Genomic DNA, 72,089 nt, shown 5'->3' on the forward strand with positions numbered 1-72,089 from the left:
GCTAATCTTTTGAAAAAGGTACCCCAATGTTCCTGAGCTACTGGTGAAAGTGTGGCGCTTGTGCGGATAGTTTTTAAAGTGTATAGTTGCCGCTGCTAGCCTCTATGCACTCCTACAACGCCTGTACCTGCTGGAACAACGGCTGTTGTGCGACGTCTCCACACTGCTGGCACTAAACATATCATGTGTTGAGCAGAGTGTGTGAGCAGCACAGACCTTTGATGTAGTTCCAACTCCAAAACCCTCGGGTTCGTCAAAGTCAACTCCCTCAGTTGCTCAACCATGAGTGGCCATGGGTGGCAGACTTATGTGAAATCCCATCCCATCCATTGCACTGGACACGAAACATTAGCATGCGCTCAGCACAACTTCGGATATGGCAGCTGCGTTAAGCAGGGTGCAGGGTACAACACAGACCAGGCCCGAGCACCAGGAACAGGTGTTAGAAATACTGCAGCATCTGCCATTTCCTTCCAATTTTGGGGTTTTGGACCCGCCACCGACTTGTCTGGACCTAAGTGGGGATCATGAGACACAGTTGCCATCAAGGCAAGCTGTGGTCATGTGCGGTTTGCAGTAAGGGGGCAGTGCGCAATTGGAAGAGGAGTTGGTGGATGACGAGGCCACCGACCCCACATGGACAGGGGTGATGTCTAGGGGCTAAAGCAGTGTAGATGTAGAGGGAAGCTAAATCAACAAAAAACCTGGGTAGAAGCAAAGGCATAAACTGGGGTGATGTTTAGGGGCTAAAGCAGTGTAGATGTGGAGGGAAGCTAATTCAACAGAAAAAAAAGGGTAGAAGCAAAGGCATATACTGGGGTGATGTTTAGGGGCTAAAGCAGTGTAGATGTGGAGGGAAGCTAATTCAACAAAAAAAAAGGGTAGAAGCAAAGGCATAAACTGGGGTGATGTTTAGGGGCTAAAGCAGTGTAGATGTGGAGGGAAGCTAATTCAACAAAAAAAAAGGGTAGAAGCAAAGGCATAAACTGGGGTGATGTTTAGGGGTGAAAGCAGTGTAGATGTGGAGGGAAGCTAAGCAGCAAAAACAGTGGGTAGAAGCAAAGGCATGCAAAACTCTACCCTGTTGGAAGACTTATTCCTAGGTCTGGAACACGTTAATGGCCCCCCTGGACAAATTACTGCCACTCAGGGGCCTAGTGTCACCAGGAGGGACAAGTATAGGCGCATGTTGTGGGAATACCTGGCCGACACCTGCTCTGTCCTCTCCGATCCCTCTGTGCTCTACAGCCTACACTTATTTTCTCATCTTTTTTTCTGAACTGCACATCTCTTGCCTGCTTCCTTTGGGATCTTAGAAATGGTGGTCCACTTCCACAGATGGTAACTTCAATAGACAGTGTAACGGGAGTAGCTGAGGGATCGCTGTCTTAACCACTTTTTGGCACAAAATTAACTTCCAAAGCCAAATATGGTGCAAGTATATGATGCAAGGACACCTACACACCTATCTCTGACACATTGGGGAGTTCACCCTCATGCACCCTTTTGGCCTGCACCATCATGCGCCTCTTCCCAGCCACTCCACATTTCCCAAGCTTTTCATTGCAGGCAGAAGTACAACACAACCCACCCCCATGCCCAAGCCTTTAACAGCCTCATCGATAAACTGCTGGCCCTGGAGATGTTGGTGTTTGTTTATGCTTCTGGAGACCCAGGCCTTCTGTCAGCAGATGGCAGCTGGGGCACCTCCCTATGCTGGGCCTAGCCGTTACTACTTCTCTTGGTGTGCTGTCTCTGCCTTGCGCCTGCATGTGTCCCATAACATCAGTCGGGCCCAGAGCTCTGCGCTTTGCTGCAAGGTCCACTTGACCACCGACACATGGACAAGCGCCTGTGGTCAGGGATGCTGCAGTGCTTATCTTTAATGACAGGCAGGGTGAATGTGGTGGAGTCTGTTCCCCGGGTGCAAACTGGGGTGGCCTATCTCCTCTCCCAGGCCAAAATTCATGGCAGGAGTAGACTGAAACCCTACAAAGCTGCAACCTCCACCCCAGCTACTAGCGGAAAACACTGTAACACTGGCATGGGGAGATGTCAGCAGGCCGTGCTGAAACTGATCAGCTTGGGGGACAGACAGCACAGTGCCTCCGAGGTCAGGGATGCCATCCTGGCTGAGATGGCATTTTTTTTTCCCTGCTACACCTGGGGCCTGGCATTTTTGCGCCTGTGATAATGGCTGGAACCTGGTAGCAGATCTGGAGCTTGCCAGACTCAAACACGGTCCACGCATGGCCCACGTTTTCCAACTTGTTGGTGCCATGTTTCTTTGAAACCTACACCATTGTGCCTGATATACAGGTCAAAGTGGGGCCATTTTCGTAAGTGAGAACTAGCCTCTGCTAGGCAGAAAACATTCAGAGCACACTCCTCTCATCTTCGCACCGTTGGCTGGCGGAGGAAGACGAGGGGGTTGGAGTGGCATCTGATGTCCCTATCCCACACGAGGCTAGAGGGTGCACTTCAGTGCATCCCATTGCTTCACCACAAATGGTGTGAAGGGGAGTGGAAAATGGAGGAAATGGAGAGTGACCCTTACAGTTGGGGCCAGCAAAGGCATGCCAAGTAACACACTGGCACACATGGCTGACTTCATCTTGGGTTGCTTTTCAACACATATTTCACATCATGAAGAACAAATAATACTGGATTTTTACAAGCCTCGAACCCCGGTCTAGGTCTAATGTCTGTTCCTTTCTTATATTAGGGGAGAGGGAAAAAAAATTACTTCAGTGATACGTTTAGCGTACATAGACTGACTATTAATGTGTATCCCACTTAGTGTTGTTAGGGTTACACACCGTCACAACCTGGCTAAAGCTTCTATAGCTGTTAATAAAGTCAACATAACTTTACGGTATCCAAAAAGACAGCTGGTACCGACAGAGAGCAAGACAAATGTCACCCAAAGCTGTGAGCTCTGAACACCCACAGTGACTTTGGCGTCATCATCATTATAAGGGAGCGGGTGGTAATAAATAACTTGGCAGTGCCTAAAACCCAAAAAGCTTATACAACTATATTTACATTAAGATACACAAATGAAACTTTTCAGTAGCATGTCATGAGACAAGCTGATAAGCTCTTCCTTTGTGCAGTGCTATTTGAAAGTTAAACGCTGCCTTTATTTTAATTCTGGAGAAGGTGCAGACATTAGATTTAGAACATGTTGTCTTCATTGTCCAAATCCTCTATATAGGTAACGTGTTTTTCGGGCCGAGCTGTCTGGGAACGAGCTGGTGCAGCACTGACAACCTGGGTGAATATGGCAAGAGCCTGAGATGTAGGGTGAATGAATCCCCAAATTATTTGTGGAATTCCCAGTGAGACAATGGCACTATCTACCAGTAGCAAAAATTGTGGGTGCACGTAACCCCAATATATTCTTTGAATTACCAGTCAGAAACTGGCACTATATGGCAGTAGCAAGAAATGAGGGTATTTGTAACCCCAATATATTCTTTGAATTCCCAGTTAGACAATGGCACTGTATACCAGTAGTAAAAATTGTGGGTGCACGTAACCCCCATATATTCTTTGAATTCCCAGTGAGACAATGGCACTGTATACCAGTAGTAAAAATTGTGGGTGCACATAACCCCAATATATTCTTTGAATTCCCAGTGAGACAATGGCACTGTATAGCAGTAGCAAAAAATGTGGGTGCACGTAACCCCCATATATTCTTTGAATTCCCAGTGAGACAATGGCACTGTATACCAGTAGTAAAAATTGTGGGTGCACATAACCCCAATATATTCTTTGAATTCCCAGTGAGACAATGGCACTGTATAGCAGTAGCAAAAATTGTGGGTGCACGTAACCCCCATATATTCTTTTAATTCCCAGTCAGACAATGGCACTGTATACCAGTAGTAAAAATTGTGGGTGCACATAACCCCAATATATTCTTTGAATTCCCAGTGAGACAATGGCACTGTATAGCAGTAGCAAAAATTGTGGGTGCACGTAACCCCCATATATTCTTTGAATTCCCAGTCAGACAATGGCACTGTATACCAGTAGTAAAAATTGTGGGTGCATGTAACCCCAATATATTCTTTGAATTCCCAGTGAGACAATGGCACTGTATAGCAGTAGCAAAAATTGTGGGTGCACGTAACCCCCATATATTCTTTGAATTCCCAGTTAGACAATGGCACTGTATACCAGTAGTAAAAATTGTGGGTGCACATAACCCCAATATAATCTTTGAATTCCCAGTGAGACAATGGCACTGTATAGCAGTAGCAAAAATTGTGGGTGCACGTAACCCCAATATATTCTTTGAATTCCCAGTCAGACAATGGCACTGTATACCAGTAGTAAAAATTGTGGGTGCACGTAACCCCAATATATTCTTTGAATTCCCAGTGAGACAATGGCACTGTATAGCAGTAGCAAAAATTGTGGGTGCACGTAACCCCCATATATTCTTTGAATTCCCAGTCAGACAATGGCACTGTATACCAGTAGTAAAAATTGTGGGTGCACATAACCCCAATATATTCTTTGAATTCCCAGTGAGACAATGGCACTGTATAGCAGTAGCAAAAATTGTGGGTGCACGTAACCCCAATATATTCTTTGAATTCCCAGTCAGACAATGGCACTGTATACCATTAGTAAAAATTGTGGGTGCACGTAACCCCAATATATTCTTTGAATTCCCAGTGAGACAATGGCACTGTATAGCAGTAGCAAAAATTGTGGGTGCACGTAACCCCCATATATTCTTTGAATTCCCAGTCAGACAATGGCACTATATACCAGTAGCAAAAATTGTGGGTGCACGTAACCCCAATATATTCTTTGAATTACCAGTCATAAACTGGCACTATATAGCAGTAGCAAAAATTGTGGGTGCACATAACCCCAATATAATCTTTGAATTCCCAGTGAGACAATGGCACTGTATAGCAGTAGCAAAAATTGTGGGTGCACGTAACCCCAATATATTCTTTGAATTCCCAGTCAGACAATGGCACTGTATACCAGTAGTAAAAATTGTGGGTGCACGTAACCCCAATATATTCTTTGAATTCCCAGTGAGACAATGGCACTGTATAGCAGTAGCAAAAATTGTGGGTGCACGTAACCCCCATATATTCTTTGAATTCCCAGTCTGACAATGGCACTGTATACCAGTAGTAAAAATTGTGGGTGCACGTAACCCCAATATATTCTTTGAATTCCCAGTGAGACAATGGCACTGTATAGCAGTAGCAAAAATTGTGGGTGCACGTAACCCCCATATATTCTTTGAATTCCCAGTCAGACAATGGCACTGTATACCAGTAGTAAAAATTGTGGGTGCACATAACCCCAATATATTCTTTGAATTCCCAGTGAGACAATGGCACTGTATAGCAGTAGCAAAAATTGTGGGTGCACGTAACCCCCATATATTCTTTGAATTCCCAGTCAGACAATGGCACTGTATACCAGTAGTAAAAATTGTGGGTGCACATAAACCCAATATATTCTTTGAATTCCCAGTGAGACAATGGCACTGTATAGCAGTAGCAAAAATTGTGGGTGCACGTAACCCCCATATATTCTTTGAATTCCCAGTCAGACAATGGCACTGTATACCAGTAGTAAAAATTGTGGGTGCACATAACCCCAATATATTCTTTGAATTCCCAGTGAGACAATGGCACTGTATAGCAGTAGCAAAAATTGTGGGTGCACGTAACCCCCATATATTCTTTGAATTCCCAGTCAGACAATGGCACTGTATACCAGTAGTAAAAATTGTGGGTGCACATAACCCCAATATATTCTTTGAATTCCCAGTGAGACAATGGCACTGTATAGCAGTAGCAAAAATTGTGGGTGCACGTAACCCCCATATATTCTTTGAATTCCCAGTCAGACAATGGCACTGTATACCAGTAGTAAAAATTGTGGGTGCACATAACCCCAATATATTCTTTGAATTCCCAGTGAGACAATGGCACTGTATAGCGGTAGCAAAAATTGTGGGTGCACGTAACCCCCATATATTCTTTTAATTCACAGTCAGACAATGGCACTGTATACCAGTAGTAAAAATTGTGGGTGCACATAACCCCAATATATTCTTTGAATTCCCAGTCAGACAATGGCACTGTATAGCAGTAGCAAAAAATGTGGGTGCACGTAACCCCCATATATTCTTTGAATTCCCAGTCAGACAATGGCACTGTATACCAGTAGTAAAAATTGTGGGTGCACATAACCCCAATATATTCTTTGAATTCCCAGTGAGACAATGGCACTGTATAGCAGTAGCAAAAATTGTGGGTGCACGTAACCCCCATATATTCTTTTAATTCCCAGTCAGACAATGGCACTGTATACCAGTAGTAAAAATTGTGGGTGCACATAACCCCAATATATTCTTTGAATTCCCAGTGAGACAATGGCACTGTATAGCAGTAGCAAAAATTGTGGGTGCATGTAACCCCCATATATTCTTTTAATTCCCAGTCAGACAATGGCACTGTATACCAGTAGTAAAAATTGTGGGTGCACATAACCCCCATATATTCTTTGAATTCCCAGTGAGACAATGGCACTGTATAGCAGTAGCAAAAATTGTGGGTGCACGTAACCCCCATATATTCTTTGAATTCCCAGTCAGACAATGGCACTGTATACCAGTAGTAAAAATTGTGGGTGCACATAACCCCAATATATTCTTTGAATTCCCAGTGAGACAATGGCACTGTATAGCAGTAGCAAAAATTGTGGGTGCACGTAACCCCCATATATTCTTTTAATTCACAGTCAGACAATGGCACTGTATACCAGTAGTAAAAATTGTGGGTGCACATAACCCCAATATATTCTTTGAATTCCCAGTGAGACAATGGCACTGTATAGCAGTAGCAAAAATTGTGGGTGCACGTAACCCCAATATATTCTTTGAATTCCCAGTCAGACAATGGCACTGTATACCAGTAGTAAAAATTGTGGGTGCACGTAACCCCAATATATTCTTTGAATTCCCAGTGAGACAATGGCACTGTATAGCAGTAGCAAAAATTGTGGGTGCACGTAACCCCCATATATTCTTTGAATTCGCAGTCAGACAATGGCACTGTATACCAGTAGTAAAAATTGTGGGTGCACATAACCCCAATATATTCTTTGAATTACCAGTCATAAACTGGCACTATATAGCAGTAGCAAAAATTGTGGGTGCACGTAACCCCAATATATTCTTTGAATTACCAGTCATAAACTGGCACTATATAGCAGTAGCAAAAATTGTGGGTGCACATAACCCCAATATAATCTTTGAATTCCCAGTGAGACAATGGCACTGTATAGCAGTAGCAAAAATTGTGGGTGCACGTAACCCCAATATATTCTTTGAATTCCCAGTCAGACAATGGCACTGTATATCAGTAGTAAAAATTGTGGGTGCACGTAACCCCAATATATTCTTTGAATTCCCAGTGAGACAATGGCACTGTATAGCAGTAGCAAAAATTGTGGGTGCACGTAACCCCCATATATTCTTTGAATTCCCAGTCAGACAATGGCACTGTATACCAGTAGCAAAAATTGTGGGTGCACGTAACCCCAATATATTCTTTGAATTACCAGTCATAAACTGGCACTATATAGCAGTAGCAAAAATTGTGGGTGCACATAACCCCAATATAATCTTTGAATTCCCAGTGAGACAATGGCACTGTATAGCAGTAGCAAAAATTGTGGGTGCACGTAACCCCAATATATTCTTTGAATTCCCAGTCAGACAATGGCACTGTATACCAGTAGTAAAAATTGTGGGTGCACGTAACCCCAATATATTCTTTGAATTCCCAGTGAGACAATGGCACTGTATAGCAGTAGCAAAAAATGTGGGTGCACGTAACCCCCATATATTCTTTGAATTCCCAGTCAGACAATGGCACTGTATACCAGTAGTAAAAATTGTGGGTGCACATAACCCCAATATATTCTTTGAATTCCCAGTGAGACAATGGCACTGTATAGCAGTAGCAAAAATTGTGGGTGCACGTAACCCCCATATATTCTTTTAATTCCCAGTCAGACAATGGCACTGTATACCAGTAGTAAAAATTGTGGGTGCACATAACCCCAATATATTCTTTGAATTCCCAGTGAGACAATGGCACTGTATAGCAGTAGCAAAAATTGTGGGTGCACGTAACCCCCATATATTCTTTGAATTCCCAGTTAGACAATGGCACTGTATACCAGTAGTAAAAATTGTGGGTGCACATAACCCCAATATATTCTTTGAATTCCCAGTGAGACAATGGCACTGTATAGCAGTAGCAAAAATTGTGGGTGCACGTAACCCCCATATATTCTTTAAATTCCCAGTCAGACAATGGCACTATATACCAGTAGCAAAAATTGTGGGTGCACGTAACCCCAATATATTCTTTGAATTACCAGTCATAAACTGGCACTATATAGCAGTAGCAAAAATTGTGGGTGCACATAACCCCAATATAATCTTTGAATTCCCAGTGAGACAATGGCACTGTATAGCAGTAGCAAAAATTGTGGGTGCACGTAACCCCCATATATTCTTTGAATTCCCAGTGAGACAATGGCACTGTATACCAGTAGTAAAAATTGTGGGTGCACATAACCCCAATATATTCTTTGAATTCCCAGTGAGACAATGGCACTGTATAGCAGTAGCAAAAATTGTGGGTGCACGTAACCCCCATATATTCTTTGAATTCCCAGTGAGACAATGGCACTGTATACCAGTAGTAAAAATTGTGGGTGCACGTAACCCCAATATATTCTTTGAATTCCCAGTCAGACAATGGCACTATATACCAGTAGCAAAAATTGTGGGTGCACGTAACCCCAATATATTCTTTGAATTACCAGTCATAAACTGGCACTATATAGCAGTAGCAAAAATTGTGGGTGCACATAACCCCAATATAATCTTTGAATTCCCAGTGAGACAATGGCACTGTATAGCAGTAGCAAAAATTGTGGGTGCACGTAACCCCAATATATTCTTTGAATTCCCAGTCAGACAATGGCACTGTATACCAGTAGTAAAAATTGTGGGTGCACGTAACCCCAATATATTCTTTGAATTCCCAGTGAGACAATGGCACTGTATAGCAGTAGCAAAAAATGTGGGTGCACGTAACCCCCATATATTCTTTGAATTCCCAGTCAGACAATGGCACTGTATACCAGTAGTAAAAATTGTGGGTGCACATAACCCCAATATATTCTTTGAATTCCCAGTGAGACAATGGCACTGTATAGCAGTAGCAAAAATTGTGGGTGCACGTAACCCCCATATATTCTTTTAATTCCCAGTCAGACAATGGCACTGTATACCAGTAGTAAAAATTGTGGGTGCACATAACCCCAATATATTCTTTGAATTCCCAGTGAGACAATGGCACTGTATAGCAGTAGCAAAAATTGTGGGTGCACGTAACCCCCATATATTCTTTTAATTCCCAGTGAGACAATGGCACTGTATACCAGTAGTAAAAATTGTGGGTGCACATAACCCCAATATATTCTTTGAATTCCCAGTGAGACAATGGCACTGTATAGCAGTAGCAAAAATTGTGGGTGCACGTAACCCCAATATATTCTTTGAATTCCCAGTCAGACAATGGCACTGTATACCAGTAGTAAAAATTGTGGGTGGACGTAACCCCAATATATTCTTTGAATTCCCAGTGAGACAATGGCACTGTATAGCAGTAGCAAAAATTGTGGGTGCACGTAACCCCCATATATTCTTTGAATTCCCAGTCAGACAATGGCACTATATACCAGTAGCAAAAATTGTGGGTGCACGTAACCCCAATATATTCTTTGAATTACCAGTCATAAACTGGCACTATATAGCAGTAGCAAAAATTGTGGGTGCACATAACCCCAATATAATCTTTGAATTCCCAGTGAGACAATGGCACTGTATAGCAGTAGCAAAAATTGTGGGTGCACGTAACCCCAATATATTCTTTGAATTCCCAGTCAGACAATGGCACTGTATACCAGTAGTAAAAATTGTGGGTGCACGTAACCCCAATATATTCTTTGAATTTCCAGTGAGACAATGGCACTGTATAGCAGTAGCAAAAATTGTGGGTGCACGTAACCCCCATATATTCTTTGAATTCCCAGTCAGACAATGGCACTGTATACCAGTAGCAAAAATTGTGGGTGCACGTAACCCCAATATATTCTTTGAATTACCAGTCATAAACTGGCACTATATAGCAGTAGCAAAAATTGTGGGTGCACATAACCCCAATATAATCTTTGAATTCCCAGTGAGACAATGGCACTGTATAGCAGTAGCAAAAATTGTGGGTGCACGTAACCCCAATATATTCTTTGAATTCCCAGTCAGACAATGGCACTGTATACCAGTAGTAAAAATTGTGGGTGCACGTAACCCCAATATATTCTTTGAATTCCCAGTGAGACAATGGCACTGTATAGCAGTAGCAAAAAATGTGGGTGCACGTAACCCCCATATATTCTTTGAATTCCCAGTCAGACAATGGCACTGTATACCAGTAGTAAAAATTGTGGGTGCACATAACCCCAATATATTCTTTGAATTCCCAGTGAGACAATGGCACTGTATAGCAGTAGCAAAAATTGTGGGTGCACGTAACCCCAATATATTCTTTGAATTCCCAGTCAGACAATGGCACTATATACCAGTAGCAAAAATTGTGGGTGTATATAGCCCCAATTCTATTGCTAGGGGACTTGCAGGGTATTTCTGAGGTGAAGGTGGGGGGGCACACCGTTGGAACGGTGATTTGGGGTGTATATATGGGGTATACGGGAATACACTGTCAGTGTGTTCCATTCAGGATCCTGGGAAAGCTGGGTTGCGGCGATTGAGCCCGTCAGTGCCACGTTACACTGACAAGCTTCTCCCTGGAATTGAAGTTATATGTAAGCCCAATATATTCTTTGAATTCCCAGTGAGACAATGGCACTATATGGCAGTAGCAAAAATAGTGGGTGTATATAGCCCCAATTCTATTGCTAGGGGACTTGCAGGGTATTTCTGGGGTGAAGGTGGGGGGGCACACTGTTGGAACGGGTATCGGGGGTATATATCGGGTATACGGGAATACACTGACAGTGTATTCCATTCAGGATCCTGGGAAAGCTGGGTTGCGGCGATTGAGCCCGTCAGTGCCACGTTACACTGACAAGCTTCTCCCTGAAATTTAGCTCTTACAAGAGCTGTTGTGGTTGTCTTCTCCTTCCTATCCTAGCCTGTCCCTGCCTACCCAGAATCTAAGCCCTAGCTAACTGGACGGAAACCTCCGTCCTCGGTGAATTGCAAGCTCAGAATGACGCGAACCTGGGCGGCGCTGTTCTTTTAAATTAGAGGTCACATGTTTTCGGCAGCCAATGGGTTTTGCCTACTTTTCTCAACGTCACCGGTGTCGTAGTTCCTGTCCCACCTACCCTGCGCTGTTATTGGAGCAAAAAAGGCGCCAGGGAAGGTGGGAGGGGAATCGAGTAATGGCGCACTTTACCACGCGGTGTTCGATTCGATTCGAACATGCCGAACAGCCTAATATCCGATCGAACATGAGTTCGATAGAACACTGTTCGCTCATCTCTAATAATTATAATTTTCTACAAATACTGAGATATGAAAATAACATCTTGATCAGGGGTGGGCAACTTATTTTCCCATGGGACCAAATGAAAAATTGAAACAGTTCTAGAGGGCTATGCGCGCCGTGGCAAATTTAGCCCCACCTACTTCTATGTTGACTCTGTCTATTCTCATTGATTTTTCCATGTGCCGCCACACAGTATAATGCTCCTAAAGTCACCCTAACATTATATGCCCCCACATTATAATGTTCCCCTCCAAATGTATCGCAGTATTAAGTCCCTCTCCTTCACCCACTAATGAGTCTTTTCATATCCTAGTGAGCTAAAGGACCTTTGATGACGTCATCAAAGGTCCTTTAGCTGACTTGTCATTCAGCATCTAGCTTTATCCTACACCCTATGAGGGTCAGTCAGAGACAGTTAGAGGGCCGGATGTGGCCCGTGGGCCCTATAATGCCCAGATCTGATCTTGATCCTCTTTTCAGCACCTGGAGAATATGGATAGTATAATGTTAAGAACCCAAGGAAAATAGAACTTTTTACTTGTTTGCAGACCTTATCTAAACCAAGACACTGTACCATTTTCTTAATACATGTACTGTAGTTTCTGCAAGTGAATAGCCATACCCTTGAGCTCAGTCCCTTCGACTATTTAAATAGTGATGCATTCCCAAATTGGCCACTTCACTTCATCTCTCTTTGGCTCCTTGCGGGTCTCCACTTCCATGACCTTCAAGACAGTGTGCAAGTCTAGTCCCTTAGCAGAGGTGCCAATCTGTAACATATTTAGACTTCTGTCCCCTCCTGTGGGATGTTCTCCTCCCATCCACAGATATATGCCCAGATGAGAGGAAACCCTGGGATGAACGATTACCCTGGTTCAATGGCAAAGCATATGGTAGTAGCATCCAGAACCTCAACCTGTGTGACCTTTCTGGAGGTGCAATGCAAGATTCTTATGCATTGGTCTCACACCCCAGTCCTCCACTCCCTGAATCCAGCAATACCTGTGGCTTGCTGTAGATGCACCTGGCCTCCCTGTATCACATATTTTTGGACTACTTCCTAATAAAAGGCAATGGGGGGGGGGGGGTTCAAGGCTTATCATGGATGATCTTTTTCTTCAGCCAGTTCCATTGGATCCTTTTGTCCATTACTCAATTTGCCACCGTGGCAGATGGACAAGAAGCCAGACAAATGTGTCCTTTACCTATGTACAACAGGTAAATTCCTCATAGCCTTGCTCTGGAAGTCAGTAACACCCTACTCAACCTCATTTTTTTATTGTCCGGGTCAGGAATACTCATGACAGCCAACTTGAACAATACAGTTGTGACCTTTGACTCCATGTGGTCCCGTTGAGATACCTAATGAATACTTCAAGATGTCTGACTTATCCCTAACCTCTTTCCTTCTCCCTTTGGTGGGGGGATAGCTATAAGTAAGAGAGCTCTAACCTTAAAGGGCTTGTATAGGATTAGAAACATTTGATATGAAGGGACGACACAGTGGCTCAGTTGTTAGCATTGCAGTGCTGGAGTCCTGGGTTCGAATCCCATCAGGAACAACATCTGCAAGGAGTTTGTATGTTCTCGCCATGTTGGTGTGGACTTCTTCCTATTCTACAAAGACATACTGATAGAGAAAATTATACATTGTGAGCCCTATATGGGGCTCACAATCTACATTAAAAAAAAAAGAAATCTTTGATATGACAGCCTGTGGTTTGTGTCTGATATTGTAACTTAGATCTAATAAAACTAAACAGCAGTGCCACACACAACCAAATTCTCCAGTATGGACAGGTATTACTATGTTTTGAATAAAGAAGCTAGGGGTAACACGGTGGCTCAGTGGTTAGCACTGCAGCCTTGTAGTATTGGAGCCCTGGGTTTGAATTCTGCCAAGGACACACACCAAAAAAAAAAAAAGCTATACTCTTCTTATATCTGAACCTGGCATGTAATATGCAATGATTTACATTTGATAAAGTAATACAAACAAAAAATGTCAAAATGATGTTTTCTTTGAATCCCCGATGATATAACCAATTATTTAAGAATTCTGGAAAATACATCAGGAAAGCGGCAGAATTACATATATGAAACATTAATTGATTTTAGTGGGCTGCATTTCAGATTACACACATAATGAGAGAAATTACCATCTCAAAGCACATTGTGATCAATAGAGTATTAAAGCATATGTGTTTGACTATGAATATGACATTGTATTTCTTCGAGAATATATTTTTATAAAAATTTAAGGTTCTCTTAACTAATTTGCATATTCCTTACACGGAGAAAATCTTCTATATTATGGCCATTTGTAGTAATGACATGGTGAGAGGAAATCATGTCGTTTCTTTATGAGCAATAATGTTTCATATTTCAGTTTTTCAGAGATAAAATTATGCCGTGGCCACCAGGTTGTATAATGAGAGAGGTGGCCAATTGTAAAGGGGAGGACAATGAATATTGGTTAGTAGATTCAAGAGAAGGAATATGGTCATTTCATTCATCAGAAGAAAGCACATTTATTTCACTTAGGCTAAGGCCCCACGGGACGTCCCGCAGCAATAAGGAGCTGCAGGAAAAATCGCGTCGGGAACGCATCATGGTTCTTCCCCCAGCGATTTAAAACAAAGTTTGCTGAGTTTTCCTCCGCAGACTTTCTGTTGTAATTATACCTATGGGGAAACCACCGGCATTTCCGTTGGTATAATTGATATGCTGTGATTTCCAAAACCGAACCGGTTTTGGAAATTGCGGCATATCCGCACGGCGGTTTTTACCGAAAAGTGGGCATGGAATTCTAGCGAATCCCATCCACTTTGCCTGTACTGTAAAACACTGTGATTTTTCCCCGGCCTTAATTATTTGAATCTTTATTAGTAAAATCTAAGTCCTTCCTGTTGGCCATTTCAGAGATCACGGGTGGAATATAAAAGTTAAAGCAGTTATCTAGCTTGTCCTTCCTGGGAATCAGCTTCTCTCTGTCACTGGGTCACCTTATGCCCAGGTGCCAAGTCACTGTCAATCATCTTTTCTACACCTACATACACACTTGGACTACAGTTAGATCACCAAGGTGCAAAACGGCCATGGAAAATGGGCATTGCGCCCAAAGGTGCCTGTCTTCACTGATCCCCCATAAATTTGAGTGTATGGAGGAATATGGGAAAATGGGCAAAAATAGGACATGATCTATATTTTGAAGAGCTGTGACAACAGAGCATCGAAATAATGGTCATGTAAATAGCCCACATTTATTGACATCGAATGTAATGCTGCCGGGTGATGTCTGTTGAAAAAACTGAAATCAAACGGACATTATTCACTGTTTTTTGAATAAACCTTTACTCTGGTTTCTTAAAAGGGACAGTGAGTCCAAAATGGTTTGTTCCAACCAAAATTTATTTCACACAGCCTATATATGGATTCCTATAGAAGGACCTATTAGATTCCTACTGTGCAACCTGGCTTATATATTCAATTTACTGTAATATTTCTGACATCTGAATTCTGTCTGTGCCAACTCCTGCACTAGCCGACCCCAAATTCTGCTTTCTATTCCATTAATGGAGTGGTTAGCACTGCAGCCTTGCAGTGCTGGAGTCCTGGGTTTGAATCCTGCCAAGGACAACATCTTCAAGGAGTTTGTATGTGCTTCAGGGTCAGAGACATAGTCCTGCCTGTGGAAAAAGTCTATACCTCGTCACAGGTTTTAAGGATAAAGAATAGAGATGAGCGAACAGTAAAATGTTCAAGGTTCGATATTCGTTTTGAGTAGCCCCTCGATATTCGACTACTCGAATCGAATATCGAACCCCATTATAGTCTATGGGGGGAAAATGCTCGTTTCAGGGGTAGGCAACATTCAATCAAATTATACTTACCAAGTCCATGAGTGAGGGTCGGGCTGGATCCTCCGAGAAGTCTTTTCTGTACAGCGTCCCCGCGGCATCTTCCGGCTCTGAATTCACTCTGCCAGGCATTGGGCCTGGGCAGAGCCGACTGCGTATGCCCGCACTACAAGCGGGCATGCGCAGTCGGCTCTGCCCAGGCCCGATGCCTGGCAGAGTGAATGAAGAGCCGGAAGACGCCACGGGGAAGCCGCACGGAGAAGACTTCTAAAGGTAGGAGAAGAACCAGCGTTGATTGGCCGACTGTATAGCATTCGGCCAATCAATGCTGGTTCTGCATCGAACTTTTCCATTCGAATAGCGAGTGGTACTCGATCGAGTACGAGTATTTCGAATACCGTAGTATTCGATCGAATACCTACTCGATCGAGTACTATTCGCTCATCTCTAGTAAAGAACTCAAAATCCCTTAAACACTGCTCCCTGGTTTAACCCTACTCCAGCTAGCAAACTGCAAGCAACGTACGTCTGTCTTCTGATAGTATGCACTTGATAAAGGGATAGTGATCCCGAAACACGTAGTGCTTAGTTTCGAATAAAGATTTGTTTCCAACTTTGCAAAGTGAGACCTCTTTACCTACCAAAAATGTGCTCCTTGTCCAATCACCACCGCCCTAATTCTGCCTAACCCTACCCCAGATCTTAACATCGCAACATCCAGAATCCACATCAGCTCCTATAGATTGTAAATACTTCAACTGGAGAACCAGAATTTTTCTTTGTAAACTTACATACATTATAGACATTTTATAATAATAGTGGGACTCGTACTTATCTTATCATAGAAAAACAGGTATTATTCTCTATGGCAACCAAACACACAAGAACAATTATTTTTCCAGAGCAATTTTTCATTATTTAATATGTAAAACAAAGATAAATGATGTAAAAGTCTTGTAATGTTTCAATTACCGTTAAAGGAAATTACCAATTTTTATCTATTATATGAAGTGAAAATATTAATTATATTGTTATTGCGTTTCTTCCAACAAAAACAAATTCTTAAATTATTTACATTCTTAAAATGGATTTCCATAGCAGGTATATGAGGAAAGTAATTAGGACCTATTAAATGTATTACATGTATTAGACATTTACATCCATTATCATATTTTTGCATTTTTATGATAGTTAATGAACTTAAAAATGGCGATAAGTGGCTTAGCATGCTGGTAATGAATTTCAGTCTTTTCTTTATCAGCAAGGACTATAATAAAATAATATGTAGCAGAACTGATCAGAATAGAGATGGTATGTGCCGGACTTGATGATTCAATGACAAAGAAGGTCAAGTGATGTAAAGCAGTCCGGTGCTGTGATTAATAAAATTGACTTCAATGCATATCGCATGCATTGCTAAACACCTCTGTCTTTTTCAATTACAATCTTTAGTATTCACGTACAACGTTCTGTGTTGCGATGACAGAGAGATTTGTTAAGGTTTTTGCTTACTAGACACTCCATTCATGAATAATGAAATATGTATTTCATAAAAATAAATCTTTGATTGTAGGAAGTGGTGAATGGAATGATGCCAATATTTTCCTGGGTTTCAGACTAAAAACAAAAGAGGCAAAACTGTTAAATATATAGGGGCCACACGGTGGCTCAGTGGTTAGCACTGCAGCCTTGCAGCGCTGGAGTCCTGGTGTTCAAATCCCGCCAAGGACATAAAACCATCTGCAAGGAGCTTGTATGTTCTCCCCGTGTTTGCATGGATTTCCATCCCATATTTCAAAAAGACATACTGATAGGGGAAAAAAAATGTACATTCTGAGCTCTATGTGGGGCTCACAATCTACATTAAAAAAAAAAAACAAAAAAAACTGTTAAATATATCAGGAGACTCCTTGCACTGTCAGCATCAGGGAATCCTTCCTTTCATTCATGCCCCTACACTCTCAGCTGCAGGGACTCCTTCCTTTCAGTCATGCCCCTGCACTGTCAGCGGCAGGGAATCCTTCCTTTCAGTGATGCCCCTGCACTGTCAGTTGCTGGGACTCCTTCCTTTCAGTCATGTCCCTACACTGTCAGCTGCAGGGACTCCTTCTTTTCAGTCATCCCCTGTACTGTCAGCTGCTGGGACTCCTTCCCTTAAAACAAGACTCTGCACTGTCAAGAGGGCTACTAGTCTAAGCTCTGCTGTATGGAATCCTTAATAGCTTCCCTAAGCTGTATTGGGATGCCAGTACTCCCCATACATTTGACCTCAGCATTTGCTTGATCTTAATGGTTGATGACACCTAGGTGTGACCTATGCAATACCTAGGGGAAAAAATATATAAAAACAGAACAATTAATCTAACACTTCTCCCTTCCTTTTACTATGACTTCAGTTATCCATCAAATACAATCTACTCCAAGTATAACAAGGATTTGTTGCAGTTAGATTCCTAATTTTTCCACAGCTGGAAATTAATATTGATTATCAATGTGATTAAATTATTGGTCCAATTGTGAATAATATTTATCAAGTCTTAATAAAGTAATAAAAAACTGAAATATATTGATCAATAAGAATTATTCCACTGAACGTTCAGATGCATGTTCCTGTTTCATCACCATTTGGAATACAAAAAGTATTTCTAAAAGTTTTTTTTTTTTCTTTTTATAGATAGTCCCTACATGACATTTGGACTCAAGTCTCAATGTCTTCTCTAGATAATATTTCCTAAAGTAGCATATGGCCTTTTAGGGTGGCAACCTGGGGCTCTTAGAGGGCTCTTGGAGGGCCCATGGTCAACTACATTTCTCACTAACTTAATGTTTGCCACATAGAACTGGCCAATAGCGGCATTAGAACTTTACATGTACCTGTAAATACATGCACTGCTGCAACGAGTCCTCCCAGAAGCAAATGGGCAGCATAGTACTGTGGATAGTCCATTCCAACTCATGGCATAGCGAGTGAGCTTGCTGCTCTCTTACAATGAAGTCCCCCCTGCTATACACCAAGCCCATTAACTATAACATTAACTTCAGCTACACTCATCTACCAGGTTTGGCAACATCCCCGCTGCATACAGCTGATAAGACGACACTATAAAAGCCCTCATAACTTAAGCCTGGTGAGGGTCAACAATCTTGATACAGTCCTGGGTTTGTGGTAGTAATAATTTGCCATAACATTTTCTTACACTCGACTACATGTTTCCAATGTAGTAAAATACTGAATAGTAAACTTACTCAGGCCCATGTCAAACCCAGTAGGAACACTTTTCTACTCCAGTCTGTAGTTCTTTATTTACAACTCAGCATACAGAATCTTTGTTGCCTTATGTTCCTTCTAAGTCAAAGATGGGAAAAAATGACAGAAAAACCACGAAATTCAGGCTTGTTTGGTTCCAAAAAGTTGTTCAGTTGAACCAAATCCCATCTGCCTGTATATTTTTTATTGCAAAAAAGTGAAGTTTGTTTTGGGTCAAAAAGCATTGTCCTATTTCTATTTTCTACTGTATGGGTCAGCAACCCCTGATACAAGCACCAATACCATCCTTTACCACTTCCGGAACACCCATTGGGTATGTATGTCTGGAAGGTGATTGACTTGTTCTGCAAGGATGTATTGGAGGCGGAGAAGAAGACAGAGGTGTCGCTGGATAGTTTTCAGACAGCAGAGGGGAACGCCTAGCGCAGATCAGAATAATAAAGGTAAGAGAAGAATAGTCTATTCCTACATGTACTTAGTTAAAAAAGTGAATTCTAATGATAGAATCCCTTTAAAACTGTGTGTGTGTGCAGGATTTAATATATCTATTTTGAAGGCTGTTAAAGTCTTGTTCCTCTGCTCTTTGTGAGGGAAAGAGGTTGTGGTTTATCTGTAGTATCATTTTAAGATGCATTTACGATATACCTTTTTTATGGTGAAAGTGAGTCAATGCAGTTTAACTCTCTTTCAAGTAAATGGGAGCTGATCTTTCTTTACCCGGATCTGCCCACTACATGGAGAAGAGAGTTGTCTGCTGCCTGTTCCAATGTCTCTATGAGCTGCTGGGAACAGCTGACTGGTGGGGGTGCTTGGTGTCTAATATGGATTACCTACCCTTAGCCCAGGAAAAATCTGTCGCATTGAATATGTTGTCTATTTTCTGATGGCAGCAGAAGCATCTGAGCACGGTGAGTTATAGTGTTGTAGATTCAGTATAACTTGTCATCTACCGATCTAAATCTCTACTCATTCTGCGCTTAGCAGCTCCGTGAGCCGACCAACTCCATGATTGACATCTTTCCCTGTACTCACAAAGAGGACTGTCAATCTCTGAACAAGAAACGGGCACTGGACTCCAAAGCCTAGAATACTCTCTCTGGTCTATAACATGCTGCCAGCAGTTGAAACTGCATTTTCTACATGACATATTTGCTTCTTAGGCAAGTGAAAAAATCCGAAATTTTTTTGAAAAAAATCACTTTACTGCCAAATCGCCATGGTCAGAATGAATTTTCTCACCACTGGTGTTCTGGTCATAGCTGGAGAAATAAGTACAAATTTGTAACCTATGGAGTTTAGTGTTTTACGACTCGCCATTACCCTGACAAACTGATGCTATATATATATATATATAGTCTTTGTAGTGATGAACTGTAACAAGCACTAAAAAGCCACACCAGTGTATATGTGTATGTATATATTTTAGACACACATGCCAGTTCCAGAAATTTAAGGATAGTAATATCTAGATAACTAGTTTCTGTTTCCAGTGGCTCATTTGAGCAACCAGAGATTTGCAGAATAGTAGAGCAAGGCTAAGACAGGAAGAATAAAGTCTCAAGGGCCATATGAAAGTACCTAATGCTAGGATAAGAGATTGGATGACTGACGGGGAATAAAATTCGAACTGAAACATGACGAGACTGAAAAATACAAACAGCATAAAGATAAAGTGGAGATTTTACTGCATTGCTCATATTCCTTGCATACTGTAAAAAGATTACAGAAATGGAGACAGCAAATATGAAGCAATTTTATAAACAATTATATAGGAACTGGTGTAATACTTGTGAATTAAAAACTGTAACAGAAAAAATAGTCAAGGGCCACAGTAAGATGTTAAACTTAAAGGGGTTGTCTGGGATAAATTGATATTTATAATCTAAGCAGTAGCAGTAGTTGACACTCCGGCTCTACTGTGCAGGTGTGGGCAGCCAGCAGACGTCAAGAATTGGATTTGCAAGCTGCCAAGAAGACAGGTAAGTAAGATGGGGTGGGGTGGGTTTAGTTAGTTAAAAAGAGCCAGTAGTGGGCGGGCTAACTTGGAAAAGAGGGAAGAGATATGAGCAAGAGAGGGAGGGAGAGGAAGTCAGCTTTGGGAGGCCCAAGGTATCATGGTAGTTGTCGAAGAACAGAACAGGAAGATAAGACAAGTAAACAAATGCAGCAGGTGCCCAGAGAACCAAGAGAAACCAAGAAATCACTCAAAACTCTGCTAAAAGGTATTTGGGTACACTGGATGTGTTGCACAGAAAGGGTCACAGCAGGCTCTACCTGTTCAGGTAACTGAGGGGCTTTGGTGTCCAGGGGGCACTTCTTAGGGCCTTTTTCAACTCTGTGGTAGCATCAGCCATCTTCTTTTTGGTGGCCTGCTGGAGGAGTAGCAGACTAGCCAAGGATAGATATAGACTTGATAGGCTGGTTAGAAGGGCCAGCTCGATCCTGGACTCAGTACAGGTAGTGGGTGACAGAAGGATACTGTCCATGGTGAGCGCCATGCTGGAGAACAACTCCCATCCCATGTATGAGACATGACAGCACTGGGTAGTACTGTCAGTGACTGACTGCTTCACCCCAAGTGTGAGAAGGAGCGCTATCGGAGATCCTTCCTCCCAACCGCGGTCAGGCTGTATAAGCAGCATGAGGCTAAGCAGAGATCACTCCGCACAGAGAACTAAATGATCCTGAGTCTTTCTTTTTCTTCTTAGTTGGTATGACTCCTAGTATCTTTTCTATCTGCTATGAGCTTGTATGTGTTTTTACTTGTAATATATTACTGTATTATCCATGCTGCTGTAACACACTGAATTTCCCCATGGTGGGACTATTAAAGGAATATCTTGATTAACTCTTTAATAGCACTAACAGACCTTTATTCATTTTTTTCCCCCGGAAAACCCTTTAACACCCACAAACATGTAGCCTTGGCCACACATTGAGATCAAATTTCAGAATATCCTCTAGAATACACCACTATAATGACTATGTATGGGTATTTGATGACCGATTGAGCTCCAGTGCTAATAGATGCTTACTATAATCAATATCAGCCACTGGCATAGCCATCGGAAACCATGTTCATGGATTTGAGATGAATAATTAATATGTAAAATCTTGAAATCTAGGAAAAAATAATCTACATTCAAGAGGAGTCAGCAGTAGTTTATAGCAATATCATATAAATTCCTTAATATTCTTTCTAAAGCTCAATTTTATTTTTAACCAAGAAGGTGAATCGAAAAGAAGAAAATGCAAAAGTATGTATAGGTCAAAGACAAAGTGAGTCATGTTGTATTAAAGGTGAAGTCTTCCAATTTATGCTGGTGGCGCTGCCTTCCACTGCCATTACACTTAATCCTAGACATCCTTATTTCTGTGTGCAAGATTTATCATAGCAAGATTTGTGCTTGAAGCAAACCTTCAGTCATTGTATTGCTAAGTGCTACTTGTACACTACCTATCTCATTTTTTATTATTCAGATAAACAGAAACCTGAAAGCCTTTCCCTTGCCCTTGAATTATATCGCCTTTGCTTTCAGAGAAACATATGACTGTCCAAAATGATTGGTGGCTTCTTAATGGATGCTATGGAAATAGGAAATGCTAAGGTTATGAGACCAGATTTATGGATAAAGGACTCCTATGGTTCTCTTTACCATTAATCACTATACATAAAGACCATCACATATAAATAACAAAAGTATATTCTTAGCTAAGTTGTCGGTATTAAGATTAAAGGGATTCTATCATTCCCATGTAGGAATAGCCTTAAGAAAGGCTATTCTTCCCCTACCTTTAGATGTCTTCTCCGTGCCACCATTCAGTAGATATTCCGTTTTTCATCCATATGCTAATGAGTTTTCTTGCAGCACTGGGGGCGGTCCCCAGCACTCAAACAGCACTGAGGGCATCCCCAGTGCTACGCAAAAAGTATCCAGTGTCGCCTTCTTCTTGTTCACCTCCTCCGCCTCTTCTTCCTTGTCCTGTCACGTCTTCTTGAAAAAAGCACCAACTGCGCATGTTCATCGCCATTTTCCGGTGGCCGAACAGGAGAGGCCACAGGAAAATGGCAACGGACATGCACAGTGGGTGAAGTCGGCCATTTTCCTGTGTCTGAATAGGAAAGAAGAGGCGGAGGCTGCAAACAAGAATAATGCAGCTCTGGATAGTTTTCTCGCAGCACTGGGGATGGCCCCAGTGCTGTTTGAGTGCTGGGGACTGCCCCCAGTGCTGCGAGAAAACTAATTAGCATATGGACGAAAACCGGGATATCTACGGAATGGCGGCATATGAGAAGACATCTAAAGATCTAAAGGTAGGGGAAGAATAGGCTTTCTTAAGGCTATTCTGACCTGGGTTTAGCTTAAAACGAGATTCTAATAATAGAATCCCTTTAAAGCCTAAATATCTGTGGGGAAAAAAACATGATCTTAGGTTGTAGGTTAAGCCCTATTCACATGATGTCATTTTGATCTGTAATTTTCTTAATTTTTTTGAATACAGAAACAAAAGGTGACACAAAGAAACAGAGGTATAAATCTTTAAAATTTTTTGTGTTTAGGATCCAGTCCTGGTTTTGCTTATGAATATTAATGCAAAATATGAATCAAATCTACAATGTGTAAATAGGGCTTAAATCTAAATGGGATATAATTTCTCTATTTATAGATTAACCTCCCCCCAGCTGTCTGGGTTTCCTGTTATTATAGGAAACTATAATGTAGGTTAAAAACTTCCTGTATAAACCATTTCCATAAAGAGTTGAACAATATATTGATTGACTAAAGCACTTAAGGATATCTAGAAATAAGCACAAAAGCCAAGAATGAAAGGACGGCAGCGTTTGTTATGAGCACTACACTATATATGAAATGAAGGGCTGCCTAAAAAGAGTTGTTTTTAGGACATGCTTAATACTATGTACTATACCTTATTGTTGTCAGCAGTTTCCCAGTTCTCCTACTCTGTGGGTGTTTGAGTGACCCTAAAGATGGATTAGCAAAATTAAAATCAGCAAAGATTAGGCTATTTGGACTAATACCACACTTCAATGCCAACCTTTGACCTATGAATCCACCTATTCCAATTGTTCCAAATAAAAAAGACATGGATCTGGCAGGGAACCACCTCCCAAAACATTGGCGTGACCAGTCCAATTCTAAGCACAAACTTGCTATGACGAAATATTAAAAAAAATTGTGTGCTTGATATAAAAGAACTAGGGCTACGAGAGCAACTTAAGGCTGCCTTCACACGAAGTAACGCTGGGCTTGTAAAAATCCTCATTCACAGCCGTACACGCGAGCACTGCGGAAGGCTCCCGAACACTCCCCCTTCACTTCAATGGGAGCGCTCGTAAAGCGTTAAATAGTGAAGAGGTCACGGTGCGTGCGCAAGATATATGGCCCCTTAACTTATTTTGTTTTCTTTATATGAAAAATTGATTATATATATATATGTATGGTCCATGTCTATATTCAAGGCATTTTGATTAGAGATGAGCGAACAATAAAATGTCCGAGATTCGATATTCGTTTCGAGTAGCCCCTCAATGTTCGACTACTTGAATGGAATATCGAACCCTATTATAGTCTATGGGGGGAAAATGCTCGTTTCAGGGGTAGGCAAAATTTGATCAAATTACACTTACCAAGTCCACGAGTGAGGGTTGGGCTGGATCCTCCGAGAAGTCTTCTCCGTGCAGCGTCCCCGCGGCATTTCCGCACTACAAGCGGGCATGCACAGTCGGCTCTGCCCAGGCCCGATGCCTGGCAGAGTGAATTCAGAGCCGGAAGACGCCGCGGGGAAGCTGCACGGAGAAGACTTCTAAAGGTAGGAGAAGAACCAGCGTTGATTGGCCGACTGTATAACATTCGGCCAATCAATGCTGGTTCTGCATCGAAATTTTACATTCGAATAGCGAGTGGTACTCGATCGAGTACGAGTGTTTCGAATACCGTAGTATTCGATTGAATACCTACTGGATCGAGTACTACTCGCTCATCTCTAATTTTGATGTTTAACTTAATCTGATCAATGGGGGTCCCGAGTGTTAGATATCACTGATCACCTTTGATTACAGCATCGAATAGGTCATTAGTTTAAAAAAAAAACACACACACACACACAAACCCTTCAAGTTAATAAAAACCTTATGAAGATGGATACATATTTGGGTAAATAAAAGTGAACATGTTTATAATCATACATTACGCCTTGGCATTGCATAGTAAAGCGTACAAGGATTATGTATTTTTTAATAATTCATTTCCAAGGGTAAATGGCTTGCCCTTAGCATTTGCTTTCACAAATAAATCAACTTAATTAATACAGTATATAACCATGTTTATTGGCAGCATTTTAACACAATTATCTAAATGTCAACTAACATCTGACAAATCCTTCACATTTGGAAACTGATTTTTTTTGTATTTTTCATAGGCCAATTAAATGAACAAACATAAGGGAAATGGAGTTTTTCTCATGTCTAGTTAACAAACAATATTAGGTTTTATATGATGTCAGAATCGGAATAATTCACTTCATACTCACCCACACTGGGAATGCAATGTTATTATCCGTTGATTCAAGAAAAAAACGTCTCAATACTTTCCAATAAACAAAGACAAAAATAATTGCCATCCTACATGAGTCAATGACTTATTTGGAGTCTATATTCTTTCTGAGTTACACTTCTTTCCCTCAACTCATAGTTTGTTAGTAGAGATGAGCGAGTAGTTAAATACTCGATATTCGATATTCGTTTCGAGTATTCCCTCAATATTCGACTACTCGAATCGAATATTGAATCCTATTATAATCTATGGGGAAAAATGCTTGTTTCAGGGGTAGGCAACATTCGATCAAATTGAACTTACCAAGTCCACGAGTGAGGGTCGGGCTGGATTCTCCGAGAAGTCTTCTCCGCGCAGCGTCCCCGCTGCATCTTCCGGCTCTGAATTCACTCTGCCAGGCATCGGGCCTGGGCAGAGCTGACTGCGCATGCTCGCACTACAAGAAAATGGCCGCTTACAGTCAAAGCGGCCATCTTCTTGTAGCACGGGCATGCGCAGTCGGCTCTGCCCAGGCCCGATGCCTGGTAGAGTGAATTCAGAGCCGGAAGACGCCGCAGGGACGCTGCGCGGAGAAGACTTCTAAAGGTAGGAGAAGAACCAGCGTTGATTGGCCAACTGTACAGCATTCGGCCAATCAACGCTGGTTCTGCATCAAATTTTTCCATTCGAATAGCGAGTGGTACTCGATCGAGTACGAGTATTTTGAATACTGTAGTATTCGATCGAATACCTACTCAATCGAATAATACTTGCTCATCTCTATTGTGGAATATGTTCTTGTCCGACTAGAGTCCTGATATACCTTGTATGAGAAGGTGACAGGCAGGGTGCTGGAATCTCGCTATGTCTCCACCAGGTTTTTAACTTGTGCGGTCCAACAATTGTAGGCTTCCAAATATGTGGAAACAGTTTGGGGGAAGGGCCCAACAGGACTGTGCTCCAATGACTAAAGCAAATTCCATAAAAGTGTAGTTGGGGGAGTTTGGTGTGGAGGAACTTAAATGGCTCCCAGAAAGTCTTGACCTATACCCATCAAACAACATTGGGATTCAGTGTCTGACCTTATAAATGCTCCTCTGGATGAATGGGCAAAATTCCCACAGGCACACTAACCAAAAGTTTGTAGAAATTCATTCCCAGATGAGTGGAAATTGTTTTATCTGCAGTGGTTGGGCAAACTCCGTATTAACGGCTATGGATTTAAAAAGGAACATTATAAAGTTCCCTATAAGTATAATGTGCAGGTGGGGCAACATGGTGGCTTAGTGGTCAGCACTGCAGCCTTGCAGAGCTGGAGTCAGGGGTTTGAATCCCACCAGCATCTGCAAGGAGTTTTTATGTTCTCCCCGTGTTTGCGTGGATTTCCTCCCATTCTACAAAGACATACTGGTAGGGAAAAGAAATGTACGTTGTGATCCCTGTATGGGGCTCACAATCTACAATTAAAAAAAAAAAAAGAAAAAAAAGTATAATGTGCGGTTGCGTCAATGCTTTTGTCCATATAGAGTATGTTCTATCATTATATCCATCTAGACATATAGAGACTACCAATTAAATAAGTGATTCATCAGTTCTAGATTTCAGAAAATTATAAAAGTAATAAACTTAACAATTTTGACATTAGAAAGTTCAAAAAACCAAGGACATTTAAGAATACCTCTGTCTGTGTATGATCTATGAATTCCAAGGGAGCACCTGGAGGAGTACGAGGGTTGTTTTTCTGAACACTTTGTGCCATCTTGAAAGAATACTTAAAAAGCCAAAGATTGGCAGATGACATCAAGTCTATCCTCGGGCTCGTTCGCATACTTCTGATTTGTAGCCAATAGAGCAATCTGTTATACAAAAATCAGTCAATTCTACGGGGGAACGTTAATGAAGAAAATATTGCAAAGTATTGTTCATGACTTCCAGGTCTCCTTCATTCTGAGCAAAGTTATCTATATTACTGATGTGGTACAGAAGAATAATAAAATGGCTGTCCTATAAAAACTGTAAACTATTATCTGTCTGTGTTCTGAGGAACATAACTATAGGGGTGCAGAGGATCCACTAGTACTAGTATGGCGGATGCAGGGTGTTTAAGCATGGCAGCTGCTCAGGAGCCGGGCGGCCACCATAGCCACCAGGTATCTACTGTTTTTTTACAGTTGACACCCAGCGCTAATGCCCACAGTCAGTGCCTACACTGATCGCGGGCATTAACCCCTCTGCTTTGACTGAGGCGCCATTTTCCCGGCAGCGCATGGGCACCACCATTTTCCCGCCAATTGCCAGCACCTGGAGCTAGCTCTGGGTCCTGGATCCCATTGCCAAGACAGCAGGGAGCCTTGTGAAGGCTCCCCGGCCTGTCATTCACTAGATTCTATTGCAGTCTACTCTATGTAGCCTGAAATAGAAGAGCCATTTTTTCAGAATGCATTAGTGATCAGACTCCGTGGGCTTCAAGACCCCTAGGGATTCTAACAAATGCATAAAAAATTTTTTTTTACAAAAGCAAAATTTTTTTTTTAAAAATTATGAAAGTTCAAATCACCCCCCTTTCCCTAGAACACATATAAAAGTAATTAAATACTTTGAAACACTTGCACATTAGGTATCCCTGTGTCCAAAAATGCCCGGTCTACAAATCTATAAAAATATTTTTCCCATATGATAAACGCTGTAATGGGTAAAAAAACCATTGTTTTGCCTCTGATAAAAATTTTAATAAAAAGTGAAAAGTACATCGGGTCCCGCAAAAAATAGATGCTCTATACATCCGTGTACATGGAATGTATACAAAAGTTAGGGGTGTCAGGATATGGCGACTTTTAGAAAAAAAAAAAATTTGGGCACAGTTTTGGATTTTTGTTAAGGGGTTAATATGTAAATAAAACCATATAAATTAGGTATACCCGGAATCGTACCAAAACATAGAATACAGGTGATGTGTCATTGTGGCTGAACAGTGAAAGCCGTAAAAATGAAGCCCGTAAGAAAGTCGCACAAATTCACTTTTTCTTTAAATCCACCCCATTCTGAATTTTTTTCCAGCTTCCCAGTACATTGTACAGAATAACTAATGGTAGCATCATGAAGAAACATTTGTCCTGCAAACATTAAAACCTCATGTGGCTCTGAGAATGAAAAACTAAAAAAGTTATTGTGTTTAGAAAGGGGAGAGTCAAAAACGAAACGGGAAGCAGGAAGGGGTTATAGACTGAGGGGGCTAAGAAAGTTTTCTGCCCCAAATTCCGGATTGTGGGGATAACGTCTATCCTTAGGGAGAGACCACCTTCTCAGGTGTGTGGAGACTTATACAGCCATAGTTGCTCCACTGCAAGGGAACATGGGAGGGATGTGCAAATCTGTCTCCCAAGATGTAAACAGGGAGACAGTGCCTCTGTTATGCTGCCCACTATAGCAAGCACCCTGAACAACATGCCCGACTTCCCAGAAGCCTTTGCTGCATGATGCGAGGTTATAACCAAATCAATTTCACAGCTACGGACGGCACCGTTTCTGTCTCTTTGGACGTCATCAGCGCAGCCTAGAGAGAATTGATTTGGTTTAAGTGAGAGGCTGAAAGACCAGATTGTGGGGATAACGTCTATCCTTAGGGAGAGACCACCTTCTCAGGTGTGTGGAGACTTATAGCCATAGTTGCTCCACTGCAAGGGAACATGGGAAGAATATGCAAATCTGTCTCCCAAGATGTTTACATGAAGTCGGGCATGTTGTTCAGGGTGCTTGCTATAGAGGGCAGCATAACAGAGGCACTGTCTCCCTGTTTACATCTTGGGAGACAGATTTGCATATTCTTCCGGATAAATTCCTGAATATAAGAATATTTCCAATTATTTCTTTACACCTAAGCCTGTAACCGTGACATCTTGAATGTCTAGAGGAAAAAAGGTTTTACCGTAGTCATATGTGGGACTTCATTTCAGAAACAGGGGTGAAACTATAGAACTCACTGCCACAGGGCATGGCAATGGCTGATAATTTGTAAAAGATCAGGTGGGGGCTGGGTGGCCTTCTTGAGATTAAAAATGGCACAGGTTATGAGAACTAGAATTTTTTAGAGATTGATCCAAGGACTTAGTCATTTTCCCATATTGGTAGTTAGAAGGTTATTTTTTTCATTTGATGGGGCAAACAAGGCATGGGGGGCAATTTTCAATATCTGCGTTCAGCAGGGGGAGATTTCCAAAGTCAAGAAAGGAGGCCATACGTAGATCTTGTGAATTATTAAAGAAGCTGAATGCAGGATAAGCAAAGGAACTGGGGAAGATTTATCAAGCAAAATGTGTCCGAACTCAGGCATAAAGCTGGTGTAAATGATCACAAATCTGGTGGATTCTTTGGCTCTGCCCAACTCCTTTTCCATGGCCCCTTCCAAATTGAAAACAGAAAACTCTGCAATATTTTTTGCACTAAAACTTGATTTTTTTCAAAAATCTTTCAATTTATTCATTCCTTGATTGCCAAATAAACTGGCATACAAGGCATAATAAATCTGCCCCAATGAGTCAATAAAAATCACCAAAGTATTTCTTTAAATTCCATCTCACCTCACTAAACCTACTGGAGATTGGAAAGACCCTTCACTGAACTAACTCAACATGGGTCCACCCCTGAGCTGGGGAGTTTATAATTTACTAGCCTCTGCCCGCAACTTTGTCTGCATGTTGTTGGCGTCGATGATCTACCTATATTCAGAAAATAGCTGCCGTTGGTGGTTTGCCTGCTCCAGCGTTTTGGAAGCTGTCCTGTTGCTGAACTTGTTCCTCACGCCGTGCCTGTGATTGTTCCGGCATCTCAGTAGCTTGATAATCTGCCTGCTCTGGTCTTTCAGAAGCTGTCAAGCTGGCCTGCTGCTAAACTCGTTCCTTGTGCTGTGCCCGTGATTGTTCTGTCAGCTCGCTGGGAAGCCATATAATGAGCATGTTGTTGGCGCCGAAGATCCCCACCAGCTCCGCTTGAGGAGAAGTCTGTTGACTTCTCGCTACCTTCATAACTCTTGTTGTTTTTGAATTTTGTGACAAATCAGATTTTCTTTTTCCCGGCATGTTTAAAAGTAGCAAACTACCAATTTGGATTAAAGGTGTTTTCTTACCCAGTGTGTCAGCATGTTGCCTGGAGTCTATCAGATAATATGCAAATGTGTGTACACAATGGACTGAGGGTTAGCTGAGTGTTTACACAGAGGTAACAGGCCTGGCTTTATCAGAACCTGTGATAAGCTGCAGCCAAGAGCAGTTTAATATAGTATGTGAACATAAATTCATAACAGTCACGGCACGGCATTTACTGGGATAAAAAGTAGCCTATGTGTTAATCGAGGTTACAAACTATTAGAGATGAGCGAACACTAAAATGTTCGAGGTTCGAAATTCGATTCGAACAGCCGCTCAATGTTCGTGTGTTCGAACGGGTTTCGAACCCCATTATAGTCTATGGGGAACAGATACTCGTTAAGGGGGAAACCCAAATCCGTGTCTGGAGGGTCACCAAGTCCACTATGACACCCCAGGAAATGATGCCAACACCTCTGGAATGACACTGGGACAGCAGGGGAAGCATGTCTGGGGGCATCTAACACACCAAAGACCCTCTATTACCCCAACATCACAGCCTAACAACTACACACTTTACACATTCAATACCACCTCTCTGACAGTAGGAAAACACCTTGAAACATGTGTATTTGGCACTTGCAGAGAGGAGAGCTTGTCACCAGCAGTGAATTTGGCCCTTGTAGTAAGTTGAGGTTGGCACCAACATTTGTTTTGAAAATCAGGGTGGATTGAGCCTCTAACCAGCAGAGTTTGGGCAAATTCATGGTGGAGGGAACCTCTAAAAACCCCAGTTTGGACCAATTCATGGTGGAGGGAGCCTCTAAACAGCCCAGTTTGGGCAAATTCATGGTGAAGGGAGCCTCTAAAAACCCCAGTTTGGACCAATTCATGGTGGAGGGAGCCTCTAAACAGCCCAGTTTGGACCAATTCATGGTGAAGGGAGCCTCTAAACAGCCCAGTTTGGACCAATTCATGGTGGAGGGAGCCTCTAAACAGCCCAGTTTGGGCAAATTCATGGAGGAGGGAGCCTCTAAACAGCCCAGTTTGGGCAAATTCATGGTGAAGGGAGCCTCTAAAAACCCCAGTTTGGACCAATTCATGGTGGAGGGAGCCTCTAAACAGCCCAGTTTGGACCAATTCATGGTGAAGGGAGCCTCTAAACAGCCCAGTTTGGACCAATTCATGGTGGAGGGAGCCTCTAAACAGCCCAGTTTGGGCAAATTCATGGAGGAGGGAGCCTCTAAACAGCCCAGTTTGGGCAAATTCATGGTGGAGGGAGCCTCTAAAAACCCCAGTTTGGACCAATTCATGGTGGAGGGAGCCTCTAAAAACCCCAGTTTGGACCAATTCATGGTGGAGGGAGCCTCTAAACAGCCCAGTTTCGGCAAATTCATGGTGGAGGGAGCCTCTAAACAGCCCAGTTTGGGCAAATTCATGGTGGAGGGAGCCTCTAACCAGCCCAGTTTGGACCAATTCATGGTGGAGGGAGCCTCTAAAACCCCCAGTTTGGACCAATTCATGGTGGAGGGAGCCTCTAAACAGCCCAGTTTGGACCAATTCATGGTGGAGGGAGCCTCTAAAAACCCCAGTTTGGACCAATTCATGGTGGAGGGAGCCTCTAAACAGCCCAGTTTGGGCAAATTCATGGTGGAGGGAGTCTGTAAAAACCCCAGTTTGGACCAATTCATGGTGGAGGGAGCCTCTAAAAACCCCAGTTTGGACCAATACATGGTGGAGGGAGCCTCTAAAAACCCCAGTTTGGACCAATTCATGATGGAGGGAGCCTCTAAACAGCCCAGTTTGGGCAAATTCATGGTGGAGGGAGCCTCTAAAAACCCCCAGTTTGGACCAATTCATGGTGGAGGGAGCCTCTAAACAGCCCAGTTTGGACCAATTCATGGTGGAGGGAGCCTCTAAAAACCCCAGTTTGGACCAATTCATGGTGGAGGGAGCCTCTAAACAGCTCAGTTTGGGCAAATTCATGGTGGAGGGAGCCTCTAAACAGCCCAGTTTGGGCAAATTCATGGTGGAGGGAGCCTCTAAAAACCCCCAGTTTGGACCAATTCATGGTGGAGGGAGCCTCTAAAAACCCCAGTTTGGACCAATTCATGGTGGAGGGAGCCTCTAAACAGCCCAGTTTGGACCAATTCATGGTGGAGGGAGCCTCTAAAAACCCCAGTTTGGACCAATTCATGGTGGAGGGAGCCTCTAAACAGCTCAGTTTGGGCAAATTCATGGTGGAGGGAGCCTCTAAACAGCCCAGTTTGGGCAAATTCATGGTGGAGGGAGCCTCTAAAAACCCCAGTTTGGACCAATTCATGGTGGAGGGAGCCTCTAAAAACCCCAGTTTGGACCAATTCATGGTGGAGGGAGCCTCTAAACAGCTCAGTTTGGGCAAATTCATGGTGGAGGGAGCCTCTAAAAACCCCAGTTTGGACCAATTCATGGTGGAGGGAGCCTCTAAACAGCCCAGTTTGGACCAATTCATGGTGGAGGGAGCCTCTAAAAACCCCAGTTTGGACCAATTCATGGTGGAGGGAGCCTCTAAACAGCCCAGTTTCGGCAAATTCATGGTGGAGGGAGCCTCTAAACAGCCCAGTTTGGACCAATTCATGGTGAAGGGAGCCTCTAAACAGCCCAGTTTGGACCAATTCATGGTGGAGGGAGCCTCTAAACAGCCCAGTTTGGGCAAATTCATGGAGGAGGGAGCCTCTAAACAGCCCAGTTTGGGCAAATTCATGGTGAAGGGAGCCTCTAAAAACCCCAGTTTGGACCAATTCATGGTGGAGGGAGCCTCTAAACAGCCCAGTTTGGACCAATTCATGGTGAAGGGAGCCTCTAAACAGCCCAGTTTGGACCAATTCATGGTGGAGGGAGCCTCTAAACAGCCCAGTTTGGGCAAATTCATGGAGGAGGGAGCCTCTAAACAGCCCAGTTTGGGCAAATTCATGGTGGAGGGAGCCTCTAAAAACCCCAGTTTGGACCAATTCATGGTGGAGGGAGCCTCTAAACAGCCCAGTTTGGGCAAATTCATGGTGGAGGGAGCCTCTAAAAACCCCAGTTTGGACCAATTCATGGTGGAGGGAGCCTCTAAAAACCCCAGTTTGGACCAATTCATGGTGGAGGGAGCCTCTAAACAGCCCAGTTTCGGCAAATTCATGGTGGAGGGAGCCTCTAAACAGCCCAGTTTGGGCAAATTCATGGTGGAGGGAGCCTCTAACCAGCCCAGTTTGGACCAATTCATGGTGGAGGGAGCCTCTAAAACCCCCAGTTTGGACCAATTCATGGTGGAGGGAGCCTCTAAACAGCCCAGTTTGGACCAATTCATGGTGGAGGGAGCCTCTAAAAACCCCAGTTTGGACCAATTCATGGTGGAGGGAGCCTCTAAACAGCCCAGTTTGGGCAAATTCATGGTGGAGGGAGTCTCTAAAAACCCCAGTTTGGACCAATTCATGGTGGAGGGAGCCTCTAAAAACCCCAGTTTGGACCAATACATGGTGGAGGGAGCCTCTAAAAACCCCAGTTTGGACCAATTCATGATGGAGGGAGCCTCTAAACAGCCCAGTTTGGGCAAATTCATGGTGGAGGGAGCCTCTAAAAACCCCCAGTTTGGACCAATTCATGGTGGAGGGAGCCTCTAAACAGCCCAGTTTGGACCAATTCATGGTGGAGGGAGCCTCTAAAAACCCCAGTTTGGACCAATTCATGGTGGAGGGAGCCTCTAAACAGCTCAGTTTGGGCAAATTCATGGTGGAGGGAGCCTCTAAACAGCCCAGTTTGGGCAAATTCATGGTGGAGGGAGCCTCTAAAAACCCCCAGTTTGGACCAATTCATGGTGGAGGGAGCCTCTAAAAACCCCAGTTTGGACCAATTCATGGTGGAGGGAGCCTCTAAACAGCCCAGTTTGGACCAATTCATGGTGGAGGGAGCCTCTAAAAACCCCAGTTTGGACCAATTCATGGTGGAGGGAGCCTCTAAACAGCTCAGTTTGGGCAAATTCATGGTGGAGGGAGCCTCTAAACAGCCCAGTTTGGGCAAATTCATGGTGGAGGGAGCCTCTAAAAACCCCAGTTTGGACCAATTCATGGTGGAGGGAGCCTCTAAAAACCCCAGTTTGGACCAATTCATGGTGGAGGGAGCCTCTAAACAGCTCAGTTTGGGCAAATTCATGGTGGAGGGAGCCTCTAAAAACCCCAGTTTGGACCAATTCATGGTGGAGGGAGCCTCTAAACAGCCCAGTTTGGACCAATTCATGGTGGAGGGAGCCTCTAAAAACCCCAGTTTGGACCAATTCATGGTGGAGGGAGCCTCTAAACAGCCCAGTTTCGGCAAATTCATGGTGGAGGGAGCCTCTAAACAGCCCAGTTTGGGCAAATTCATGGTGGAGGGAGCCTCTAACCAGCCCAGTTTGGACCAATTCATGGTGGAGGGAGCCTCTAAAACCCCCAGTTTGGACCAATTCATGGTGGAGGGAGCCTCTAAACAGCCCAGTTTGGACCAATTCATGGTGGAGGGAGCCTCTAAAAACCCCAGTTTGGACCAATTCATGGTGGAGGGAGCCTCTAAACAGCCCAGTTTGGGCAAATTCATGGTGGAGGGAGCCTCTAAAAACCCCCAGTTTGGACCAATTCATGGTGGAGGGAGCCTCTAAAAACCCCAGTTTGGGCAAATTCATGGTGGAGGGAGCCTCTAAACAGCCCAGTTTGGACCAATTCATGGTGGAGGGAGCCTCTAAAAACCCCAGTTTGGACCAATTCATGGTGGAGGGAGCCTCTAAACAGCTCAGTTTGGGCAAATTCATGGTGGAGGGAGCCTCTAAACAGCCCAGTTTGGGCAAATTCATGGTGGAGGGAGCCTCTAAAAACCCCAGTTTGGACCAATTCATGGTGGAGGGAGCCTCTAAACAGCCCAGTTTGGGCAAATTCATGGTGGAGGGAGCCTCTAAACAGCCCAGTTTTGGCAAATTCATGGTGTAGGGAGCCTCTAACCAGCCCAGTTTGGACCAATTCATGGTGGAGGGAGCCTCTAAAAACCCCAGTTTGGACCAATTCATGGTGGAGGGAGCCTCTAAACAGTTCAGTTTGGGCAAATTCATGGTGGAGGGAGCCTCTAAACAGCCCAGTTTGGGCAAATTCATGGTGGAGGGAGCCTCTAAAAACCCCAGTTTGGACCAATTCATGGTGGAGGGAGCCTCTAAACAGCCCAGTTTGGACCAATTCATGGTGGAGGGAGCCTCTAAAAACCCCAGTTTGGACCAATTCATGGTGGAGGGAGCCTCTAAACAGCCCAGTTTGGGCAAATTCATGGTGGAGGGAGTCTCTAAACAGCCCAGTTTGGGCAAATTCATGGTGGAGGGAGCCTCTAAAAACCCCCAGTTTGGACCAATTCATGGTGGAGGGAGCCTCTAAAAACCCCAGTTTGGACCAATTCATGGTGGAGGGAGCCTCTAAACAGCTCAGTTTGGTCAAATTCATGGTGGAGGGAGCCTCTAAACAGCCCAGTTTGGGCAAATTCATGGTGGAGGGAGCCTCTAAAAACCCCAGTTTGGACAAATTCATGGTGGAGGGAGCCTCTAAACAGCCCAGTTTGGACCAATTCATGGTGGAGGGAGCCTCTAAAAACCCCAGTTTTGACCAATTCATGGTGGAGGGAGCCTCTAAACAGCCCAGTTTGGGCAAATTCATGGTGGAGGGAGTCTCTAAACAGCCCAGTTTGGGCAAATTCATGGTGGAGGGAGCCTCTAAAAACCCCAGTTTGGACCAATTCATGGTGGAGGGAGCCTCTAAAAACCCCAGTTTGGACCAATGCATGGTGGAGGGAGCCTCTAAAAACCCCAGTTTGGACCAATTCATGATGGAGGGAGCCTCTAAACAGCCCAGTTTGGGCAAATTCATGGTGGAGGGAGCCTCTAAAAACCCCCAGTTTGGACCAATTCATGGTGGAGGGAGCCTCTAAAAACCCCAGTTTGGACCAATTCATGGTGGAGGGAGCCTCTAAACAGCCCAGTTTGGACCAATTCATGGTGGAGGGAGCCTCTAAAAACCCCAGTTTGGACCAATTCATGGTGGAGGGAGCCTCTAAACAGCCCAGTTTGGGCAAATTCATGGTGGAGGGAGCCTCTAAAAACCCCAGTTTGGACCAATTCATGGTGGAGGGAGCCTCTAAAAACCCCAGTTTGGACCAATTCATGGTGGAGGGAGCCTCTAAACAGCCCAGTTTGGACCAATTCATGGTGGAGGGAGCCTCTAACCAGCAGAGTTGGTGGAAATCAGGGTGGAGGGAGCCTCTAACCAGCAGAGTTGGTGGAAATCAGGGTGGAGGGAGCCTAGTATTAGCAGATTTGTGCAACGCTTATGGTGGATGAGTATGAGGGTGCAGAGGAATTGGAGAGGTTGAGTACAGACATGGAGTTTCATGTTGGGGTGCTTTACACAGGTGGGCCCAAAAATGAAGGCTCTATCCAGTGGTGGTTCATTTTTATCAAAGTGAGCCGGTCGGCACTCTCAGCTGACAGACGGGTGCGCTTGTCAGTGATGATGCCACCGGCTGCACTGAACACCCTCTCAGATAGGACGCTGGCGGCAGGACAGGACAGCACCTCCAAGGCATATAGGGCAAGTTCAAGCCACAGGTCCAACTTCGACACCCAATACGTGTAGGGCGCAGAGGGGTCGGAGAGGACAGGGCTGTGGTCGGAAAGGTATTCCCGCAACATGCGCCTATACTTCTCACGCCTGGTGACACTAGGACCCTCCGTGGCGGCACTTTGGCGAGGGGGTGCCATCAAGGTGTCCCAGACCTTAGACAGTGTGCCCCTCGTTTGTGTGGACCGGTGAGAACTTGGTTGCCTACTGGAGGAACTGCCCTCCCTGCCGCCAACGTCACATGCTGGAAACATCTCCATCATATTCTGCACCAATTGCCTGTGGCAAGCATTGATGCGATTGGCCCTCCCCTCTACCGGAATAAAAGACGAGATGTTGTTTTTATACCGGGGGTCAAGGATAGCAAAGATCCAGTACTGGTTGTCCTCCATGATTTTGACAATACGCTTGTCGGTTGTAAAGCACCCCAACATGAACTCAGCCATGTCTGCCACAGTGTTAGTTGGCATGACTCCTCTGGCCCCACCGGAAAGTTCAATCTCCATTTCCTCCTCATCCTCCATGTCTACCCATCCGCGCTGCAACAATGGGACGATTCGAAGTTGCCCGGAAGCCTCCTGTATCACCAACACATCATCGGACAACTCTTCTTCCTCCTCCTCCTCCTCCTCCTCCTCCATTAAACGCAGTGAAGCGGACAGATGTGTGGACCTACTCTCCAGCTGTGACGGATCGGATGCTATCCCTAACTCCTCTGTGTGATCTGAGTTATCCCTGATGTCAATCAGGGATTCTCTCAGAACACACAAGAGAGGGATTGTAAGGCTCACCATCGCATCCTCAGAGCTCACCCTCCTTGTGGACTCCTCAAAGACCCGTAGGATGTCACAAAGGTCTCTCATCCATGGCCACTCATGGATGTGAAACTGAGGCAGCTGACTTTGTGGCACCCTAGGGTTTTGTAGCTGGTATTCCATCAAAGGTCTCTGCTGCTCAACCACTCTATTCAACATCTGAAACGTTGAGTTCCAGCGTGTGGGGACGTCGCACAAAAGCCGGTGTTGTGGCACATGCAGGCGTTGCTGGAGAGATTTTAAGCTAGCAGCGGCTACTGTCGACTTGCGAAAGTGGGCGCACATGCGCCGCACTTTCACCAGTAGCTCTGGAACATTGGGGTAGCTCTTTAGGAAACGTTGCACCACTAGGTTGAAGACGTGGGCCAGGCATGGAACATGTTGGAGTCCGGCAAGCTCCAGAGCTGCTACCAGGTTCCGGCCGTTATCACAAACGACCATGCCTGGGCCCAGGTGCAGCGGCTCAAACCATATTGCCGTCTCATCGAGGAGGGCATCCCTCACCTCGGAGGCAGTGTGCTGTCTGTCCCCCAAGCTGATCAGCTTCAGCACAGCCTGCTGACGTCTACCAACGCCAGTGCTGCAACGTTTCCAACTCGTAGCTGGGGTCAATCTAACAGCGGAGAAGGAGGCGGTGGCGGAGGAGGAGGCGGTGGCGGAGGAGGAGGCGGTAGAGGAGGAGGAAGAGGGGGGTGTTCTTCTCGTGTCCCTGCCAGGAATGTTAGGCGGGGAGACGAGGTACACCGGGCCAGTTTGGGAAGCAGTCCCAGCCTCAACTACATTCACCCAGTGTGCCGTCAGTGAAATGTAGCGTCCCTGTCCGCATGCACTTGTCCACGCGTCGGTGGTCAAGTGGACCTTTGTGCAAAGCGCGGAACTAAGGGCCCGCCTGATGTTGAGTGACACGTGCTGGTGCAAGGCGGGGACGGCACACCGGGAGAAGTAGTGACGGCTAGGGACGGCATAGCGAGGTGCCGCAGTTGCCATCAGGTCCAGGAAGGCGGGAGTTTCAACAAGCCGGAACGCCAACATCTCCTGGTCCAGCAGTTTAGCGATGTTGACGTTCAAGGCTTGCGCGTGTGGGTGGTTAGCAGTGTATTTCTGCCGCCGCTCCAATGTCTGAGAGATGGTGGGTTGTTGTAAAGAAGCGCCTGATGGTGCCTTTGATGGTGCAGGAGAAGGAGATAAGACAGGAACAGGGGAGGATGAGGGAGAAGTCAACAAAGTGGCGGAGGCAGATGAAGTGGTGTCCTGGCTCGTCCTCTGGAGTGCATCACCAGCACAGTCAGCAGTGGCAGTGGCAGAGGCAGAGGCAGTGGCAGAGGCAGTGGCAGTGGCGTGAACGGCAGGCGGCCTTTGTCCTGCCGTTGCTGCCTGCCACTGATTCCAGTGCTTGGATTCCAAATGACGGCGCATTGAAGTGGTGGACAGGTTGCTCTTCTCAGAGCCCCTAATCAATTTCGAGAGGCAAATTGTGCAGACAACACTATATCTGTCCTCGGCGCATTCCTTGAAAAAACTCCACACCTTCGAGAAACGTGCCCTCGAGGTGGGAGTTTTTCGGGGCTGGGTACGAACTGGAACATCTTGGGAGATTCCGGGTGTGGCCTGGCTTCGCCTAAGCTGCTGACCTCTGCCTCTAGCTACCCTTTTTGGTGCTGCACCTGCCTCAACATCCACACTACTTTCCCCGCTTGACATCCCCCCTGTCCAGGTCGGGTCAGTGTCCTCATCATCCACCACTTCCTCTTCCAACTCCTGTCTCATCTCCTCCTCCCGCACAATGCGCCGGTCAACTGGATGCCCTGACGGCAACTGCGTCACATCATCGTCGATGAGGGTGGGTTGCTGGTCATCCACCACCAAATCGAACGGAGATGGAGGAGACTCTAGTGTTTGAGCATCTGGACTCAGCCATTGCAAGACCTGTTCCTGGTTCTCGGGCCTACTAAGGTTTGTACCCTGCAGTTTAGTTAATGTGGCAAGCAACCCTGGCACTGTGGAGTGGCGCAATGCTTGCTGCCCCACAGGAGTAGGCACGGGACGCCCTGTGGCTTCACTGCTACCTTGCTCCCCAGAACCATTCCCCCGACCTCGCCCACGGCCTCGTCCACGTCCCTTTCCGGGAGCCTTGCGCATTTTGAATTCCCAGTTAGAAATTGGCACTATATACCAGTAGCAAAAATTGGGGGTGCACGTAACCCCAATATATTCTTTGAATTCCCAGTCAGACAATGGCACTATATACCAGTAGCAAAAATTGTGGGTGCACGTAACCCCAATATATTCTTTGAATTACCAGTCAGAAACTGGCACTATATGGCAGTAGCAAGAAATGAGGGTATTTGTAACCCCAATATATTCTTTGAATTCCCAGACAGACAATGGCACTATATACCAGTAGCAAAAATTGTGGGTGCACGTAACCCCAATATATTCTTTGAATTACCAGTCAGAAACTGGCACTATATGGCAGTAGCAAGAAATGAGGGTATTTGTAACCCCAATATATTCTTTGAATTCCCAGTCAGACAATGGCACTATATACCAGTAGCAAGAAATGAGGGTATTTATAACCCCAATATATTCTTTGAATTCCCAGTCAGACAATGGCACTATATACCAGTAGCAAGAAATGAGGGTATTTGTAACCCCAATATATTCTTTGAATTCCCAGTCAGACAATGGCACTATATACCAGTATCAAAAATTGTGGGTGCACGTAACCCCAATATATTCTTTGAATTACCAGTCAGAAACTGGCACTATACGGCAGTAGCAAGAAATGAGGGTATTTGTAACCCCAATATATTCTTTGAATTCCCAGTCAGACAATGGCACTATATACCAGTAGCAAGAAATGAGGGTATTTATAACCCCAATATATTCTTTGAATTCCCAGTCAGACAATGGCACTATATACCAGTAGCAAGAAATGAGGGTATTTATAACCCCAATATATTCTTTGAATTACCAGTCAGAAACTGGCACTATATGGCAGTAGCAAGAAATGAGGGTATTTGTAACCCCAATATATTCTTTGAATTCCCAGTCAGACAATGGCACTATATACCAGTAGCAAAAATTGTGGGTGCACGTAACCCCAATATATTCTTTGAATTACCAGTCAGAAACTGGCACTATATGGCAGTAGCAAGAAATGAGGGTATTTGTAACCCCAATATATTCTTTGAATTCCCAGTCAGACAATGGCACTATATACCAGTAGCAAGAAATGAGGGTATTTATAACCCCAATATATTCTTTGAATTCCCAGTCAGACAATGGCACTATATACCAGTAGCAAGAAATGAGGGTATTTGTAACCCCAATATATTCTTTGAATTCCCAGTCAGACAATGGCACTATATACCAGTAGCAAAAATTGTGGGTGCACGTAACCCCAATATATTCTTTGAATTACCAGTCAGAAACTGGCACTATATGGCAGTAGCAAGAAATGAGGGTATTTGTAACCCCAATATATTCTTTGAATTCCCAGTCAGACAATGGCACTATATACCAGTAGCAAGAAATGAGGGTATTTATAACCCCAATATATTCTTTGAATTCCCAGTCAGACAATGGCACTATATACCAGTAGCAAGAAATGAGGGTATTTATAACCCCAATATATTCTTTGAATTACCAGTCAGAAACTGGCACTATATGGCAGTAGCAAGAAATGAGGGTATTTGTAACCCCAATATATTCTTTGAATTCCCAGTCAGACAATGGCACTATATACCAGTAGCAAAAATTGTGGGTGCACGTAACCCCAATATATTCTTTGAATTACCAGTCAGAAACTGGCACTATATGGCAGTAGCAAGAAATGAGGGTATTTGTAACCCCAATATATTCTTTGAATTCCCAGTCAGACAATGGCACTATATACCAGTAGCAAAAATTGTGGGTGCACGTAACCCCAATATATTCTTTGAATTACCAGTCAGACAATGGCACTATATACCAGTAGCAAGAAATAGGGTATTTGTAATCCCAATATATTCTTTGAATTCCCAGTCAGACAATGGCACTATATACCAGTAGCAAGAAATGAGGGTATTTGTAACCCCAATATATTCTTTGAATTCCCAGTCAGACAATGGCACTATATACCAGTAGCAAAAATTGTGGGTGCACGTAACCCCAATATATTCTTTGAATTCCCAGTCAGACAATGGCACTATATACCAGTAGCAAAAATTGTGGGTGCACGTAACCCCAAAATATTCTTTGAATTCCCAGTGAGACAATGGCACTATATACCAGTAGCAAAAATTGTGGGTGCACGTAACCCCAAAATATTCTTTGAATTCCCAGTGAGACAATGGCACTATATACCAGTAGCAAAAATTGTGGGTGCACGTAACCCCAATATATTCTTTGAATTCCCAGTCAGACAATGGCACTATATACCAGTAGCAAAAATTGTGGGTGCACGTAACCCCAATATATTCTTTGAATTCCCAGTCAGACAATGGCACTATATACCAGTAGCAAAAATAGTGGGTGTATATAGCCCCAATTCTATTGCTAGGGGACTTGCAGGGTATTTCTGAGGTGAAGGTGGGGGGGCACACCGTTGGAACGGGGATTTGGGGTGTATATATGGGGTATACGGGAATACACTGTCAGTGTGTTCCATTCAGGATCCTGGGAAAGCTGGGTTGCGGCGATTGAGCCCGTCAGTGCCACGTTACACTGACAAGCTTCTCCCTGGAATTGAAGTTATATGTAAGCCCAATATATTCTTTGAATTCCCAGTCAGACAATGGCACTATATACCAGTAGCAAGAAATGAGGGTATTTGTAACCCCAATATATTCTTTGAATTCCCAGTCAGACAATGGCACTATATACCAGTAGCAAAAATTGTGGGTGCACGTAACCCCAATATATTCTTTGAATTCCCAGTCAGACAATGGCACTATATACCAGTAGCAAAAATAGTGGGTGTATATAGCCCCAATTCTATTGCTAGGGGACTTGCAGGGTATTTCTGAGGTGAAGGTGGGGGGGCACACCGTTGGAACGGGGATTTGGGGTGTATATATGGGGTATACGGGAATACACTGTCTGTGTGTTCCATTCAGGATCCTGGGAAAGCTGGGTTGCGGCGATTGAGCCCGTCAGTGCCACGTTACACTGACAAGCTTCTCCCTGGAATTGAAGTTATATGTAAGCCCAATATATTCTTTGAATTCCCAGTCAGACAATGGCACTATATGGCAGTAGCAAAAATAGTGGGTGTATATAGCCCCAATTCTATTGCTAGGGGACTTGCAGGGTATTTCTGGGGTGAAGGTGGGGGGCACACCGTTGGAACAGGGATCGGGGGTGTATATATAGGGTATACGGGAATACACTGTCAGTGTATTCCATTCAGGATCCGCGGAAAGCTGGGTTGCGGCGATTGAGCCCGTCAGTGCCACGTTACACTGACAAGCTTCTCCCTGGAATTTAGCTCTTATAAGAGCTGTTGGTTGTCTTCTCCTTCCTATCCTAGCCTGTCCCTGCCTACCCAGAATCTAAGCCCTAGCTAACTGGACGGAAACCTCCGTCCCCGGTGAATTGCAAGCTCAGAATGACGCGAAGCTGGGCGTCGCTGTTCTTTTAAATTAGAGGTCACATGTTTTCGGCAGCCAATGGGTTTTGCCTACTTTTTTCAACGTCACCGGTGTCGTAGTTCCTGTCCCACCTACCCTGCGCTGTTATTGGAGCAAAAATGGCGCCAGGGAAGGTGGGAGGGGAATCGAGTAATGGCGCACTTTACCACGCGGTGTTCGATTCGATTCGAACATGCCGAACAGCCTAATATCCGATCGAACATGAGTTCGATAGAACACTGTTCGCTCATCTCTACAAACTATCTATGTGCCAAATTTCATTCAAACACACAAAAATCCAAACCCACAAATTTTCACATTTATAATATTAGTAGGATGGTTTATTATGGAAACAGTCTAATTTTTTTTGTTATTATTATTTCCAAACAAGTTGAACTGCAATTGGATTAATAAGAAAGAAAACCTGATAAATACACCAATGCAACAGTCAATGTATTGCAATAACTAAATCAACTAGCACTTGTATGAAAACATTCCAATTTCACACCCTGACACCTTGCATTACTTGGAGAAGGAGATTTCTGACTGTGCTACTGATTGGAAGACAAAGGAACACAGAAGAAATACTGAGATCACTAGATAACATCAGCAGCAAACAGATGGAGAATGACATCTAGTGGTGGTGGGACATTAGTTATGGGATTTTCTGCAATGTTAACATGAAGCCCAGTGGTGGATTAATTATTTGTGCAGCGCGTTCATCAAAAACACATTGTCATTTAATTAATCCGCCACCCACAACCCATCGAAAGGTAAAGAGAAGCTGTGCTAGGAGCCGTCGAGGACAAATGAGCGCGTACTAAGCTATACTGTAGCTTATACCATAGCTATTTCTCAGCTAATAATTGTAATAGTTGTACTGTATGTTTATTGTTTTACTTGTACAGAAGATATTCTTCACTCTCTCGTAAATCATGAAAGTGATGAAAACCAATAACAAGTCAGGTCGGCCATTGTTTTTGCCCTTGTTACATTTATCAACAGGGCACTCATCTTGCTGAACGTCATCTATGCTGCCAGTGGTAGAGGTTATGGCACGCCATGTGTACTGTGTGTTAATGATAAATCTCCCCATCTTTGTTTAAAGGGGTTATCTGACCTTTCAGATGACTTTACAGGAAAAAGTTGTCATTTGTGTATATGAGGCCTGGCTCATATCTGCGTTGGGTATTCCATTCAGGGAGTGTGGGGAATACCGAATGCATTGAAAAGCGGTGAGCTTATGAAAGCACATGGACCCCATAGACTATATTGGGGTCCATGTGTTTTCCGCACGAGTCATGCAGAGAGTAAAGTACTTTTCTTTCCACAAGTTCCGTGCAGACACCGTGTGTAAAACACACGGACCCCATTGGTTATACCATTGGATTACTGGCTAAAAAGTGTGTGACTCACTTCTGTCCATTCTGTACAGTATCAAGTAGTTCATTTATGTCAATTTCCTGGCATAAAAATGTCACAAATCTTGGCCCAAGTCATTTTTGGTGCAAAAATTTGCAGGCTTAGCAGGAGTATGCGGTCTGAAACATGCAATGAGCAAATGTGCTACAAATTATAGTGCAAATCTATGCCAGCTCACAAAATCTATGCTGCGTCAAGAATGGGCAGGACACTTCTTTTTTCTGCTCACGTAGCACGAGACTCATTCATTGGGCCTAATCCGGAGAGACTGAATTGATTATGCTTTGAGCTCTTTCTTGGCCTGTTTTAATACATAATTAATAAAATTGATTAATTTACGAGTAGGGTTGGAGCCAATCTTGACTTTTCAGGATCAATTTTAAAATCCGATTTCTGATCATTTTTCATTCGAACCCGATCTCAATTCCAATTCCGATCCCAATGCAAGTCAATGGGATTTTTTATTAATTGGAGATCGGATTTTAAAAGCAATCCTATTCACTATACAGCATGAAATCTAACAATTGAACGCTTTAACTGTTAGAATCCAGGCTGTGTAGTGAATCACTAAGTAGCCAGAGGATTTTTTTTTAATCCTCTGGCTACTTAGTCCCCCCTGGTGTCCACTTACCTGCAGAGATGGCTGCTCCGGTGCCCGGTGTTCTTCTTCGCCTCGCTGCTGCTCCACACTGCTCTTCTCGCCTCGCTGCCCCCTGCCTCCCAGATTAGGAGAGTGAGGGCGGGTTAGGAGAGTGTGGGCGGGTACTGGGAGGGGAGACGTCACGTCTCCCCGCCCTGTACCCACCCACACTCTCCTAAGCCACAAGCCCCGCCTTCCTAGCTCTTTAAACACTAACCTGGGAGGCAGCGGCAGCGAGGCGAAGAAGAAGGAGAACACCGGGCACCGGAGCAGCCATCTCTGGAGGTAAGTAGCTACTAGAGATGTTAGTTTAGTCTCCCATTAGAATGAATGGAGGCAGCCAGCACCCAGGGGGTTAAGGCTGTGTGCCGGCTGCTTCCATTCATTCCTATGGAACCGCAGCGGAGCCTACACACTGAGTATACACTCCATGCAGAATGAGCAAAGCGTATACTAAGTGTGAAGGCTAAGCAAAGCATTGTGGGAAATAGTACCGATCTCGATCCCACCTAAAAAGATTGTGTTCGGAATTCCGATCGCGATCGTGAAATTTTCTCGATCGACGATTGGAATCCGATCTTTTCCGAACATGATCGCTCCACCCTATTTACGAGGTATGCCTCCTTGTGTCAGGTTGTTCTAGGTCAAAAGTGAATGCAACCAATATTTATCCTCCTATAGGTCCTAAAGGGCTAACAAGCATACTTCCGATGTGATATCATGCCATAATAGTATATCAGGGGTCGATATGGAGTTAAAGTGGGCCATCAATTGTACTTTTTTTGTTGTCTTTTATTATAATTTTTTTTTTCCATTACTGCATTGATGTCTTGTATTTGTACTAAGTGCTTTATCATATTACTTATCTGGAGGCTGCTGTAATACTAGATACTTTATCACTTTATTATCTTCTGAAAGGACATCGACAGACCCGAGACTATTGCACTGCATCACTATTTGATAAGGTCATGCACATTTTTCATAGCGGAGTTTATTTTTTGCTTACAGGTTTTAGAACAAAGTTCCCAACCTTGCATAACACGAAGCAGATTTCTTTTGGAACATTCAGATTCTATGAAAATGATTGTTGCCTGCGGAAAGGTATTCTATAGAAGAAAAAGCTGCCAGTCATACTGGTCAAAGTTTAGAAAGTATTCACATGTTTATTCATTATATTAAAGTTTGATTTTAAGATGACGTCAAAGAAAAGTTTACCGTTCCAGGTAATATATGATGAGATAAAAGCTACTGACCGTATACCCACCTTACTGATTACAAGAATGCTCAATGCTTCCATTCAAGGTGAACATATGCCTACAGCAATGACCCAAATATTCAGCCTTGAGTCCTCTATTCATGCATGAATCACTATTTCATTCAAAGTGGTAGATTCCTTATAGTCTAGGTAGGAAACGTATAGTCTAGCCTTATAGTCTAGGTAGGAAACGTATAGTCTAGCCTTATAGTCTAGGTAGGAAACGTATAGTCTAGTCTTATAGTCTAGGTAGGAAACGTATAGTCTAGCCTTATAGTCTAGGTAGGAGACGTATAGTCTAGCCATATTTTTGCATTCCGGTAAAGTAAACTTACACTATGTTCACACTAATGTTTTGGCAAATTCCCCTGAGATTCCATATAGATCGGTGGAGTGAAAAATTCTCTTTTTGCTGATTTCAGTATAAAATCAGTGGAAACCCACCAGACTCCAATATAGTCTATGGGTAACTGCTTTTTTTAGGTGGCCCGTGATTCCATCCTTTAGTCCCCCCTGTGGACTCAAAGGTCAAGAACAGAGTGCTAATGTGAACCTAGCCTTAAAGGGGCTGTCCAGACTAAAATTTTAATTATTAATTAAACTGGGGGAGGTGATAAAAATAAAAGAAACCATACTCACCTGTCTCAGGTGCTCTGACAGTTCAGTCCTGCAGCTCCATTGTTGTCTTCTCATGGAAGTAACTGCCACATGTGAAAGCCGAAGCCAATCAGCAGCCGAAGCGGAAGGAAACTGGGATGCCACAGCTGGCAAGAACTTTAACAGCAAGAAGGCATCCGAGCAGGAAAGGCCACAGGAAAATGGCCAACTGTGCCGATGGTACATGTCCATCCGCCATTTTCCTGTGGCCTTTCCCATTCGACCTATAGGAAAATGGCCGATGGACATGCGCAGTCAGTGCTATTGGACTCAGAGAGTAAGGCGCACGAGAGAAGAAGGTGGAGGCGGTGATGAAGACCGGTGTTGCTCGAGAGTTTTCAAGCAGCACAGGGGATGCCCCCAGTGCTGTGAGAAAACTCATTTACATAAATTAGAAAGAAGATATTTCTAAGGAACGGCGGTGTGGATCAGAATAATAAAGGTTAGAGGCGAATAGCCTTTCTTAAGGCTATTCCTATGTGTATTTAATTTAACCACTTCTGGACCGCCCATAGACTATTTACGTCTGTATAGTGGCTGCCTTGTTCTGACAGGACGTGCTGTCCTGGGCAGATCTGTAGTAGGTCTCAGCCCAGGTGTGGGTCATAGGCTCATTACTGGGCCAGAAAAGGCTACAGAGCCTGCAGTTCATTGCAGTTCCATGAGGTCAAAGGAGGTGTATAGTTCTGTCCTGTAACCCTGAGTCCGGTGAGGCTATATTGTTCCTGTTATGTTTGTGTGGCTGGTAGTAAGCCACACGTATAGTTAGGTTATCCGTTCTGTTTAACTAGTGGCTCAGACGAGCAGGTTTTTATTTTGTTTTGAAGTTAAGGCTGTATTTTGTTTTGTTTATTTTCCTGTTTTTTCTAAATAAACCAGTTTTGCTGCACATTTTGTGTCCCTGTCTTGACTCTTTGGGTCCGCACCACTTCTTCTACCGAGCTAACGTCCCCACATCCTATAGAGGGTTCCTTCTCCCCCGGTGCAATATTTTACACTATAGAAACACCAAACTGCATTTTTTTATTGTTTGGAAGATAAATTGGTCAATAGATAGTTAATGAAAACAGTCAAAGAGAAAACTGAATGCTTTTATATTATAATAATGCATTATGTCTTTACGATGCCAATATACGATCTGTCAATGACGGTCTAAGCTCGTAACGAAATGAATCACACTCAGATTCAGAATGGCTCTTTCTAGTCTATGCGCTTCTTTACAGAATATTATTCCTTGATATTTTTATGACTGAATTCTACAACCTGAGCTTGTCTCATGACGCTATTAGCATAAATCTATCATTAGTAAACGGCGGATTCCTGTAACATGTTCATGCACTTGATCAATAATTCATTTCCGATGTAGAGTCATCGTTTTTCATATAAAATTAATATTGCAGATATAAATAAAATAGTGAAAAACAGAAGCTAGCGTTTCTAATATGATAATGCGGACTGTGATTTACTGAGGATTCTTCCTCGCTTTAATTTAATTTATTCCATTTCTAAATTATATTTATTAGAAAAAAAAAATGGCAAAAAGGGTATTCCCTCTAAAATGTAAAAAATGGGTGTTTTGCTGATGTCGACATTTAGATCGAACAGTCAGGATAATTTCATGTCGGCTACGCTTTTCCTCAAGAATATTGAAAAGGATTTTATTGGTTAGTTGAAATTGAATGTTCTGTATTAGTTCACACAGCATTGCTATTATTATTCACTACACTTGTACATGTATATTAGACTTGATGTTGTATAATAGATCAAAAAGAGTGTAAGTATAAAAAAATCTATTATAATCCAGTATTATGAAAAATATATTTATTCACTTCCCGAAAGGCAAATCATTGAGTTATCAATACAATCCTCTGTAATTTACAACCTGAATTACAAAGAGAGTAAAGATGTAATTCTTTACTTTCTTGCCGGTATCGAGATATCCTGAGAATAGTGCGGCAAGATGACAAGCTTTTAGAGGTAACATGAGAGGTGAAGGAAACTGGTGAAAGGGACTTCGGCATAAACTCAAAGCATATCCAGAGGTGTAACATTAGTACCAGTGTAGAAGGAGGAGATGGGGCAACAGCAGGAGCACATCAAATACAAGCCATACAGTGCCCATATGGCTTCATCACTGCCACGTACTGCCTATGTAGGCAAACACTCTCCCTGATGTGTACGATTATCCCCTGACCCTGGTCTATGGTCTCTCACTCTGCCAAATCAGTATCCCTATGCTATGCTGAGGATGGCCCCATAGGCCGAAACAGCGCTGTCCATAGCTGGGAATCTGTCCCTTTTGGGATAGAAATACTGATTTGGCAATTAAATCTACATCATGATTAAAAAGACTTTTTAACTGAGTCATGCATGATGTTAAGGATGCTGCCCTCTAGAGGGTGGCATACAGAGTGCACTGTTCTCCTAATTACATCCTGGAGAATAGATTTGCATATTTTTTACTGTAAAAATACAGAGCCATGTGCACTGGAGTGGAATTTTTCAAAAATTCGATTCAACAGCTTGAATTTTCGAATACGATTTGATCTGCATTTAATTAATTAAATAATCATCTATTTCCTGGCTGAAGAGAGCCTGTATAGTGGTGTAGAACGTTGTGCCTTGCAGTGGTTTTTAGTGATGTCCCACTAGGGATCACTGGTTTAGCACTATAGACTGCAAAACATGTGTACTGCAGTCTATAGAGGAAGTCAGCCTATGCAGAGGCACTTCTGGGCAGGATCAACAAGGCACTGGGGGCTGCAGAAGATGCATATTGGCACCCCCCGATATCACTGTGCAGGGTGCCGAGCTGAACATGTAGCATGGCGGGACACCTTGGATGCCACAGTCATGTTTGAGCGTGGCATCCAAGGGGTTAAAAAAAACCATCGGTGCTATCAGCTCCCAACAGAACTATCATACGCTCCCAATGCCGTGGGTGGTTTCAAAGGAGTTAAAGGGCTGTGATATCACAGGGCTGGCTGATGATTGGCTGCATGGATGACATAGTGGGTGATCCCACATTCCCAGAGTTTATTGACCCATGTCCAAAGTGTGAGGAAATCTGGATTCGATGCAAATCAAATATTTCCAGAAATTCAAATCAAATTCAATTTTGTCAGCTTCAATTCGCTCATTTCTACTTACATTCTATGAGAAAATGCTCAAATTCTGTTGGCATATGCAACTATGTTCTAGCCTATATTTGGTGCATGTATTGACGTTCCAGGTATGTTGCTATTAATGCTTCATACATAGTCATCTACTTTGTAAATTTTTGTGAGTAGAATTTTTTCACTTCATGGATGAGGCTAGTTGATGATTTATGCTCTGTAGTGTTGGCACTGATTTTCTTGTTAATACATTTTGGGTACTTATACATGTAACATATGAGAACTGTTTTATGGGATGGGATGATAAATGCTTTGTTAATATACTAATTAATAATAAGTGACATCAATGAAAAATATAAACCAGGGGCAACGTGGTGGCTCAGTGGTTAGCCTTGCAGCATTGGAGTCCTGGGTTCAAATCCTGCCCATCCTTCCAACTGACCATCAAAAATGTGTTATGTATGTTAGTGTAACTGTAAGGTGAGAAGATATTGTGGTTGTACTTGAAACCAAGGGGTACCCATACTATATAGATGTCATTGAGTCTTTTATATAGGAGACAAGTACCAGAAATTAAAATAAGTAAATGTTGGAGGAAGTGGGTCTGTCTGACCTTCTATATCAGGGTCCAGAAGATTCCATTTACGAGTTTAGCCCTTTATTTATTGTTTTAACATAGATTGTGAGTTCCATATAGGGCTCACAATCTACATTTTCACCTATCAGTATGAAAACGGGAAGAACACACAAACTCCTTGAAGATATTGTCCTTGGCAGGATTTGGACCCAGGACTCTAGTGCTGCAAGGTTGCAGTGCTAATCACTGAGCCACCATGTTGCCCCAAGTTTGGTCCTTTATAATACTGGAATCTTCTTATTTGGGATCCCTAATAGAGCTGAGCGAGTAGTACTCGATCAAGTAGGTATTCGAATACTACTATTGTCCTTGCTTTTCCGTTCCTCTAGTCTTTCCTGCCCATGATACCTCTATAACCAATCGCTGGGTTAAGTCTGATAAGACAATGCATGACAAGACGTATGTATCCCCATTACATCCCATGTATCCCATGCATTACATAGTGCATCAGGTCTGTTCATAATGGAATAATTTTTCACCATTGCTAATATTCGGTTCCGGATAAGATACTGCAATCTATATATTCATACATATATACTGTATATATAGTCATAATTCTAAAAGCATAAGCAGCATAACATTATGGGAGAAGGTACTCTCAAATGTGCTTTGAGGAGTACAAAAACCACAGGACATATTGCAGATTGTATTTTTTTCCAAACATCGGTTAGTTTTTTTTTTTTCAATTTAGATTTGCTGTTATGAAACCATGAGCTTTTCACTCAGTTTCAGAACATGACCCTTTGTTCCAGTCTCTACAAAACATTGTCCCTGAACTTGCTTCAATTGCACACAAATAGATCAGCATTGTGGTTCAGTGTTCTTGTGTTTCCTACTTCCCACGTTTTCTCATAACTATATTTTTTTCTCGTTTTCAGGGAAAATAAAAATCTAAAATATTACTGTAAAAATCTAGCATCCTGCAACTGGTACCAAGATGTAATCAAGTGGTCCTTTAGTCATCTAGCTGCGGGGTGAGGTCTCCGGGGACCAGACTTATTTTTTTCAGCACATCCCACATATTCTTCATCAGTTTGAGATTTGATGTATCAGGAGACCAATCCAATTCCTTAAAGGGGTAATACAGTATTTTTAAATATATGGACTAACTAGCAGGATGCACCAATACAAAACACTTCGTAGTATATTCTGTATAAATTCAGCAGCATTTTCCTCCTGTGAGCAGTTCGGCAGCAAACGAAACATCACAGCATCATGTGACCTCAAATCATGTGATTTCATTGCAGGGGAAAGGAGGGTACACAGAGAGTGAGGGCAGGGAGAGGAATCATGGGAAATGTATTTTTTTCCACAGATTCACTGTATGTAAATAACCATGATACAAGGAGCAGCAAGTCAAATAAAGCCAAGCAACGGGTGCACAAGGGAACATTATTAAGCACTGCTGTACATGTATTTGCATGGACCTGGATGAGCTTTAATCTCTTATTTTTCAAACCAATGCTGAAACATTTTTGCTCACACTTACTTGAGTACTTTCCATAATGCATCCTTGCATTATCTCTTCACCAATATAGTTATTCACAAATAAATGTGATTCATTAAGGGCCACACGGTGGCTTAGTGGTTAGCACTGTAGCCTTGCAGCGCTGGAGTCCTGGTGTTCAAATCCCACCAAGGGCAAAAAAACAGCTGCAAGGAGTTTGTTTGTTCTCTCTGTGTTTGCATGGATTTCCATCCCATATTCCAAAAAGACGCAATGATAGGGAAAAATGTCCATTGTGAGCTCTATGTGGGGCTCCCAATCTACATTTAAAAAATAAATGTGATTCATTGGGTCAGACTTCTTGTTCCATGGCTCCAGTTCTATGGCATACATGGCTATGGTAGACACTTTCAGTGATCAGGCAGGAATCAGTATAGTAAACCCACAATGTCCCTTGTTTTCTGCCTTTCTATGTGCCAACATCCTAGACCAGGGGTAGGGAACATACGGCTCTCCAGCTGTTGCAAAACTACAACTCCCAGCATGCATACTGGCTCTGCTGTTCTGGGAACTCCCATGGAAGTGAATGGAGCATGCTGGGAGTTGTAGTTTCACAGCAGCTGGAGAGCCAAAGGTTCCCTACCCCTGTCCTAGACCATCTGGCTACTAACTTCAGGTCATAGCTTCCTAAGCTATTGATGTAAAAGATCTACTGTTTGCCACTACAAAACACATTTGTCAATACCATAGTCTAATATCACCTGACCCGTCCTGGACTGGGGGAGCGCACTTTTTCTTAAAAACCTTCAGAGTTAGTTCCTAATGTAGGACCTCCTAAACCATGGACTGTACTGAACATGATGTAGAGTCTAATATTCTTGTTCACTATGGCAGCCCTTTACTAGATTTTTCACAAAATCCTTATTTTCAGTAAGTACACTGCTACAATGTATATACATTTGTATAATTGGCAGCATGTATTGTTTTTAACCCTGTTCGGTAGTATTTGTGTTACCTCTTCCAAAAATCAAAAAAACATGAAAACTTGAAATGCATATAAAGTTCTAAGCCTTATTTCATATTATATTATACTAGTAGAAGGACGTGGCGTTGTATGGGTATGTTTCATTTTTTGTTTGTGTAGTAGCCGCATAAGAATTGGCCAGTTTTGCACTGGTCTATTTTGTTGCTGTTGTCTGTGACATGCCTTGTCAGATTGGAGATGGGCTTGGGTCTGCTGGGGAGTTTCAGCAGCTCGCTGTTGTCTATGACATACCTTGTCAGGTTGGTTAGCTGGAGCAGCAGCCATGCATTTTGCTGCAGGAGTCTTGCATCCAACTGCAGTTTTCCTTTTTGAAGACATGAGTAGTTTAAATACGTTTCAATTGCTATCATTCAGTATGGCAGTCTAGTATAGGTACAGTCTACTTATTCAAAAACCAGGACAAAATCCAGCACCGTCCCGACGTCTTTTTAAAACACAACTTTTATTCAAGAGCCATTATAACGATTTACATGAAAAGGAAACTTCTATTGGGGTGAGCTGAAATTTTTTTTTTTCTGTTGTAACAGTCTATTTATGGCTGTGTTGTTATGGAAACGTGATAAATTAAATGTGAAATTAAATTGAATGATGCACGTCATATGACTGATTATTTAAGGACATTCAAACTGCTATTGACTAATACAGGTTTTAAATAGCTTGATTGCTATGGAACAAAAAAAACCTGGTATAAAGCTGTGTGCATGTCAAGACTGAATAATCTGTGTGATTAGATCATGTGTATCTCAGTTTGGATATCAGTTTAAAAACCTGCGATCAGTTGTTATGAAAACCTGGAGTAAAGCTGTGTGTACATGACTTTGTGTAACAGTATCATCCACAGTGTCCTGCGCCTTTAAAGCTGACATACAGCAGTGATGAAAAATGTCTGGGTTGTCATGGCAACCTCGAATAAAGCTGTGTGCATGTCGAGACTAAGTGCCTGCAAGCTTCTATTGACTGATAAGTGACATGTGACTGTGTATATGGCAATTGGAATATGAATGAGAGACTCGCAGGCTGGCATTGGCTAATACAGGTCATTTTTTCGGAATAGTGCATCTGAGGAATGGTACATCCTAGAGAGCTGAGACCAGGTCTAAAACCTTACCAGACATGTGATGTGTCTGTGTGCCAAATCTGGTGAAGATCCTTCCATTCATTTGGTCACACATAAAGAACAGACAAACAGAAACCCATTTCTATATAGAGACTAGCAGAAGGACCCAGCTTTGCATGGGTATATTTAATTTTTTGTTTGTATAGTGGCCCCATAAGAATTGACTAGTTTTTCACTGGTGTATTTTGTATGTCATTTGAGTGTGAAAGGGAGAAGTTCACTCCTACCTATGTAGCCCCCATCAACCAAGTCCCTAGCTCTCTCTGCTAGATCCAGTAAAGAGGTTCCTTTTTTTTCCCAGGAGCACAGTTTTTATGAGTGCACCTTATCAAATTCTAATATTGTGTTTTAGATGCTTATCAGTAAAAGTTAGATTTTATATAATGTTTGGTTTTATGCTTTGCAAATTGAGTATTTGTGGGTTCACCAGTGCATGCAAGACTCTATAACACCTAATGCATGCTTATTTGATTATGCCAGGTGTATTTTCTGAAGGGCATTATGTGTCTACGGAGGCAGAAATATTCAGAATTCTGAGAATATTCTGTATTCAAATATTGCAGCCCTTTTGGAAATAGGGATAAGGAATAGAGATGAGCGAACAGTAAAATGTTCGAGGTTCGATATTCGTTTCGAGTAGCCCCTCAATATTCGACTACTCGAATCGAATATCGAACCTTATTATAGTCTATGGGGGAAAATGCTCGTTTCAGGTGTAGGCAATGTTCGATCAAATTATACTTACCAAGTCCACGAGTGAGGGTCGGGCTGGATTTGCCGAGAAGTCTTCTCCGTGCAGCGTCCCCGCGGCATCTTCCGGCTCTGAATTCACTCTGCCAGGCATCAGGCCTGGGCAGAGCTGACTGCACATTCCCGCACTACAAGTGGACATGCACAGTCGGCTCTGCCCAGGCCCGATGCCTGGCAGAGTGAATGAAGAGCCGGAAGATGCCGCAGGGAAGCTGCACGGAGAAGACTTCTAAAGGTAGGAGAAGAACCAGCGTTGATTGGCCGACTGTATAGCATTCGGCCAATCAATGCTGGTTCTGCATCGAACTTTTACATTCGAACAGCGAGTGGTACTCGATCGAGTACGAGTATTTCGAATACCGTAGTATTCGATCGAATACCTACTCGATGAAGTACTACTCGCTCATCTCTAATAAGGAACATGATCAATACAGTTCCAAGAGCACAATAGTACAAATTATAGACAAAATATAGATCAGTTAACAGAGTTCTTAGCAGATGAAGCATCTCCAGATAACTGTGTGAAAAGACAATGAGCTTTTCAAAACAACAGGATTTCATGCTTCTCTTGCGCCTATCCCATGTTTGTCAATGCATCACCCCCATTCCCCAGTGAGTGTTTGGCAATTGCAGAAGAAGAAGAAACATCACAAGACCGTGAAACACAGGAAGGAAAACATAGCGCAGAGAACAGATGTGGAATGGGAAGCATGCAGCTGCTGGTTGTGACAGACGCAATACATTCTACAACAATTGGATCGAGTTTTATATCATAAACATCCAATGCCCAAGGTTAAGCAGTACTTGTATATTCTTTTTACAGAACACGGTATAGAAGTTGCATCCTGGTTTAGTACAAAAGAACACTTTTATGTATTTTTGTATCCATCCAGACAAATCTAGATAAAAGACTTAGTTTCATTCTATTAATGAATTCTGTATATCAAATCTAGTACCGGCCTAAAATGCGATGTCTGTCACAAACAGGACACTTATGGTACAAAAACTTGTTTTGTTAGCTTACAATGAAAATAAATTGGCATACCAAATCTAGCATAAAAGCTCTGTACCATTCTTGCACTAAGTATACTTGAAAATCACTGAATATTAGTGAAACGGTGAAGTACATATATTGTACAATTTCATTATTATCTGCTCATTGAACTACTGTACAGCTGTGGATATATTGTTAGAAAAACAAGCCGAATTAAACCGGAAAAACAAATGGAATAAATACACAATAAATGTTCTTTCATACATCAATGAAATAAAAACTCAATAGAAACAGTTAAAACAAACGTACATAGGATAGGACCGTAATCAGAAACATAAAACAGACATATGTCGGAGTTGTTAAGAACACAGGTGGTGCAATGCAGACATGTTATTTTGTGCTTGGATCACTTCACCTGACAATTGAGGAACTGCCCTTCAATTCAAATGAGTCAGTGGTCAGGTGGTGCCTGCTGTGAATGCAGGACTTGTTCGGCAATTCATATGAATTGCTGCCTTCACCAGAACATAGCACTTCAATGTGATCATGTTATACACTGTCTACCAATAAGTATGTGGTAGAACAGAAAAAAAAACATTTCTTCATATTCAATATTTGGTAGAGCCCAGCAGATGCTTCCTTACGGATGGTATTGAGCGACACAATACTCCCGGATGCCTGGTGACACTCCCGGTGTATGTGAGCCATCGGTTGGGTGCGGTTTCTTTGGCCAGCACTCGTCGGTCTCTATCTCCCAGTTTCGGGGTCTGCCGACTTGGGGCACATTTCAACAATCACCATTCACCTTCCTTTTCATAATGCAATAGGCCACTGTCGATTTTGGGTAATTCAGTTCTCTTGCTGTGTCTTTTAAGGATTATCCATTTCTGTGGTACCCGACAATTACCCCTTTCTCGAAATCGGACAACTCTGCACTTCGTGGCATCTTGCATGTGGCTAATGCCATTGCTGATTCCTACACGATATTTAACAGCGGAAGGCGTGACCTCGGAGATAACTTCATTTGCATGGGTGTCCGACTACTTATTGGTAGACAGTGTAGTTATAGCCATCAACAAAGAAATTGGTGAGGTGCGCTACTGACAACTTGTTTCTTCTCCCTCCCCCAGGAGGTCCCTTGTCTGTAATAATCATTCCTAGTTGGGGACAACCAGGGCAATTGCCCCCTCTCACCCCAAATGGGCCAACCACAGGATAACTGCTGCATTCAATAGGGACAGTGGCTCTTCAGGGACAGTGCTCTGCTGTGCTGTGACACTAAAATGTCATAGTACAGGGATACTAAAAAACATCAGTAGACATGGGTAAAAAAAAAACAAGAAAAAATTTGTAATGCATCTGCTGCAACCATTACTGGCGGTGGCCTTGCTATGGAGACACTTTGGCCATTTGAATTTGTTAGCTCTGGCACTAAACTGAAGTGGGCCATTTACAGGAGAACCACTGCCGCTATTGAATTCAATAACAGCAGTGTTTCTCTTGTGATTGGCCCATTGGCCCTATACATAGTATGACCACCACCGGCATTAATGGCTGCAGCTCTGCTATAATTTTTTTTTTTTTTGCTATGTTTTTTACCTACTGCCACCAATGATAGGTTACAGGGGTATTTAATTTGGGGGGATGTTTAATGTTTCAATGTAATACAAAGGTTACTCATGTCATTGGCCAATGGCTGCAAGTAACGATCCCTAGCGGGGGGACTTCACCGTGCCCTTGTCAGGCAATTAGGGTCATGTGATATGTGATTATGTGGTCTTGGTTGCAGTATAACACTCAGTTTAGCCAAAGGCTAAAAATAAGACCTCACCTTCTTCTTTCCCCTCCCCCACAGGCGGTGGCTCTTTAATTAACAGCGTAGCAAGTGGGGGAGGGGAACAAATTGGTTCTGCTATCACACTATTTCCAGGGAAATAACATGCCTACATATTCGCTGGCAATGCCTACATCTGTACTTGCAGAGTTTCTGATCTAGCTCATTCAGTCACATGGTGCCTCGCAGACGAACAGGAATTACTAATACCTATTAAATATTCTGTCTGATCTCCAGGTCTTCTGCACCACAATACAAAACCAGAGTATATTGAACTTCAGTTTCTATTCAATTAAAGTTAAAGACAGAAGACATCTGTAGGGGAGTGTAAGGTTTTTGTTACGTTTTCACATTGCTTTTTTGTGTGTTTTTGTACAATAGGGTCAACAGGATCATTTGTTGGACTCCAATAATGATCTTTGTTTGTTTTGTTTTTTGTGCAGGGGATTTCCTAATTCAATTCAAGATTTTTTGTTCTTTCAGCTGTCTATTTTTTTTTTTTTTTTTTTATATTTTATTATGCCTTAGTAATGGCCACTGAATTTCTCTAAAATTCTCTAGTATTCTCCAAGTCCTTCCCCCAATAGTTACCTATTTAGAGTACAACTACCACGTGTACAGTAATCTTACACTTAACATCAAACGTTATCTTCCATTTTTTTGCCCATTTGGCCTCTTTATCTAGTTCGTTCTATAGGGATTGGACATTCCAGCACTCTGGCTACTGTATCTACAATGATACAAAGCTGATGTAATGATGTAAGCTTAGAGATACAATACAGTAATTATTGTGTAGCTTACAGTGTATATATTTTACCTAACCTGCATGAACAACATTAGTACTAGAGAGAGTCCTTACCACATCATGTGCCAGCATCCTTCGTATTCATTTGTATTTATCAGCAAAAGACATTTGCAATATATATAATATGTATAATGAGTTTCTGTCTGTCTGTCCTCTATGCACGACCTAACGACTAGACCAATATCTTTACCAAGTTTGGCACACAGGTACATCAGATGTCTGGGAAGGTTTTAGACCAGGTCTCTGGGACGTACCATTCCAGAGATACAGTATTCCCAAAACAATGACCTACATTAGCCAATACAAACCTGCAAGTCTTTCACTCATATTCGATATGTATGGTCACTCCACATGCACAATCCAACACTGATATCCAAACTGAGATACACAGATCAGAGGATTAGATACACAGCTCAGCACACACCATCACATATCAGAGGAATAAATACACAGCTCAGCACACACCATCACACATCAGAGGAATAAATACACAGCTCAGCACACACCATCACACATAAGAAGAATAAATACACAGCTCAGCACACATCAGAGGATTAAATACACAGCTCAGCACACATGAGAGGATTAAATACACAGCTCAGCACACAGTATCACACATCAGAGGATAAGATACACAGCTCAGCACACACCATCACACATCAGAAGGTTAAATACACAGTTCAGCACACAGTATCACACATCAGAGGATTAGATACACAGCACAGTATACAGAACAGAGGATTAGATACACAGTTCAGAACACACTATCACATGTTAGAGGATTAGATACACAGTTCAACACACTCCATCACACATTAGAGCCTTAACATAACAACCTAGCCATTGTTCTTCACTGCTATAGGTCAGCTTTAAAGAAGCAGGGCACTATAGATTACAGTTTTACACAAGGTCACATTCACACAGCTTTACTCCAGGTATCCATAACAACCAATCACAAGTTTTTCACTGATATCCAAACTGAGATACACATGATCTCTTGACGCTTATGGACACACACGACATACAAAATAGATCAGTGCAAAACTGGGCAATTCTTATGGAGCCACTACACAATCAAAAAATGAAATATACCTGTGCGAAGCCGTGTCCTCCTGCTAGTATTTCTATAAAAATGGGTTTACTATACCAAATAATATCTCTAAGTTGGATCCGCACTAAGTACCTACAGTTCTTACATAGATGTCTATACTTCTGCACCCTTTTCGAATATCGAACCCTATTATAGTCTATGGGGGGAAAATACTCGTTTCAGGGGTAGACAACGTTCGATCAAATTATACTTACCAAGTCCACGAGTGAGGATCGGGCTGGATCCTCCAAGAAGTCTTCTCCTTGCAGCGTCCCCGCGGCATCTTCCGACTCTGAATTCACTCTGCCAGGCATTGGGCCTGGGCAGAGCTGACTGTGCATGCCCCCACTACAAGCGGACATGCACAGTTGGCTCTGCCCAGACCCGATGCCTGGCAGAGTGAATGAAGAGCCGGAAGACACCGCGGGGAAGCTGCACGGAGAAGACTTCTAAAGGTAGGAGAAGAACCAGCGTTGATTGGCCGACTGTATAGCATTCGGCCAATCAATGCTGGTTCTGCATCGAACTTTTCCATTCGAATAGCGAGTGGTACTCGATCGAGTACGAGTATTTTGAATACCGTATTATTTGATCGAATACCTACTCGATCGAGTACTACTCGCTCATCTCTACTAGACACATTTTAGAAGTCTACAAAGAAGGTTTAGGTGAGGGTTTAACAAGAGCTTGCTTTTATTATATAGGTGCCAGTCAAAGTCATTTATACCGTATATTTTATAGTATGTCATGTTGTAGGTTATCCTACATCTTATGTCATTTGATATAGCTATTTTGCTTTTTTCTTAATACATATTTAACAACTAATAAAAAGCTTATTAGCAAGTCTACTTTGTTACATAGACATAGCATCCAATCTTGAGTGATAAATGCACACGTCTTCAATAAGTCATTTGCTCTATCTCCAAAACTCGTATATTTCACTTGCTTTCTAGCTATTACTCACTCTAATAGGGACATAACAGTAAGGCTGCCGATACTGAACACTGGGACCTTGGGAATAGAGCATTGGGTTTTGTAAAGATTTGTGTTGCACAGCCATCTCCCAGCATGTAGCACAAACCCAGATAGTCTCATCTCTCATATCTTATAATCAAAGTAGAATCCTGTAACTAAGTACACTGAAGATCAAAGGAACTTTGTGGTTTATTGGCTAATTTCAGTAGGGGTATATGTAAGCTGGTAATTACAGCTTCAGTATTATCATATTAATATGTATTACTGAATGATATTACATTTAGTGCCATATGTTTCAAAATTGACTTTCTGATCAGACATTTTACAATAATTATTAGAGATGAGCGAACACTGTTCGATCGAATATCAGGTCGTTCGAGGTATTTGATTGGAATTGAACACCATGAGGCAAACACAGGTTTTTTTTGCACCAATAACTGTGCAGGGGAGGTGGGACAGGAACTATGACAACAGAGGCATAAAAAAAATCGGAAAAAGTAATTGGCTGGCTAAATCAGGTGACCTCCAATTTATACGAACAGTGGATTTAATATCCGGTTCATATGAGACTGTGAACTATGTGACTGTGAGACAGGGATAGATGTACAGGCAGGGTTAGCTAGGGATTACCTGTATTTAGGTGGGAATGTTACTCACCCAGCTCTTTGGGGCTCTATCTGGTCGGGATCCCTGTACTTTCTGACTTCACTTTTTGTATCTATGGACTATTTTAAGGAGTGAAATAAAAGCTACATTTTAAATTAACAGTCAAGAGTTGCAGATCTTCTCTCTCTATTTTTGGATCATTTTGGATGCAGGTTATACAAGTCCAGAAGCAAGGATCGTGCACCTTGAACTGACATCATCTGAACGTGGGAAGAATATGCAAATCTGTCTTCCATGATGTAATTAGGAAGTCAGGTGCCTCAGTGTTGCAAACCAATAGAGGGCACTCACTGGAATGTGCAAGCCTGTCTTCCCTGATGTAATTAGGAAGACAAATCTCAGTGATATAGCCCAATAAAGGCTGCTCCCTTTAACATCATGCTCGACCTTCCAAGAGGCCTTTGTTTTGCAATGATGCTGGGATTATTATCAGGTATAACAGGTTAGCCTTCTCTACACTGGGCTGATGAGATGCAATAACATCGAAATGGCCGTCCTTAGTTGAGAGACTATACCTGGTAATAATCCCAGCATCATTGTAAAAGAAAGGCCTCTTGGAAGGTCGAGCATGATGTTAAAGGGAGCAGCCTCTATTGGGCTATATCACTGAGATTCTGACTTCCTAATTACATCATGGAAGACAGATTTGCATATTCTTCCCATGGTCCCTTGCACAGTGGAGTGCTAAAGGCTTAATAAGTCTCCACACACCTAAATGCTGGTCTCTCCCCAAGGAGTGACGATATCCCCCTATGTCACGGAGCTGAGGTATACGTCTTCCTCCGGATGGTCTTTTGAATCAACACGGACGCAAGAGGTCGGGAGACAACAGCAATTTATTGTAATCCACAAAGTTAGTAGCCGGCGGCGGTCACATCAACCGTAATAACAATAAGTCCACAGAAGTCACAATCCAATGATAGCTTTGGTTCCTTGGTCCTGTAACTAAATCCTGGCTCTCTACAGAGCTGTGCACAGGCCGGCTAACTCATACTAACTCCAGCTACAACTATATACTAAGACTGTTACACCTATATCTGTGGGTGGGAAGGGCTGAGTCACAGATCCTTCCCCCCTCACCTATACCAAGGACTCCCTGTCTACTATGGACAATGCACCATCCAACATCTTCTTGGAGACACTGATCAGATTATCTCCACCCATTGTCCTCACTGGTCCTCACTAGTTAGAGGTATTTGCATACAATGTGCTAACACACTAGACCCTAATCAGCCAACTACACATTGATGTATATAACAGGTTAGAGAATACATTCCACATGAAATATATATTACACATTGCCTATTGCCGGACTCTAACCATCCCGTGACAACCCCTCCCCCTCTCAAAACATGTGCATGACACAATTGGCCTACACAGGTAAATTGGGGAATGCACATCAGTCTCTATAGCTCATATTTCCTCCTGCCGGGATAACCCATCTGTGTTCTGGTGTTGGTTCCCTCGGCGGTGCTGAATGGTAAAGTTGTAGGGTTGAAGGGCTGGCATCTGTCAGAAAATCCGGTGGATCCATGTTGGCTTCTCCCTGAGCTTGGCTTCGGGTCACTGCTCCCACAAAGTGGCACTGTAGATTTCCAACATCGTTGCCTAACAGAACATCGGCCGGCAGCCCGCTCATCACACCAATTGTGCATCGTTTTGGTCCATAACCATAGTCGAGTTCCACGGTAGCTTTAGGAATACGTCTTTGAGTACCCCCTGCCAACTTGATAGAAATGCCAGGGCCCTCCTCTAGGGCCTCGGGTCGCACAACTCGGGGGTCCGCTACCGTTAGGAAAGCTCCCGAGTCCCGGAATCCAACAACTGTTCGGCCATCCAGTAGGACCTCCTGCAAGTGCTTCCTCTGAAGGTTTGCGGGATGTGTGGCGGAAGGCTGAATCCCATAGACCCCTGGAGGTGGAACAGATGGGTCATTCATGGAGTCATCTGGAAATGGGGCCAAACTTTCTGTCCTAGGGGTGGTTCCCAGGTAGTGAATAGGCCGGGATGCCACGGTGGCCCGTGCCCCCATGTTAGCAGGGCAACTAGCTTGCAAATGTCCAGGCCGCCCGCACCCAAAACATCTGCGCTCTAGCATTCTTCCAGTGGGTCGTTGTCTAGGGACAGGGTTGTTCATAGCTGGAGGCCGATGGGCTGGGGCAGGGGTAGAGGGGGAATTGTAATCCTGAGGCCGGACACGAAAGGTGGGTGGCTGGCTGAAGGGTGTCTGGCGGACTGTGGTAGTTTTCCGCTCCTCTGCAAACAACCTCTTCCACTGCGGCTTGATGGTCAGGCCCTCATCTGCAAGAGAAGCAGCTTGCTCAACTGTGGCTGGGTTCCGTTCCAGCACCCACTCACAGATCTCAGCGGGGCACTGGGAAAAGAACTGTTCCTTAAGTATGACTTGGAGGATCTTATCGACTGTGACAGCCTCCTCTCCTTCTAGCCAGCGCTTGCATGCTTGCTTCAACTTGTGGGCGAACATGTGGAAGGAGCTTCCCCCATTGTAAGACAAAGAGCGGAACTGAACTCGGTAGGACTCTGGAGTGACTGCATAATACTTCTGCACCGCTCTTTTAATGGCCTCATAGTCCCGCTGATCACTAGGGTCCATGGCTCTGAGAGCTTCCGCAGCCCCATCTCGTAGGTGTCCCACCAGATACCGGACCCAATCCTTCTCTGGGACTTCCATCAGGCGGCACTGGTGTTCGAAGTCCTGAAAATATCCATCAACATCCCCAGCCGCTTCCTCAAAGGTCTTGAAGTGTTTATGGGAGACATATGGTGGTTCTCTCACTGTTGGGCTGGGGGTCGACGTTTGATTATAATTCCTCATAGTTATCTCAGCCATTCGCATTTCATGCGCCATTCTTTCCTTTTCATGCGCCATTCTCTGTTCCTCCTTCTCCGTTTCCTGAGCCCTCTGTAATGCTCTACTCCTTTGCTCTGCAGTTGCTTCTAGCCCCAGCACTGCCAATTCCTCCTCATACAAAACAACCCATCTGCTCTTTTGGGTCTGTACCTGCCACTCCTGTATCTCTCCAGTCTCCTGGGGGCAGCCCTCCTCATGGTCGCTTTGCAGGGTCATCTCCTCCAGTGCCTCGATCAGTTGCTCTTTCGTTCTTCCCTGGTAACTCAGGTTTAGTTCCCGGGCCCTTAATTTTAGACTTGCCATAGTCCAGTTCCTGTATTCTGAGGTTGTGGCTCCATTAATCGCTGAGCTGCTGTAGTCCATCTCGCTGTCCGCTGTTGATCCCACCGCTGCCAACCAGTTGTCACGGAGCTGAGGTATACGTCTTCCTCCGGATGGTCTTTTGAATCAACACGGACGCAAGAGGTCGGGAGACAACAGCAATTTATTGTAATCCACAAAGTTAGTAGCCGGCGGCGGTCACATCAACCGTAATAACAATAAGTCCACAGAAGTCACAATCCAATGATAGCTTTGGTTCCTTGGTCCTGTAACTAAATCCTGGCTCTCTACAGAGCTGTGCACAGGCCGGCTAACTCATACTAACTCCAGCTACAACTATATACTAAGACTGTTACACCTATATCTGTAGGTGGGAAGGGCTGAGTCACAGATCCTTCCCCCCTCACCTATACCAAGGAGAGCAGACTCCCTGTCTACTATGGACAATGCACCATCCAACATCTTCTTGGAGACACTGATCAGATTATCTCCACCCATTGTCCTCACTGGTCCTCACTAGTTAGAGGTATTTGCATACAATGTGCTAACACACTAGACCCTAATCAGCCAACTACACATTGATGTATATAACAGGTTAGAGAATACATTCCACATGAAATATATATTACACATTGCCTATTGCCGGACTCTAACCATCCCGTGACACCCTATCATCTGAACAGTGAGCTAATTTACTTCTTTTTAGTAAGATTGTGGACTTATTTTGTATTAGTTAGAGCTCGGACGAGCAGGAGTTTTATTTTTCCTTTTGCCTGACATTAAGGCTGTATTTTGTTTTGCTTATTTTGGTACCTGATGTGAAGGTTTAGTTATTTTGCTGTTTTTTTCTGATTGTACCACATTTTGTGTCCCTGTCCCAGAGCTACCGAGCTACCGAGCTACCTTCCCTAAAGTATGTATACTCCTAGAGATAGCGGCCAACCATTAATACAGTCTTCTGGACTCTTAAACCTAAAAGAGTAAGGATTTAAGCTTATGCAATATTTTTCTACAAACCTATAAAAAGTATCAATCTGCTAAATTATTCTGCTCTATACTATGCGGCCTCCAGATCAGAGTCTACGTTCAGCATAACAAGTCCCCTTTAAATCCCGATCTGATAGCAATACCGCTAATTCTCAGCATTTCTAGCCTCAATAAAAATGCCTGTGCAAACCAGAACGAATACAGTAGCATGTTTTATTCATAGCAATGGATTACTTAATTGTTTCCAAGATGATTTCTAACATGGCTAGTCATGTTTTATTGAACATCAAAAATAGCGAGGAATTTAAAAATTAATAGAAAATTTGCTCAGGTAAAATGATTTCTGAACAAAATCCTTAAAACCAGCCCATTTTAAGTAGGGCAGCTGGGTCTTTCTATTCCACACTCGCTCTAATTATAAAGGTGTTGAGCTGCGAGAATCCTTACTGTTGTCGCTTATCTACAAATGCTCACCAAACCCAATTACATTACAGTGCTTGGACACATTACACTTTGGTGAAATATCACTTTGGCCTTTCTTAAGGATTTGTCTGGACTTCATTGTATTAGCACTGAATTTCTTTTTTATCAAATATTTAGATTGGGTCAAGGAGCGTAAAATGGATGACCTAAACTTACTGTATATGGTTAGGATATTTTACGCTACTAGGCTGTACAATGTGTCTAGACAGTTTATACAAAATAAAAAAAGTTCTAAAAACATCCACAAGTAAGTGAACGGAGTCAGAGTTAAAATGGGGGCAAACTAATCTGAGTGCAGGTTTTTTTGGATAGGATTTTGACACAGAATCCACCTAAAAAAAACACCTCCCATTGACTTCAATGGGAGCCGTTCATTTCCTTTTTCCACGAGCGGTTTCTTCCCGCTCACAGAAAAAAAGAAGCAAGATTCCACGACTGAATAAGCTGCCGGCGTCCACGGTGCGACACTTCCTCCCGACTAGGCCAATTCATTTGGGCTTAATCCAGAGCGGAATGCCACGACTGTTGGAATGCCGCGACAGTCGCGGGAGGCGTTTTTTGGACCGGATTCTGAGTTGGATTCCCGCGTCAAAATCTGGTCCGAAAAACCTCATGTGAACCCAGCCTTACTAAGGTCTAGCAGCTTCAGATATAATGTCAGATTCCTTCCAAATTACCAAGTGAGATGTGTATTGTAATAGAGACGTCAACCTGGGAGACCCCTTTACAGTGTGATACCCAAGTAATGGGTCTTTGGGGTTTGCAGGCCCGCAACCTTACTTACTGATCCCGGCTCCTGCTCAGAGCCACCTGCACAAAAGGGGAAGTGCCGACAGCCGTGAGCAGGACAGGATTGGTAAGAAAATAGGGCCCGTTTCCTGCTGGGGTTACTCCAGCAGGTATCGGCATATTAACCCCTTAGCGACCCTTGACGTAACTGTACGTCATGGGTCGCATGGGGATGTATGGAGCGAGCTCACACGCTGAGCTCGCTCCATACACGGCAGATGCCGGCTGTATAATACAGCCAGGACCTGCCAATAACAGCAGCGGTCGGTGCCCGAGCCGATCGCTGCTGTTAACCCTTTACACACTGCGGTCAAACGTGACCGCAGCGTGTAAACGGCGCCGGCGGCATAGGCGCCGCCATGTTTCGCCGATCGCCGCCCTCCTGAACGTCACAAGAGGGCGGTGATCGGTTGCTATGACAGCCGGAAGCCTATTGAAGGCTTCGAGGCTTGTCTCTGCACAAGATCTATTAGACGATGCCAGAGGCCAGAGGCATCGTCTAATAGAAGTGCTGGGATTTTGCTATTCACTGCAATACTGTAGTATTGCAGTGAATAGTATGAGCGATCAGACCCCCTAGGTTTCAAGGTACCTAAGGGGTCTGATCATAAATGTAACAGAAGAAAAAAAAAAGTTTTTAAAAGTATTAAAAAAATAAAAAAAATATAAAAGTTCAAATCACCCCCCTTTCCCTAGATTAGCTATAAAAGTAATTAAAGAACATTAAACATAAACATATTAGGTATCCCCGCACTCCAAAATGCCCAAACTATTAGAATATTAAAACATTTATCCCATACTGCGAACGGCGTAGCGGCAAAAAAAATAAAAACAGCCAAAAAGCGTTTTTTTCAACACTTTGCCGCCTATAAAAAATTGAATAAAAAGTGATCAAACCATCAAATCTTTCCCCAAATGGTATCAATAGAAACGTCATCTTGACCCGCATAAAAAGACACCACAACCAGCTCCATACATGGAAATATGAAAAAGTTACAGGTGTTAGAACATGACACAAATTTTTTTTTCTATTTTGCAAAGTTTATCATTTTTTTAAAAGTATCAAAACATTTCAAATACTATATAAATTTGGTATCACCGCGTTCGTACTGACACGTAGAACACAGGTAACATGTCATTTGTACCAAACAGTGAATGCTGTAAAAATTAAACCCATAAGAAAATGGCGCATATGCATTTTTTCTCCAATTGCACCTCATTCTGAATTTTTTTCCAGCTTCCCAGTACATTGCACAGCATATTGAATGGTGCCATTACAAAGTACAATTTGTCCCGCAAACAATAAGCCATCATGTGACTCTGTGAACTGAAAAATGAAAAAGTTATGGCTCTTGAAATGTGAGGAGGGAAAAACAAAAATGCGAAACCAAAAAATGGCCTGGTCCTTAAGGAGTTAATAAAAATAAAAAAATCTGCAGTGGTAGCCGCTGTCGCTGGGTCCCTTGATGTCCGGGGCACTGAGGTGGCCGCTACCATGGCTACCCCAATAATTATGCGCATGATTAAGGGTTTAGACCACAATCACATCAGCAAGTATTGGGATGGTTTATACTTTGTCTGATCCCTATTATGGGCACCATGGCAGTTTTTTGCCTTTCTTTCATGTAAGACTTGGCTCTGTTAAAAATAAGAAAGTCAGTAAGATATCATTATTGAGACATGTACAGCATATGCAAATAAGTTCATCTTAGCATTACATTTTGTAAGCTAGCTCTCTTTCCAGATCAATGCCTGGTTTTTCAGCAACCTACTGGTATAATCTGGATTTAAAGCCAAAACTGAATATTAATAGAGATGAAATATACAAAAAGAGAAAAACATGGCCCGTACATCCCAATCTTATACATTGATCTAGTAGTGCTTCTCAGCAAATTCTACAATACTGAACATGAGGTTCTTAGTATACATATTGATCAAGGTGTATAAGCCCACTAGCCACTTCACGGCGACCTCTTTATAGTGGGTCCCTACTCTACTGGGTGTGGTGCCGCACAGCGACCGCCACAACCGCAACACGGCACCCACAGGGCGAGCGACCCAGCGGTCCGGCAACACCCCTGCCACCAGACCAAGCCCCCAGGGCTCCGGGCCGCGCCGCCCCATGGGCACCGCACCACAGAAGCAGCAGACACCACGCAACACCACACCATGTGAACAGATCTCAAAAATTCACCTTACCATGTTGCCCCAGTCAGAGGACTGAGAGCTAGTAGGTGGGTCCCTTTTTGCAGTCTCCTGCTAATTAAAAACACCTGGGCAAAATGGGGGGAGTGCTGGTACCAAGGCAAAACAAAAAAAATGGTGAAGGAAGAAACTTACCGGAAATATACAAAAAGAGAAAAACATGGCCCGCACATCCCAATCTTATACATTGATCTAGTAGTGCTTCTCAGCAAATTCTACAATACTGAACATGAGGTTCTTAGTATACATATTGATCAAGGTGTATAAGCCCACTAGCCGCACCCAGTAGAGTAGGGACCCACTATATAGAGGTCGCCGTGAAGTGGCTAGTGGGCTTATACACCTTGATCAATATGTGTACTAAGAACCTCATGTTCAGTATTGTAGAATTTGCTGAGAAGCACTACTAGATCAATGTATAAGATTGGGATGTGCGGGCCATGTTTTTCTCTTTTTGTATATTACTAGAGATGAGCAAGTACTGTTCGGATCAGCCAATCCGAACAGCACGCTCGCATAGAAATGAATGGACGTAGCCGGCACGCGGGGGGTTAAGCGGCCGGCCGTCGTCAAAGCGGAAGTACCAGGTGCTTCCATTCATTTCTATGGAGCGTGCTGTTCAGATCGGCTGATCCGAACAGTACTCGCTCATCTCTAAATATTACTCGAACACCAGAAGTCTAGCCGTATGTTATGCTGATATCTGGTATCCAGGCAGCTTAGTATTAATGGTACAAAACATAGACTGATAGCAGTATGTGTCCTGCATGTATTACCTAAGATGTCAGATAATGATTCTGTATCAACAGTAGGATCAATATGAAGCCATATGGTCATTTTAAGACCACAACAAATCTATGATCACATCAATAGCTAAAGCAGTTTATTATCCAAGCAGTCTTATAAAAACAAGATTTACCAACTGGAAGAAGAGAGTTTTATTGGTAAAAAAAATAATGTTTGCGTAATGTCCCTGTTTTAAAAATAAGATAGAGAATGAATGCAGTATCAGAATATATAGGGTTTCACAATATTGTAGGATGTTGCCATGCGGATACATAACTCCGCAGAAGAGCCCTGAAACCTGAAACAATAGAACATTTCTCAAGGCTAGTTGCAAAATTGCTTTATTTTTCTTTATAACCTCAGGCCTGGTTCACATCTGCGTTCGGGTTTCCGTTGGGGGGGGGGGGGGGGACAAAGCGGTGTACATGTCAACAATCTTGTCTATGATTACCAGTAGAGATGAGCGAATAGTATTCGATTGAGTAGGTATTCGATCGAATACTACGGTATTCGAAATACTCGTACTCGATTGAGTACCACTCGCTATTCGAATGGAAAAATTCAATGCAGAACCAGCGTTGATTGGCCGGATGCTATACAGTCGGCCAATCAACGCTGGTTCTTCTCCTAGCTTTAGAAGTCTTCTCCGCGCAGCGTCCCTGCTCAAATCGAATATTGAATCCTATTATACTCTATGGGGGGAAAATGCTCGTTTCTGGGGTAGGCAACATTCGATCAAATAGAACTTACCAAGTCCACGAGTGAGGGTCGGGCTGGATTCTCCGAGAAGTCTTCTCCGCACAGCTTCCCCGCGGCGTCTTCCGGTTCTGAATTCACTCTGCTAGGCATCAGGCCTGGGCAGAGCCGACTGCGCATGTCCGCACTACAAGAAAATGGCCGCTTACAGTCAAAGTGGCCATTTTCTTGTAGAGTGGGCATGTGCTGTCGGCTCTACCCAGGCCCGATGCCTGGCAGAGTGAATTCAGAGCCGGAAGACGCCACGGGGAAGCTGTGCGGAGAAGACTTCTAAAGGTAGGAGAAGAACCAGCGTTGATTGGCCGACTGTATAGCATTCAGACAATCAACGCTGGTTCTGCATCAAATTTTTCTATTCGAATAGCGAGTAGTATTCGATCGAGTACGAGTATTTCGAATACCGTAGTATTCGATCGAATACCTACTCGATCGAATACTACTCGCTCATCTCTATTCATGATGCGTTTAGTGCAGCTTTGTTTAAGAGTTAACAGTTTGGCATTTCAGGCACAATCCAAGTCTGGAAATAATTTTACAGTCATTTGCTTTAGCAACAGATTTTTTAAGACATAATGAATGGAACCAATGGTTTGTCACCTATTTGTAAGGAACGTTCAGAAGAAGACAATGCATTGCGATTATGACAATTGTTCTTTACAAAATAAATGTATCTGTTTGGCAAGCAATATTAAAACAAGGGCAAAAACTGGGACATTTTCAATTACGTACAGCTCACCAGTTTTCTTTGAGAATTACCTGCTTGGATGAGAGTAATGTGTAGAAAGGGATAGAGAAATAAAAATCTCTGTCTCCAGGGTATAAATTAAAACATTAAATTAAATACTGTATCTTGACAACCTTGTTGGAACTGGCATTGTGTGCAATATGTGTTTTCTAGATAATGATATGTGTTCAACCTTGTAACTTCACAGTTTTACCTTAACTTGGTCTGTGTATA

This window comes from Leptodactylus fuscus, chromosome 5 (assembly GCF_031893055.1).
Source record: "Leptodactylus fuscus isolate aLepFus1 chromosome 5, aLepFus1.hap2, whole genome shotgun sequence".
Classification (NCBI taxonomy): Eukaryota; Metazoa; Chordata; class Amphibia; order Anura; family Leptodactylidae; genus Leptodactylus; species Leptodactylus fuscus.